The 70,929-nt window shown below is 42.6% G+C and overlaps 6 protein-coding genes across 6 annotated transcripts in view; 2 read left to right on the top strand and 4 right to left on the bottom strand.

Annotated features, from left to right (window-relative positions):
* Positions 1 to 9,995, bottom strand: part of mast2 (microtubule associated serine/threonine kinase 2) — a 132,563-nt gene extending 122,568 nt beyond the window's left edge. Inside the window, exon 1 of the mRNA XM_030792070.1 lies at positions 8,868 to 9,995. Coding sequence (XP_030647930.1) covers positions 8,868 to 8,948 — 81 coding nt within the window. The 5' untranslated portion in view covers positions 8,949 to 9,995. The remainder of the gene's footprint in view (positions 1 to 8,867) is intronic.
* A 1,515-nt stretch (positions 9,996 to 11,510) lies between these two features.
* tmem69 (transmembrane protein 69) lies at positions 11,511 to 12,619 on the bottom strand. Its single transcript, XM_030791714.1, has 2 exons — positions 12,385 to 12,619; positions 11,511 to 12,252 (listed from the first exon to the last, which is right to left on the bottom strand). The coding sequence occupies exons 1-2, from the start codon at positions 12,427 to 12,429 to the stop codon at positions 11,533 to 11,535; spliced, it is 765 nt and encodes a 254-aa protein (XP_030647574.1). The 5' UTR covers positions 12,430 to 12,619; the 3' UTR covers positions 11,511 to 11,532.
* Positions 12,620 to 16,024: 3,405 nt separating this feature from the next.
* On the top strand, positions 16,025 to 23,140 carry gpbp1l1 (GC-rich promoter binding protein 1-like 1). The gene is made up of 11 exons (XM_030791498.1): positions 16,025 to 16,567; positions 17,048 to 17,162; positions 17,604 to 17,733; positions 18,241 to 18,557; positions 18,858 to 18,933; positions 19,118 to 19,314; positions 19,508 to 19,648; positions 20,076 to 20,231; positions 22,040 to 22,158; positions 22,290 to 22,392; positions 22,654 to 23,140. The coding sequence occupies exons 2-11, from the start codon at positions 17,103 to 17,105 to the stop codon at positions 22,801 to 22,803; spliced, it is 1,449 nt and encodes a 482-aa protein (XP_030647358.1). The 5' UTR covers positions 16,025 to 16,567; positions 17,048 to 17,102; the 3' UTR covers positions 22,804 to 23,140.
* A 2,279-nt stretch (positions 23,141 to 25,419) lies between these two features.
* ccdc17 (coiled-coil domain containing 17) lies at positions 25,420 to 33,910 on the top strand. The gene is made up of 14 exons (XM_030791139.1): positions 25,420 to 25,641; positions 26,226 to 26,357; positions 26,599 to 26,661; positions 26,779 to 26,893; positions 27,897 to 28,038; positions 28,280 to 28,387; positions 28,586 to 28,719; positions 28,832 to 28,958; positions 30,930 to 31,101; positions 31,256 to 31,338; positions 32,568 to 32,783; positions 32,999 to 33,221; positions 33,521 to 33,631; positions 33,782 to 33,910. Exons 1-14 carry the CDS (start codon positions 25,420 to 25,422, stop codon positions 33,908 to 33,910), a joined length of 1,977 nt encoding a protein of 658 aa, XP_030646999.1.
* Positions 33,911 to 34,192: 282 nt separating this feature from the next.
* Positions 34,193 to 41,186, bottom strand: nasp (nuclear autoantigenic sperm protein (histone-binding)). The gene is made up of 13 exons (XM_030791665.1): positions 41,066 to 41,186; positions 39,956 to 39,994; positions 39,658 to 39,771; positions 39,308 to 39,388; positions 37,829 to 37,938; positions 36,915 to 37,050; positions 36,717 to 36,790; positions 36,377 to 36,565; positions 35,934 to 36,106; positions 35,756 to 35,824; positions 35,366 to 35,440; positions 34,719 to 34,847; positions 34,193 to 34,356 (listed from the first exon to the last, which is right to left on the bottom strand). Exons 1-13 carry the CDS (start codon positions 41,101 to 41,103, stop codon positions 34,315 to 34,317), a joined length of 1,269 nt encoding a protein of 422 aa, XP_030647525.1. The 5' UTR covers positions 41,104 to 41,186; the 3' UTR covers positions 34,193 to 34,314.
* A 552-nt stretch (positions 41,187 to 41,738) lies between these two features.
* akr1a1b (aldo-keto reductase family 1, member A1b (aldehyde reductase)) lies at positions 41,739 to 46,025 on the bottom strand. The gene is made up of 9 exons (XM_030791394.1): positions 45,956 to 46,025; positions 45,038 to 45,134; positions 44,512 to 44,631; positions 44,255 to 44,406; positions 43,709 to 43,904; positions 43,345 to 43,544; positions 42,748 to 42,820; positions 42,498 to 42,584; positions 41,739 to 41,890 (listed from the first exon to the last, which is right to left on the bottom strand). The coding sequence occupies exons 2-9, from the start codon at positions 45,116 to 45,118 to the stop codon at positions 41,825 to 41,827; spliced, it is 975 nt and encodes a 324-aa protein (XP_030647254.1). The 5' UTR covers positions 45,119 to 45,134; positions 45,956 to 46,025; the 3' UTR covers positions 41,739 to 41,824.
* Positions 46,026 to 70,929: the final 24,904 nt, after the last annotated feature.

Below are 70,929 nucleotides of genomic sequence, written 5' to 3' on the forward strand. Positions count from 1 at the left end.
GTATCCGTCAGTGTCCTCAGCATCCCCAAAGCATCATCTGAAAAGCATTTGCCAATTAAAGCAATACAATTTGGAATAACAGTGAATATGGGGGAGGGGGGGGGTGTATAACAAAATTTATATAGTAATACCTAATGCAGTTCTATGGCTATGGCATGCAACTAAATGGGTGCTCTTCCATAGAAACTGGCTTTAAACAGGGAATTAGAGTGATGTTTTTAATTAAACACAAGAACAAGAATTAGGACTCTGGAAGTGAAAACAGAAATTAAAACCACAAAAATACTGGGGGGAAAAAAAAGAGAAAAAGCTTTGTGGGTGTACTGCAGGTGGCTGAAGCCAAACTGGAGTAGCAGCTTTGTGTTCAGGTGGGTTAGGCAGGTGGGGTCCAGTCCAGTGGGGTGAGTGTAATTAGAGTGGGCATGCGAGGGGGGGCGGTGTATGACGGGGGGGGGGGGGGGGGACACATACAGCCACAGCGTGACTGAAGCTTTTAATTACAAAAGCATTAAGCCACTCCACCGGCACAGACAATGCATCTGCACTTGAAAACAGCTAAGCGGACAGTGATGATACGGCAAGCCGTTAAGTGCACGACCAGGTCTGTGATAACAGGAGGAGGGAGAGGGCAAGAAAGAAAGAGGGAGAAGGACAGAGAGGTACGGAGAGAGGAGAGAGGAGGGAGAGCAGAGGTAGCTGTGAGGAGGTAAGGCCAGTGAGGAGAGTAGACTGATAATCCAGTTAATCAGCTATGGCAGCTTTAATATCATTTTCCTTCCTAGGTTTTCGGGGTTTCCCCCACAGTCAGTCTGTCATCAAGGATGGTTGAAATACCACCCCTGTGTGTGTGTGTGTGTATGTCTGTGTGTGTCTGTCTGTGTGTGTGTGACTGTGTGTGTCTGTCTGTGTGTGTGTGTGTGTGTGAGTTCCCGTCTGACTCCGGTTTTCATCGCTCGTCTATGTTTTCACGTCCCGCCGTCATCTGGGCATGTTTCTTTCTTTTTTTCTTTTTTTTTTTCCTCTGTTGGAAACATCAACATAACAACAATGGTTGTCTATGAAGCATGTCTCCTCCAATAAAAACAACAGGCTAATGAGCAACAGCCCAATAAAAACCCCAAAACCCACAATAACAAATAACAAACTCCAAAGCAGCAGCCCTGGCGATGTGAGACGTGTGACTCTGAGTCCCAGACTGCTTCAAAGGCACCGCACCTCTGACAGAAAGAACCCATACACACACATTTAAGAGTGTCAGGTAACATGGACATGTAACACTCTCCCATCTATAAACACATGCGTACTCACACACAAAAATACACACACACGCACACACACCACACACACACACACAGCTGACCATTTGAGCTGTGGTTGCCTGAGTGGAAGGAGGACTGGGGTTAGGCAGCAGTCAGAGAAAGTTGCCTGTGTGTGTAGGGACAGAGAAGTCCAGACAGGGAAACAAAATCAGGCAGGATGTTTTTCAAACGTGACACTGTGCCATGGCAGCTTCCCAATCTGGGTTGGTCTGGGAGTGGCCAAGCGATATCAGCAAACAACAAAGGCTGCGATCCAGCCGACAAAGCTCCTCTATCAACCATAGGGCTATTGAGGAGAGTGCGAGATATCTGGCCTGTTTTAGCACAGGCGGCAATAAGCCTCTCCCACAGTGGTTTTAGCCTCTCACACTCCTCAATGCCTGTTCCTGCATGGTATTTCTGCTCTCTCACACTCCTCAATGCCTGTTCTGCATGGTATTTCTGCTCTCTCACACTCCTCAATGCCTGTTCTGCATGGTATTTCTGCTCTCTCACACTCCTCAATGCCTGTTCTGCATGGTATTTCTGCTCTCTCACACTCCTCAATGCCTGTTCTGCATGGTATTTCTGCTCTCTCACACTCCTCAGTGCCTGTTCTGCATGGTATTTCTGCTCTCTCACACTCCTCAATGCCTGTTCCTGCATGGTATTTCTGCTCTCTCACACTCCTCAATGCCTGTTCTGCATGGTATTTCTGCTCTCTCACACTCCTCAATGCCTGTTCTGCATGGTATTTCTGCTCTCTCACACTCCTCAGTGCCTGTTCCTGCATGGTATTTCTGCTCTCTCACACTCCTCAATGCCTGTTCTGCATGGTATTTCTGCTCTCTCACACTCCTCAGTGCCTGTTCTGCATGGTATTTCTGCTCTCTCACACTCCTCGATGCCTGTTCTGCATGGTATTTCTGCTCTCTCACACTCCTCAGTGCCTGTTTCTGCATGGTATTTCTGCTCTCTCACACTCCTCAATGCCTGTTCTGCATGGTATTTCTGTTCTCTCACACTCCTCAATGCCTGTTCTGCATGGTATTTCTGCTCTCTCACACTCCTCAATGCCTGTTCTGCATGGTATTTCTGCTCTCTCACACTCCTCAATGCCTGTTCCTGCATGGTATTTCTGCTCTCTCACACTCCTCAGTGCCTGTTCTGCATGGTATTTCTGCTCTCTCACACTCCTCAATGCCTGTTTCTGCATGGCATTTCTGCTCTCTCACACTCCTCAATGCCTGTTCTGCATGGTATTTCTGCTCTCTCACACTCCTCAATGCCTGTTTCTGCATGGCATTTCTGCTCTCTCACACTCCTCAATGCCTGTTCTGCATGGCATTTCTGCTCTCTCACACTCCTCAATGCCTGTTCTGCATGGCATTTCTGCTCTCTCACACTCCTCAATGCCTGTTCCTGCATGTTATTTCTGCTCTCTCACACTCCTCAATGGCTGTTTCTGAACGGTATGTATGCATGGGAGAAGACAAGACACATGAGGAAGCAACCCTGAGAATGGCTTTGGTAGAAACATCTGGCAGAATAAGTCCACTTATTGTCTTTATTCTGTCATCAGGAAGACCACCCAACGTCTGCTACAACTCACTAAACATGTAAGTCAACTCTCTCTAGGAAAGAGAGATGACAACTAAAGTGTATGAGTGGATGACTGTGTGTGTGTGTGTGTGTGTGTGTGCCTGTGCATGCGTGTGTGTGTTTCCTGTGTGACAGTATTACAGGGTCATAAATGAACAAAAACAATGGGGTTACTGCCCCCTCATACAAAACTTATAAAACGTAGTGTCAGTAATTTGGGGACAAAAATATAGGTCCATAATTCAAAGTCTGAGAAGAGACTGAACACAACAATATAAATCAAATGTGAGTAACGTCGGAGGGAAACGCTCTGGGATGAAGTTAGTTTTAAGAGTAAAAACAGCGAGACCAAATTGCAGTAAACACATCTGTGTTTTTCCTGCCAGGGTGGTGGCAATCCTTACCAAGAGCTCTTTTGTCAGTGTACGAAACACAACAGCCACAAAGACTGTTGGACACACACACACACACACACACACACACACTCAAGTACCAAGCCGACAGCAGCATCAGGGTTCAGGTTCTAGTCTCCAGCTGCATGTGTGGTGACCGGGCACGGTGTGATCACAATGGTCAGAAGACATCTGTGTCTAATTCAGAGTCAGTGAACATCTGTGTCTAATTTGGAGTCAGTGGACGTCTGTGTCTAATTCGGAGTCAGTGGACGTTTGGGTCTAATTCAGAGTCAGTGAACATCTGTGTCTAATTCGGAGTCAGTGGACGTCTGTGTCTAATTCGGAGTCAGTGGACGTCTGTGTCTAATTCGGAGTCAGTGGACGTTTGGGTCTAATTCAGAGTCAGTGAACATCTGTGTCTAATTCGGAGTCAGTGGACGTCTGTGTCTAATTCGGAGTCAGTGGACGTTTGGGTCTAATTCAGAGTCAGTGGACGTCTGTGTCTAATTCGGAGTCAGTGAACATCTGTGTCCAATTCAGAGTCAGTGGACGACTGTGTCTAACACAGTGTCAATGGAAAATACACCAGTGAACGTGTTCAGAGACCTGACCAGCCAAAGTGACTGAGTCACAGCTTTTCCTACTGCTATAGGGCATTACTGCCTATCAGCCAAACAGCCGTGGCATCTGCCGTTGAGGCATGCCAGCTGTAAGGCTCAGAGGAGTGCGTAATGGCCTGACCATAATGACTGCCTCCGCTCTTTAATATTCACAGGCTTTGGGCACTGGAGCCATGTGTTCTGGCTTCATTAAGGCGGTTTCCCTGGGCCTGTGGCTCTGTCAGGACTGGTTGGTGCAGCTGGGTATGCATCTCTCATTCTGCGGCTCAGAAGACAATGAGTGCGGTGGAATCCCACTTAGAGAGGAATCCCAGTTAAACATTAAGCCCTGCGGAGGACACTGAAGAGCAGCGCTGAGGTCAATGACTGACTTTAAGAGCTTTTTAATGAGCACAAACAGTAGCATTTTAATTATTGTCTCACAGCAGCCTCTCAGCTCCACTGACTGACAGCTAAATGAACCACTGATTAACCCACCAACTGCTCTGTGGCATTTCCAGTTATGCCAATGACACAAATGAATCTCACATATGACAGGGATAATCCTGGAACATTTTGGAGAATGAGGTTACACCATCAGCTGTTTCCACTCTTTTTCTCTATTCAATGTATGAGAGTGTTCATTTAAAATGAAGCTAAGCAATATAAGTACAATAAACCTATAGACTGACACGATGCTCTTCATTTCAGTCAAGGGAAAAAAGATGTACTCTCGTGTGTGTTGACTAACTCACTGGATAATCACTGGACGTTACATGTGGAAATGCAAATTTGAGATGTTTTGAGTCGCCCTCATGTGCGAGGGCTAAAGGATCAGCCGTTTTTTTCGCGGCCAAAGTGGATTTATGGCGGTCGTAAAAGACCAAAAAGAGGCATTAATCAAATCTGCTCATAAATCACTTCCATCCAAATTACACTTCATTCAGCACTCTCTCTCTCAGACTGGCATAGCACAGACATGGATCAGAACAGCTCATTTTCCACATCATCTGCTCTGGAGAGTCAATGGACATGTTTAGATGTACATAAATACAGTGAGAAAATATAAAGCCACAATGAAGAGCGCTACAGTTGAGGGACGGATGTGACCTGCTCACAGCCCCTAAATGCCCATAGCTCGTCTGACATTTACCCCACTCACGAAACATGAGACTGAGCGTGCTAATCATGAAGAATTGTGTTTTTCATTACACCAGAACTTCACCTTTCAGTGGAGTAGTTAACAGTGAATTATTTAAATGAGGAAAATCATGTGTAGCACTACTCAAATAAGCAGACCTAAGTCACTGGGAAAAATTAGGCTCCAAACCAAGAATACAGCACTTACTACTGGGTTCCATGGTGCACAACAGAACCTACATCTTTTTTAAACATCAAAAGAAAATAAAACAAATATAGAAAAAAATTAACAATGCATTCAATTTCATGCAAAAAAAAAAATCAAAAATAAAGAAAAAAAGCCATTCCCCAGAAGTCAGTCTGTCCAGCACTCTGCCCATTTCGATGGTAGAGGTCAGCAAGTCTTTTGTGGTATTGCACATACATCATGAATAACTAACCTTTCCTTCACTTCAGCCTCTGATTAGAGCTGCCCATGAAAAATCCAACCTGTTTTCCTTTTCAGAGTTATTACCCTAAACTCTGTTAATATTTATGGTAGACACAGCTGTTCTGAGGGAAAAAGCCAAGATGGTCTACACTGACTGTTATTGACAGCTGCAACAAGCACCTACATGTTGGAGCATAACCTGCTTTGCTCTGTATCTGCAACAAGCCTCAGCATTCTACTCATCTCCCAAATGAGCAAAGAAACCATTTACGCTATACCACAGAGGAAATCAAAGGAAAATATGAAAAGCTGATTTGGCTATGTTACATAACAGCCCAAAACCATCTGTGGCTATGAGAAGCCTGTAACTTCAGTGTGCTTGACCAGGCCTGGAGTGGGAGAGCCTCACACAATGCTGTGCTTTAAGAAGAGCAGCTTCGTCAATACGCTTAAAGGGCAAAGACACAACTCCAAGAGAGAAAGAGAGAGAGGAAGAATCAAGTCTGTGGAAAAGTGTTTGCAACCTCAACAACTAAAACCACTCAAATCCAAAATCCAGATTCATCCTCCAGTGTTAAGAGGGAGCGGTGGAGTCAGTGGCATATTTGGGGTAAGGGTCACAGTTAAAGAGAGGTGAACAGATTCTTGGGAGGGGAGAGTAGGCTCCTGTCAGTGGCTTTACAGCGCTGTAGGAGCACGGGCCAAGACTCGTCCCACGTAGGGAAAACTGTGGCAGCTTTCATGGAGCCAAAACCTGGTTTAAGAGGTCGAACCAAGCAGACTGGTTTCACGATTCTTTCTCCCATTAGCCTACACATAAAGGCTGAAAAGCTAGTCCCCTCCCAATCACTGTTTCACAGTTAGGACATGAGGGTTTCTGTTAGCGTACAGAACAGTATCTGTAAATCCCACTGAACACCGTCATCCACCCACAGTGACATTCTGTGGCGCTTCAAGGTGTGTTATTTCGAACAATGCATTCCAGAACAATGCTGTCGTCTCCGTGACAACTCATTTTTAAAGCAATCTGTGACCATGACGTCGACAGCAACCTCAGTGAAGCTGGACCCAGTGAAATGGTTCCAGGTACTTTGCAGGACCGACGTGAGCCAGAAAGGTTCACAGTTTGTTCCTAAAATCACCGAGGAAAATGGAGGGAAATGAAGCAGGAATCAGGATTTGCCTGGTCCAGTGTGGTCGTGGAAAATCAACAATACAGTACTGTATTCATGTTCAGAATCTCTGGTACAGCCTTTGGTGAATTATCCCTTTGGCAAACAGGGAGGGGGATACCTAATTTCCTCTCCTGATACACAGAGGCAGGAGAGTACACAGAGATTTGACACAGGCTTTTTTACACCCACATATTCATTACAGCCTAGCGTTATTGCACTCTATTTGTTTGGCTGGTCTCTTGCTCTTTGAACCCGTAATTCAAGTTAAACATTGAACAGGACCAGCACACACAAACAAACAGCCTAATGGACAATAAAACTGATCAAACAGTGTCATGGAAATGACTCAAAAACTGAGTGTCACTTGGTTTGGACAGCTCCTGGGTGGTTCCTGTCATTAAAACATGTCAAAGTAGGAGACAAACACCTCACCGCTATTACAGCTAATACACTGACCTCATCTATTACAGCCATCAGGGTTTGAATAGTCACAACAGGCACAGGTAAAACCACAAACCCGGTGGCTTTTACCCCCACATCCTCCAGCACATGTAAACATAAGCTCTTCTGACATTTCAAACATACAACATCCCAAAAGCCTCCACAACTCCAGCCTGGTCAGAATACGGTCTAGAAATGTCCTCTCTGCAAGTATGTAGCTATCTGAGCTTTGAAAAATCCATCTGATGAAAAACCAAGAAGCTCAACACTACCTTTGGCAACGTAACAGAATAGAAACATGATGCATTAGATGAGACTGCGTGGAAAAAACCAAAGCAGACAGTGGGAGTAAACAGGAGAGACAGCAGCAGTCCAGAGTCATGCAAATGAACATGTCTGGCCCTATACAGTTTCACCAAGAGGTGTCTGTGGTCAAGGGCTAAAGTACACAGACAGGGATGAGTTCCCCTAATTCCTAATTTTCACTCTTCTGATAATCAGAGAGTTACCACGAATCAAATATATGAAACAAAGCTATCACATGGAATTTTATTTGAAATTTCAAAATGGAATTAGAGCCATGTTTTTAATCACATACAAAAATTAGAATTAACACCTCTGGAAGCAACAAACCATTAAAATCAAACAAGAGAAAAAGCTTTGTGACTGTGGGCAAAGGCTAAAATACACTGAGAGCAATGATTTCCTCCAATACCCACACATAAATTTCACTGCCTTCGCACTAGACATGGTATTCACAAACAGCAAACATGTCTAAAGTTATCATGTGTTCGATAGAACATATAATGTTTGCTATTTTCAAACAGCTAGTTGTAGGCCACACAGTGAAAGAGATTATTTGGATGGGAAACACCCACAGGCTGAGAGCCAGGGCCAACTGACATTCAATTCTGTCAATTCAGGAGCTTAATTGAAATTCAACTTATTAACCCTGCATGTGCAGTGCTTAACGTCTGCACATGCCTCAAAGTGATAATACTACAGCTGTAATAAAACACAGCATCTCATAGCTACTGTGACAACCCGTTTATAACGGATAGGGCAGAGCAGTGAGGACACGCTCATCCTAAAGTCTGTCCTTTACCAAACTGCATCAGTCACAACACAGCTACCAGCACACTGATTAAGCCAAAACACAGCTGGCCTGCAAAAAAAAAAACACAATTCGCCCTGTGCACTGTTTGTCCTAGACATGCCTCAGCAGAAATGCTGCAGTCGAGATCTCTGCTCTACGTACCCTGCCCTGCATTGGCCACTGAGTCAGGTGTACAAGGCTGCAGTGTGTGGGGAGGGCAGAAGAGATCTGATTTCTCAGAGGGTTTGCAGAATCCACAGGCCGAAACAATTGTGTACCTCAAAAAAATCTTTCGCAATTGAATATCAGATTGTGCAAGACGAGACAAAACGTTGGTCGACACAGTCCCAAGAAATAGTAGCCTAACACATAAGGTTTAAGCACATATCCAATAAACTGAGTCATCTGAACCAGTGCTACACCTGTCTTCTCACAAATTCACCTGCCAAATATTACTCCACTTGATAAACATTTTGAAATAAGCATTTTTGAGGATAAGTAGTGTAAGGTTTTCCCATATACAAGATCAATACACAAACTGTCCAATTATACCACATCGTAACCACCGCATCACAACAACACTTGGTAAACGATTGCAGATGCCACATCCGCTGGAGAAACAAACATTCTCCCCAAGACAAAAAGCGGGGTTTACCGGAACGGTTGCACCGAGAAAAACATGACGACTTACCCCGTCTTTTCCTTCAGCACCGCTAGTCTGCTGATCAGTGTTGCACAGTTTTCTTTTATGTTTGTTCTCTGTTCTCTTCATTTTGTAAACGTTGATGAGGACAGCTGGACTGGTCGGCTAATCAGATCTTTCTCACTTTGAAGCTGACAGCTGATGCATTAGCTCTGTTTAGCAGTTGGAGCCAATAAAGCAACGATTACGTTATTTCGGTCTACATTTCGGAATCCGTAGTGGGCGATTTAACAGTCATTTGCAGGGCTCTTAATCGTGTCTTCTGATCATGTCTTCTTCAAAATGACTCTAAATTAGATCAGAGGCGTTTAATCCCTTCAGAACTGAAAAAACTGACAACAGTCACGTTCCTAGGGAGGCCCAAGCTGACTTTTTACACCGAAAATGCGCTGCCACTTTCCATAAGAAGTGAAGTCTGGAGTTGCGTTTTGCCAGCCATAACAGAAGTTCACCGTTACCCAGCAAACGAAGTTTGATAACGTCAAGTAATGTAGCGGTCTCTGGAGAAAAACAAGTTAACTGAAGAGAGCTCGAATCGTGCTGTTGTTGATCTAAACATTTAAGTATTTTGTATCAATATTTACGTTCACAAGCTTGTTACAAGTCGTTTCGTTGCCGGATAAACCATTTCACAGTGTGGTTGCTGCACAGCTAGGCAAGCTAGCGACAACAGCTAATCGCTAACAGCTTGCTTGGCTTGTTCGTTCCGCGGTTTCCAGACGTTACAACATTTTCTAACAACAACCTGTTCCCATATTACAGTACATGGAGCGGTCCGCTTCAGCTATGAACATAGGAAAAGTCTTGCGCAAAATACGTGTTTAACCAACAGCCATTTCCGTATCATTCCTCGTTACCCGCGTCTCGGTGTCTTCACTGTCAAGCCGCTTTTCAGATGTTAACGCCGTGACTGGAGCTTGTGATAAAGCCAACAGCGGTACGCTCCTGTCACTATCAGATGTCCTCTACGCCGGTGCGAGGAACATGTTCTTGTGAGACACTTCCCATTTGGCTTACGCTGAATTAAAGAGTAAAACGACGAGTCGTCCGTTGTTATTTCATCACTCCACCATCGCGTGGTATGACAAATCTGGGGAAGTCTGTTGGTCTGAGCGCATGCATCCAGAACCCTCTGTGGTTGGAGAAAACCTACTCGCTTCCTGAATATCGTGTCAGGTTTGCAGTCGTCCTCGCGGATGTGAAGGCTTTGGACAACTGATCTGTCTTCAGGTGCTGACAGATGAAGCGCCGAAAAGCTGCGGAAAGCTCGAAAAGTGAAAACTGATCTAAAATTATTCTCGTACAGTGTAGCTCTGCAGACAAGCAAGTTAAGCGGCGAAACTGAACATTTTGCCAAGTCACACACGTTCCTCTGTCTTTGCTGCCCTCTTCAGTGCTTTAATGAGTTGGTTCTTGAAATTTCTTTCATTGAATGAACGCTATCTGTAAAAAGCAGTTTCAGAAAAGCTCCATTACTTTTCAGTCAGACTCAGTTCCTAATAAAGGGATGGATATCCTTTCTCGAGTGTCTGTGACATACTGTGTATGAATTAATGTTACTATTAAAAACTGTTTTACCTGCTTTTAAACTAAACGAAATATACAGTGAAATACAAACAAAAGACATTGTTCACAAAGCCAAAATCTTTTTCCTCCCCTCTTGCAAATTTTCCATTTTAGATAGTGTCTCCCTCTATCTTGTGTTTTAATCAGATGGAGGCACTGGTATATGACAGGTAAGTACAGCATTTGAGCTTGTTTTGTGAGGATTAGTTGTGCCTTAGTAGTTAAGAATGGCTTCATTTGAATGCAAGCTACAGCATTATCCTGGCTTGCCAAAGCCTGCATACTCATCAGACAGCTTTACACAATCTCATATACCTTGGCCACATACTGAGAAACACAAGGGCTTCATAATCCCAATTAATTCTATGTGGATGCAGCCATTGTCAGTTTATCCATCTCTTAGAATTTTTATTTTTGATTCATTCCAAAACTTTAAGAAATGTATTCATTTGTGATATCACAATGCACCATCCACAGGGAAATTTCCATTTAGCTGCTTTACAGGAGCACTATCAACTATTCACTATCAAAGATGTTTTATTTCTGATTAGTCCAAGATTCAAACAGTAACCATGAGGCTCCTAATGTGTGTGTAAAATCTATGAATTTGTCCAAAAACAAGAATGCTGGGTATACAGGCTTTGTGCTAATCAAAGTCCTGAGAGGTGTCTCAGTGTCAGACTCATGTTGGATTACTCTTAGGATAACATGCCTGCACAGGAGTGGCTTTCAGCAGGGAACATCTTTCTCTAGCAGCTATGTATCTTAAACTTACATCTGTTTCATACTGTTTCTGTATGGATACATCTTGAAAAATATATATAGATGTATATATTTAAGTGTTGCAAAGGTGTGGAAAGATATTTGCATGTTTTCACATAAAATTCAAATTCTTTAAATTCAATGTTTTGCAGAAAAAGTGACCAGTAAATACAAGTTCATATATTAGACCCAGTTTATAGAGACAGTTTGATAAATGCTAACCAAAGAGTTCACCACAACTTACAGAAAACACACACTTGTTTGTTTTCCACATACCATATTTGATTTATTTACCAAAACAAATTGAGTAAAATTAATATATACATTATTTTTTCTGTGTCAGGTATCTCTTCTCTGGGTACGCCGTCTTGATAATGAGCGTGCCAACGAGAGAGAAGACAGCTACGGTTGTAAGGATAGTTCTGAGGGCTTTGAACCAGCTGGGATAGGTGGGGAGGAGGGAAAGGTCGTAATGCAGGGAGATACCAAGACCCATTATCACCAAAATGCCTGCTTGTGTGATGTCATCACTGGCCAGTAGCGCTACCCATGCAATCAAAGAAGGAACCACACTGTTGGCTAGGTTCAGCCAATCAGGTTTGGCCGGACTGCCTTCAGGTAGGGCAAAACCCCACCGAGCTCCACCGAGGAAGGACACTATGGAAGCTCCATATGCCACATGGGCAAATGCCACCTCAGGGATATATGTCTCCATGACGGCCATGAGTAATGGAGCAGACACAAAAGGAATGAGGCCAGACAGTCCCAGGTAGAGCGCTGGTTTGGGGGTGTTCTTTATGTCCCGCATATCATAGCGCAGGAGGTCAAGCTCTCGTTGACCTGGCTCCTCTGGCTTGTGTTTCTTTTCCCTCTGTGCACATTGGTGGAATGCCTGGACTCTTACCAGGTCAGATGCAGGGGGACAGATAAGCAGTCGCTCAGAGCAAGTTTTGGAGAGCCGAGAGTACCAACCTACTGTACTGGAGGTTCTATTTGAGCCTACAGACGTGCCACACGCATGTTGCAGGAGGTTCCATTGCCTGCCCTGGTACGATAGTGAAACTATGTTAGTTGATCCAGAAGTTACGTTGCCTCACATAGAAGAACTTAATGTTAATAAAACGCCATAGATAACGAATTGACAATCAGTATTAGTTAATTAGACAAGAAAAATTACCTTGTACACCGCATGGATGTTTCTTCTGATTGCACAAGAGAGCATTTTGAACTGAAAACGTGAGAAGAAAATGAACGTGTGTATTTTCTCCTTGGTGTGCTAACAGTTTATCTAAGACGATAGGCCAATCTCTAAACGAATTCCTATAACAGTTCGTCAAAGATATGTTTGCTTCAAAAGGTATGTTACATACATTCACTTGAAGCTTGAATTTAAGCTCATTTTACCGAGGGATTTACATAGTACAGTGGCTGAATTTTCGTGTAGAAGGTCAACGCCACTGTATTGACAGACAAGTTTTACTTCCGGAGCAAAATTGTCAAAGTAAAAGTAGTTATGTTATTGAAATTGTTTCACGTTTCAAGATCATAGTTGGCATGATGATGGGTCATATTTTCCCATTTTGTGGCGGCAGTTAATGTGTTTAAATCTGGATGAATCTGTCAGCCATTAAAATGAATCTTTTCCGAGATATATATTTGCCTCACCATAAAAATGTGCTCTAAGTCTAATCGGTGTGAGTGGGCTGAAATCAAAAGATGGTTAAACTAAATCCTAAGGGACTGCAAAGATGTCATGTTGCAATATGGTTCATTTAATCAAATGCTATCTATCTATCTATCTATCTATCTATCTATCTATCTATCTATCTATCTATCTATCTATCTAATTTTGTCACATATTTAAATTGAGCATTAATCTGTAATGTTTTAATATATTCAAGTATCTTTTCTTAATTTACAGTTCTGTGCTCCATCATCTGTCCAGCGCTACTTTGCTATTGAATCTATGGTTAAGGAGCCACATGTTGAAAAGAACAGAAACAGAGTGGAAATGTGAATAAGGAACTTAAGAAATTAATGGAGGAAATAGTTCTGAATGGTCTGAAGAGTTCCCTTTCCTCTTATCGATTGTCCCTCACATTCAAGAAAAGCTATATCTCTAGGGAAACTTACAGAACTTGGAACATATCACTTCGATGTTTCTGTTGTTAAGATAAGAATGAGCTATATTTATTTGTGTTTGTGTTAATATACGTATAAATTTTGATTTTGAAACGGAGACTAAATATAGATTTAACATCAAATAAAAACCAGCAACTGACAGTTACACGGAGTCAGGGACACTTTGCAAAGGGATGTTGTGACGCGTCCACGGTGCTCTGTAATCGATTAGCACGTCTGTGTAGAAGTAGACAGGAACAAGGTAGACGGATTGGCGGAGTCGGGACGAATGCGATTAGAAAACAAAAATAATATCGTCTGAAACACGACAGCATTCAAAGTGACATTTTTATTTTCTCAAGAATTGTATTGTGATTATTGTATAACTTATCGAAACAGACAACGGATCACAGAGGTATGCGTGCATCGAGATTTTTTTCTGCACAGATAGCTTCCTAGGTTTAGTATGGTTGCGGTGCTAGGGAGCCATTTTGCAACAGTTTATTTTTGCACGAATCGCTAGCTTGCCTGATAGCTGTAAGAGACAGCTTTGTCATGAAGGTATCTCCGTCTTTACACGTTTGAGCAATCAAATTGACCATCTGTGGGTACTCGCGTGTGCACATTTTGTGTTTTTGCTCAAACAAGACCTAATTAATTCCGCCAAACCTATGTTACACGGCTCGCATATACATTGAATGGCCTGCTAATACTGCTACGCTAGCTGACTAGCATATGTTGTGTTAGGTTAAGTTTGTGAACGATAGAATAGCGTTTACTTAACTTAGTCTTTACTGTTAGCTTCGATTTAAATAAAGTACGTGTGTAATTTTGACACGGAGTTTGTTTATAAGTTACACGAATCGTTGCTAATACCATCGTTGTGAGCTATCTTAAGCCATGTAACTAACTAGACGAGCTTTCAATTTCTTGCCCATTCCAGATACGTTAGCATATTAGCTTAACCATCGTCACACTATCATATGCTAAACCAATATGCTCTGTTAGCCAGCGTTAGCAGATAAGCTAGGTTATAGAGTAGCTAAGCCACTTGATCTATCTAAACATTTAGCTAATTGGCTATGCTGTTCAATTGATCTGAATTTGTAGCATTTTGGTGTTAGGCAGTTAACGTGTTATAGTAGCTACCTATTTGGCCTATAGGCAAAGTCCGTAAACTTACTGTATTTTATCTAACGTAGTGAATTGTCGTCATGTTATGTAGACGTTTTTAGCTTAAAATGAAAGAAACTGTCTTTGTCAACCAGCACGTAACTGGCTTACTGTTCCCGACAAGGTAACTATTAGCCCACTGCCAATCTAAGTGTCTGGCGTGCTAGAGCGGGATGTTATTATTTGGAGAAATTTTATACAATTGGTAGTTGTGACTCTTTCCTTAACAGATATTTGAAAATGGTATTCTGTAGTGTATTTACATTGTTCCAGACTCGTTGTTTTGTAATGGTCATTATAAAAACAGAGTTGTTGCAGCGTGGTAAGCCAAAGGAAAACCCATAGAATCACGAGGTACTGAAAGAAAAAGTTCTTTGGCAGAAAAGGTTGTTACAACATGCTTGATGTGCTATAAATAAAATTCGTGTTAGGTTGTTTATAAGATGAAGTCCAGCTGTATCCTTAAGTGCTATAATAAAAATGTCCAGCATCTCATAACTGTGTGGCGAAGCATGCGAGCTGGAGTGTGATTTATGAGACAATAGAGGCAAAAATGGCACGTTTGCACGGGCTAATATTGGGGAGGTCTTATTTTGAGCAAACACATACGATGGTTTAAGGAATTTCTTTGCATTGTAGAAAGGGGAGATGGGGGGCGGGGGGCAGTGGTTCTGTGCTTTTGAGGCACAAGTTTAAAACATTTACAGTGTCTCATGAGGTACCTTTTTGTAGAAGAAAATATCTTTCAAAGGTTTTCCAAAATTTCTGTTTTTTTTCCCCCCGCAGAGCTGATCTGAAGAACTGGTGTGAACTCAGAAAGACCACTGATGTGTTTTCAACTATGACTAGTGTTCAACTAGTCTAAAGCCAAACCAAGTTAGAAGAGACCTTAAAAACAAAGAGCTGGCCATGACACAGAGCCGCTGAAGGCATCAGTCAACCCTGGGACACAGTGGCTCTCTCATAGTGAATGTTTGAACTTCCCCCATGTTTTGATTGAAACCAGGTTCAGTATAAGGAGTTTCCTGTGTCACTGGAGCACAGTGTCATCACTGCTATCTGAGCACTGTGGATTCTAAGCCTGAAAGTCAGTCCCCTGTCAAAGTTTTGAATTAATGATATGGAAGACATGTCCAGTGATTAGGCATCAGATCGTAACACTTTGTAATTACTCTGAGAACCTAACGTAGTACTGGCTCATATGCCTTTCACAAACATGACAAACAAATAATATGAAGATGTCGACATTTCAGTCTGTGTTCCATTGCTTTGAATTGTCCAAAGTAGTACGCGTCTGTTGAAAGCCAAAGCAATGCCACTGTGGTCGTAACATTAAGCCTCTTCAGCTATTGTGATGTGACACATTGGGTTTTTTTCTCTTTCGCTCTGAGGAAGCATCCTCTCAGTTTTGATGAGGTGAACATAGCATTCTCCCTAAACTTCACAAAACAGCACAACCTGGTACACCCCCACCCCCACCCCCACGGTTTTTTTTTTTCCTGCATGTAGGCCTGTGTGCAGCCTCAGCCTGCCATGAGTGCATAGAGGAGGAGTGGAGTGTCCAAGCAGGCACACTGTGCTGCTTCTGAAAAACCCTCCAGGAAAAAGGACTGGCCTTCCTACCCCACAAGGACCGCATTCTGCTTCCATGGACATTTGAGACATTTGGAAAGTTATCTTTTGCCATCGTTCTGTATGCGTTCGGTTTCTGTCAGGGAAAACAGTTTTTGCTTTTCTGCATCTGTTCATCAGTCAGGTTGATCAGAAAACCTCCAGACCATTCACACATCAGCTCAGCACAAGCAGCCAGAGTTTATTACCGTGTGGGACATCAGGACTAACATCCGCTCCACAGGTCCGCTCATTGCCACGCTAGCCCAGACGCTGGAGTTTGTCACTGGGCAGAGGCTTCTGCTGTGTCGGGGCTGCGCTTTGGTGGCGTCCCAGAGCCTGTCTGAGTGGGTCAACTGGGCTTGGTACACGCACGCACGCACGCACACACAGACACTCGGTGAGAAGCACAGACACACACGGGGCCACTGGACTTCAGAGCTTACAACTCTGGGGTGAGCAACCAGGACATCATCATCATTTTATATTATAAATGTTACCATGGTGCTGGTTAGTGTAGTTTAGCATGAAGGCTGGTAAATTCAGGGTTTCTTGTTTATGATGAATTTTTGCATTTTGGTTATGGTTTCCCCTGACAAAAGGTGTTTTTGAATTATTGTTTTTGATTATTTTTATTTTGACATGTAGAGCTGAGCTGAAGACATGAAAGAGGAAAAGAGTGTCATTACTGTTCAGTCAGTGTATTGGGAATAACAGTGAGGATAAAGAGTGAAATGTGCCTACACTCTTTGGCGGTTTAGAGGGAGTAACAGTGAGGATAAAGAGTGAAATGTGCCTACACTCTTTGGCGGTTTAGAGGGAGTAACAGTGAGGATAAAGAGTGAAATGTGCCTACACTCTTTGGCGGTTTAGAGGGAGTAACAGTGAGGATAATGGGTGAAGTTGTATTGATGGGTCCCTGCTCTCTTTGGCAGTTCCTGGCCATGAGGTTTGATGCCTCCATCCACTGACGGGACACACTGGACCTAAATGGCGCAGCATGACTTTGTGCCTGCCTGGCTTAACTTCTCCACTCCACAGCCCGCCAAGGTGACTGCCGCACTCACACATGGTCTATACAGCGTGTGTGTGAGATTGTGTATATGTGCATAGGTGAAGATGTTAGTGTTTGAGTGCTAATTCCAGTCTGCATGCTTGTGCACGTGTGTGTGTGTGCGTGCGCGTGCGTATGTACGTGTGTGTGTTTAAATGTTAACTCTGGCATGTGTGCGTATGTACATGTGTGTGTTTAAATGTTAACTCTGGCATGTGTGTGTGTGTGTGTATGTGTGTGTTTGTGTGTGTGTATGTGTGTTCATGTGTACGAGTGTGTGTTAAAATGTAAACTCGTGTGTGTGTGTGTGTGTGTGTGTGTGTGTGTGTAAATGTGTGTGTTTAAATGTAAACTCTTTGTGTGTGTGTGTGTGTGTGTGTGTGTGTGTGTACATGTGTGTGTTTAAATGTTCACTCTGGCGTCTGCGTGTGTGTCAGTCCCCTGCAGCCCCCGTTGAGAAGCATGGAGAGCATTTTGCCCGTGGAGATGGCCGGCCTGGAGTGAGCCGTCGCAGACACAACTCATCAGATGGGTTCTTCAACAACGACCCACTCAGAACCCCTGGAGGTAACAAGCACGCACGCGCACACACACAGACACACACACGCACGCACGCACGCACGCACACACACACACAGACACACACACAGACACACACACAGACACACATACTCAGTTCACTGTTTTTCTAGATGCGCCCCAAAGCTTTGTCAGTCAAATAAAACTAGATACTCACACGTCACAGAGGCAGTAGTGCAGAAGTGACAAGACAGGTCTCCATCCAAACTGAAACCACTGTGGTATATCACCGCATTCCAATGGCTCCGCTCATGTCTTATAAACAAAACACTTGTTGTTTGATTAAAGTTGACAAAGCAAATAGTTTGCCTCTCTGTTTCCCCTGTCTGTTTTTCTCTGTCTGTTTCCCCTGTCTGTTTTTCTCTGTCTGTTTCCCCTGTCTGTTTTTCTCTGTCTGTTTCCCCTGTCTGTTTTTCCCTGTCTGTGTCCCCTGTCTGTTTTTCTCTGTCTGTTTCCCCTGTCTGTTTTTCTCTGTCTTGTTCTGTGTACCTGTAGGAGACGGCTGGCTGCAGCCCTCGCTGTTGAGACATGACTCTGTAGACTCTGGTGTGGCCAAGGGCTCGCAGGGCGGACTGGGTAGCGGCTCAGGCTGGAAGGACCCGACCAACTGGCACGGCCCCACCAGGGGTCAGGACGGCCCCCATCACCACCATGGCCGTCTCCAAAAACGCGGAGGAGGGGACAGAGACAGGCAGGGGGGCCACCGACAACGCAACGGCAACTATCACCCCCGCAAAGGAGGTTCCTTCCAGGACCGCTATTCGGACGAGGAGAGGAGCGAGGACAAGCTCAAGTTTGTGGAAGAGGATTTTGTGAGTGTTTTTCAATCCCTACTCTTTTCAGGCTCTGCTTTGGGTCGTTTTCTCACTGCTCCTCTCAGACAGTTAATATGGGCATTCCCAGTAGTGTGTTTGGGAGAGAGAGAGAGTAGAGGAGTGTTGCCTGTATGTGGTTAAGTTCCTCCCCCTGTTGGCACGTTTGTAATGTGTGTAATGTAAGGCCACACTTTGATGCCATGGGAAAGTGCTTGTGGTTTTTAAATGAGTTCACATGCTGTTGACTTAAGCATTTGATTCTGTATACTGACATTGCGTTTGCGTATGGAAATTCAGCCCTCTCTGAACCCAGAGACGACAGGAAAACCTGCAAATCAGCCTCGTGCCGTAGGGACCCCTGCTGGAGTTTGGGGTAAGGGCTTTTACCATTCATCAACTAACACATGTTTTTTTGTGTTTGTGTGGGTTTGTTTTAAATATTGAATAACCTTACTTATAATATCTTCATACAAGACCCAAGATCATCATATGTGGAATGAACTTTGATTGTGATTTTGAATTCACACATCAAACCAAATCCCTTCTGTGTTGTACAGAAAACCCACCTAGTTCCAAGCAGGCCATGTCTAAGATGCTGGTCATTAAGAAGGTATCTAAGGAGGATCCTAATGCTGCATTCTCAGCTGGGTTTGCCAGTACCGGACCTCTGTCCACTAACAGCTCCAAAGTCCCCATCACCGGACCCAGTGTCTACAAGAACCTGGTGCCCAAACCTGCTATCACACCCACTAAGGTAAGAGACCAGTTAGCTGTCCTTAGAGTACCAGTCCCCGGGCGTGTTCTAGTACTAGCGTGAACACTGGCTCATTATGGGGGCTGCTAGTACTCAACATGTGACACATTGTGTGAGTCATCAGACTCATCTGTTATCTTTGGTCATTCACTGGTGTTTGCTAAAGTCGTCCTGTCTTTCTCCCCCCCTGCAGGCCGGTCCTTGGAAGGCCAATGGAAGGGAAACTAAAGGTGGTCTGCATTTCTCTGGTCGGGATTCAGCCTTCACCAGTCCTTCTTCACTATCCAAACCTCTGACCCCCATCAACGCTACTGCCCTTAGCAGCCCTAAAGAGGTCAGTGTGCCACCCTCACAGAGACACACACACCCTCAACGCTGCTGGCCTCAGGACAGAGTCCTGCAGTTTAGAGTTCACATACATTCTCAACACGGCTGGCGTCAGGACAGAGTCCTGCAGTTTAGAGTTCACATACATTCTCAACACGGCTGGCCTCAGGTCAGAGAGACGTGCAGTTTAGAGTTCATTAAAGCCCGTGTCTCACAGGCAGCATACCAGCACGAACAGGCTGTCTTGTCTAACGGTGTCACAATGTTGGCTTCACAAAATACACAAATACACTGCTGACCAAACAGGGAGACATGCAGACACCTGCTGCCCTATCACACGTTTAGGCTTACACTCCGCTCTTTGGACTGTCAACACACACGCTCTGAACTCATTCTCTCTCTCTCTCTCTCTCTCTCTCTCTCTCTTTGTTCAGCCTCCCTCTAGCACCACCCCACCCATTGATATCAATGCTCCCCGTATGAAGCTGATGCGGCGCAGCACAGACAGGAAGAGTGAGTTTCTGCGAGGGCTGAAGGATGAGAGGAATGGGGAGGTGAGCGGCTGCCACAGCCCGGGGGCTCCAGCAGAGGTCAGCACAACAGAAACCTAATCCCACACACAACTGCATAACCCACGCCAACACAGCACAGTGTAATCCCACACACAACTGCATAACCCACGCCAACACAGCACAGTGTAATCCCACACACAACTGCATAACCCACGCCAACACAGCACAGTGTAATCCCACACACAACTGCATAACCCACACCAACACAGCACAGTGTAATCCCACACACAACTGCATAACCCACACCAACACAGCACAGTGTAATCCCACACACAACTGCATAACCCACACCAACACAGCACAGTGTAATCCCACACACCACTGCATAACCCACGCCAACACAGCACAGTGTAATCCCACACACCACTGCATAACCAACACAGCACAGTGTAATCCCACACACCACTGCATAACCAACACAGCACAGTGTAATAACACACACAACTGCATAACCCACACCAACACAGCACAGTGTAATAACACACACAACTGCATAACCCACGCCAACACAGCACAGTGTAATCCCACACACAACTGCATAACCAACACAGCACAGTGTAATCCCACACACAACTGCATAACCCACACCAACACAGCACAGTGTAATCCCACACACAACTGCATAACCCACGCCAACACAGCACAGTGTAATCCCACACACCACTGCATAACCAACACAGCACAGTGTAATCCCACACACCACTGCATAACCAACACAGCACAGTGTAATAACACACACAACTGCATAACCCACACCAACACAGCACAGTGTAATAACACACACAACTGCATAACCCACGCCAACACAGCACAGTGTAATCCCACACACAACTGCATAATCCACACCAACACAGTACAGTGTAATCCCACACACAACTGCATAACCCACACCAACACAGCACAGTGTAATCCCACACACAACTGCATAACCAACACAGCACAGTGTAATCCCACACACCACTGCATAACCAACACAGCACAGTGTAATAACACACACAACTGCATAACCCACACCAACACAGCACAGTGTAATAACACACACAACTGCATAACCCACGCCAACACAGCACAGTGTAATCCCACACACAACTGCATAATCCACACCAACACAGTACAGTGTAATCCCACACACAACTGCATAACCCACACCAACATAATACAGTGTAATCCCACACACCACTGCATAACCCACACCAACACAATACAATGTAATAACACACACAACTGCATAACCCACACCAACACAATACAGTGTAATCCCACACACCACTGCATAACCCACACCAAACCAATACAGTGTAATAACACACAACTGCATAACCCACACCAACATAGCACAGCGTAATCCAAGTCTACACAGCATGGCTTAATCCCACCCAGTACAGCATAAACCACACCAACACGACATGGCGTAGTCCAAATCAGCACAGCATGGCATAATCCAGAATATCATAGAATAATCCAAATCAACGTGGCAAAGTGTGATTCAAATCAACGTAGCATAATCCAGATTAGTATAACACATCAGAATATGACACAGTATAGCATAATCTAACACATTACAGCATATGCCAATACAGGACAATATGAATTGCCCCTTTGGCTGAAATCACAATAAGTGTGTAAATAGTGAATATTTCTTAAATGTAATTTCTCTAACCAGTCCTTTTGTTCTGTTAAATCAGTCCTTTTGTTCTGTTAAATGTGCTTGAGAGAGAACGCTGATCATACTTTGTGTGAAGATGGGAGTGTTGTGTAAAGGGCTGTTATGTGATGTTATTAGTGACATGAGGACAGTTAGGTAAATCTGTGATTTTTGTGTGTAGGGAGAAGGCAGCACACCTGAGCCTAAAGACTATGGAGAGACCCATGAGAACGGCCTGTCTCACTCCCTCAGTGACTCAGACACCGAGCATCTGTCCAGCTCCCTGGAGGCAGAGCACAGGTCACACACACACTCAGACAGTCTGTCATTCACTTCAACTTGTACACTTGTATTCTTTATCTCAGTACCACACACACACACACGCGCACACACACACACCGTGTGACATGGTGCTGTTGTGTGTATTGCAGGCTGCTGAAGGCAATGGGATGGCAGGAGTACCCAGAGAATGATGATAACTTCCAGCCCCTCACAGAGGACGAACTCAGAGAGTTTCAGGCTAAAACAGAGCAGGTAAGAAATACATACTACATACACACACACACACACACACACATTGCAGGTGTGTTTCATGCCCTGGGAGTTACCGACTGGAATTGTTACTCATGTCGCCAGTATAGTGACTAATGCTAGAACCCGCCTACATGTATTTGCATAGCATGAGAGACAGCGAGATATACACACACTGATTTCTCTGCACAAGCAGATGTCTGTGTGTGTACATTTGCTGTTGTATGTGACCTTTATGTATGTACATATGTGTGTGTGTGATAGTTGAAGAAAAACGGGCGTAATGGCATGCTGTTGAGGTCACGTGGTGTGACCCTGCCGCTGACCTGGAGGAGCCCAGCGACCTCTGGCCTGGACGAGGACTCGGGATCTGAGACCAGCAGCAGCCAGAGCTCTTCTGACGAAGACACCTAGCGTGGCTTTCCACCCCGCTTCTCCTCTTCCTCATCAGCATCATCATCATCATCATCCATCACCCGCACTCTGTCTCTCTCTCTCACTCTGTCTCTCTCTCCTCCCGTTATTTAAAGAAAATATCAGATTATTTTCATGCACAAGGGACATCAACCATATCCCAGTGAGAGACAATATGGAGCTGTTAACTCATGAGTCGTTTTTCTTTCTTTCTTTCTTTCTTTCTTTCTTTTTTCTTTCCTTCTTTGCCACCCCACCACCCTTTCCCCTGCCGCCGTCAAGTTTTTCTCAGTTAGCCAGAGCTAGACATGTTTATGAAAAACTACACTCACACACACACGCGCACACACACACACACACACACACAGTTCTTATTTTTTGTTTGTTTTTATTATTTTTCTTTTTCTTTTGTTTTGCTTGGGGTAAAAAGACTAATTCATGGTAACATCAGTTATAACCGTGGAAAAAAAGACTTCATCTGAATGTTCTAAAAATAGCTTTGACACATTTTTCTCTCTCTCTCTCTCTCTCTCTCTCTCTGTCTTTTTTTTCTGTTTTTTTTTTTTTTGCGAAAACAATTGGTAGCAGCGTAGCAGTAGTGTCAAGAGGAAACAATCATTGTGTGTCCCCCAGACAGGGGCTTCACATCTGGTCCCTCAGTGAAATGAACGCAGTCTGTCATCACCACGGCAAGACCTCACTAAAGGATGAGAAGAAATCAGTCTCCAACACAACATGCTCTGCAGGGTAGCCTGGCTCGTTCGCAGACAAAAACAAACAAATGGGAATTTGGCTCCAGGTCCTAGAGTGTCCCCGCAGTGAGCTGTTTTTTCCTAAGTCTCCTCTGTGTCAGTTTAACAAAACTGCACTGGACGCTATGTCTCCTGTGTGTGTGTGCATTTCACCTGGTGACTGATAGCTGAAATATTTTCAGAAACCAGGTCCCATAAGGGTACTTCGGCACCAGGGTTGGTGAGATCACAGGTGTAGAGGGCAAGAGGAGGACTGTCACTGTGGAAGTCCAGATTAGTTCAGTCCAGTGATGGCGTGGGTTCCCGCAGGTCTGCCTGTCAGAGTATGGATCAACTTTGTACAAACTCACAGTTAATAAAAACACACACACACACACACACACACTCTCTGTCCTGTCACCAGTACTGGGGACATATGGTAGTGTTACACTTAGGAAACTTCCAGGAACCGGTGTGCCATTCACCTTACTCTGAGATTTCCCTCGTCTTTACTCTGGAGGATTGCAGCAGGGTTTCATTTTGTTTTGGTTTGGTTTGGTTTTTTTTTTTCCAAGGGGAATTGTCTCACTATCCAAAGTACAAGCCCCTCAGCTGAAACACAACAGTTCTCAAAAAGCTTTACTATATTTGAATGTAGCTGGGAAGGACTATCCATTGAAAAAAGAGATATTCAAACTTTCTATCAGTCATGCTATTGCGAAATTCTTTGAGGAAAAAAAAATAAAGTTTACCAAGTGTATTAGAAAAATTGCAGCATTATCAGGTCCTTGTAATGTTGATAAATGTCATTTGCTGGCAAGACATTTTGTGGATATAGTCCTCTTGTGGAATGACGGGGGTTTTTTGGTCTGAGGACTTTGACTGTTTGGGGCGCTAGAAACCCTGTCTCGATGGCTTTCAGGCTTTTCTGGGTTTTCCTGATGTTCTCATAAACTGACACACATTTGTGATTTCAGAAATTAACATAAATTTTATGATCCGTGGACTCTCAGCCCAGTCCCTGCTGCTGGTATTTAAGTGGTGCCCAGTTTTCAGAAGTTGTTTCTGTTGTTTTGTTTTTTTTCATGAGGGACCGCTGTTGTAAGTGATGCATCTCGGTCAGTTTTTCTTTCTTTTCTATCTTGTTTTGGCTGATGGGCTAGAAAAAGGCTTTTTCACAGACTTAAGGTTTCTTTCTTTTCTTTTCTTTTCTTATTTTGGTACAGCTGTAAAAATTCCCACAAATAGTTTTTCCTTTTTTTTTTTTTCTTTGTTTGCGTTATGTTGTTCCTGCAGCCTTGATATTCAGGGTGGATTGTAAAAAAAATATAAGAATAAAAAATTGTGAGTTTTGGAAGATTAAGATTATTTTGATAACATTATTTACAGATTTTAAAAAAAGATAAGGAGACATGTATGGGTTATCTGTATGAAATTACAAAACAGAAACTACCGCATCTTGGAGGAAAAAGGAAAAAAAATATAATAAATATTTTGCATCAGTTTGCCAAACACGCCTACCATTTCATTTTCTGATTGGATACATAAAAATAAAACCATAAATTGGACAGAACATTTTCATCATGAAAGCACATGAAGCCCCAGATTAATGATGTACAGTAAAACCTAATATAAGTTAAAAGTTGACTGGTAAATTTGGCCACCCTTGTGCCTCACCCATTCTTTATCAGTGTGGTTTCCCACGGTAACTGACATAGTGACTGTAACCAAACAAACTAAGCTGTAAACGCAGTGGAGACACCTGAACTAGAGAGATCAACAACACAGCTCTTGCTCTGCTCATATGGTCCTGATTTTAGGCCAAACTTCTGGCTGTATGTGGGAACAAAACCGTTTAGCCGGTTGGTAATTGGGAGATTAACAGATGGAAGTGCTAGGAGACTTCCACTGTCGGGACTGTAAAATGGTTTTCCATTCCGCTGGGTTACTGCAGAAACACAAAGCACGGTTCTGCATTGGCAGTGACATTGGAGACCCTGTGCTACTCCATCGGGGGCGTGTGGAGTTCAGAGTGCCAGGGAAAACTTTCTTGAGGGGAGTGGGGGGACTCCTTCCCCGAAAAACCAGGACCCCTGACTTGATTCACGTAAGTATGGACAGGATAAGACACGAAATGCATAGATACAGATTTTCACTGAAGCACATGGGGCCTCTCAGGAGGGGACTACTGTAGATTCACTGACCTAGTATTAAAACATCATTCATCAGGTGACTAGCACTAAAGCATTTCATCATTGTTATGCTTACTCATGAAGCGTAGCAGGACATACAGTTCTCCTAAATCAGGCTCAGCGTTTCTTGTGCCTCAAATGGCTGACTGACCCCAAACATCTGGTGTCTGAAAATTAGGAAGTAAACACTCTCACATTTAAGAATGGTCTACAGTGACTGCTCAAGTCTCTCTCTCATGTTTTTGGATAATCACTTTGCTTCATCTTCAGGATGTTCCTCTCTCTTGTGTAAAGAGACAATTTTTTCTGTCTGAAGAGCTTCCCTCACACGAAACTAAAAATTCTTTTGAAAAACGTTAATAGAACACATCCTTAAACAATGCATCTTTAATGCAGATTGATCAAAACCACCTTGGAGGATACACCTAACAGAGTAAATGTGTATGTACATACACCTATGTGAGTGGTTGTCAGTGTCTATCTGTGTCTGGGTTGCCAGCTCAGAGAGCAGCAGAGCAAACTGGGCGGTGTCCCAGATGGAGACAGTGGGTGTGAACCAGGGCATGTGTGGGAGGAGTCAGCTCAGATCAGTGGGGCAGACAGCCTGGCCTTCAGGAAACTCACTGACGAGGTACACACCTGAGCACTAACTCTGTGTACAGTCACAACAACAGGGCAAATATAGAAGAGAACCCAGTGTTCTGTGAGAACCACTGTATTTTTAAAGTAGTGCCAGTTTCCTTGAAGTGCTGCCTCTGGACTGTCTTTACATCTTCAGGCTCCTGTAGACAGTTGTGTGAGAAATAATGTCATTGCTGTTTGGTAGAGGAATGTGTTCCTCTGTTTAGGCCTATGTCTGATCATCCCTTCAGGTCAAAAGGTTAAGGATGTCAGTAGAAGAGAGCATGTCTAGCCCACCCAAACCCCAGAGTGAGGTGAGTCAAAACCCGCTTTTCACTGCCAGTCACACACGTGTCTTATTCTTAGCGCTGATCTGTTTAAATGCGTACTGAATGAGGCTAAATGCATTGGGTCTTTACTGTGTTTTACAGGGTGTGGGTGGGCCAACTAAGGGCAGAGACAAAGTCCAGGAGGCTTGGGACCAGCATGAAAGACAGCTGGCAGAGATCAGGTCCTTGAACAGCCAACTGGAGCAGCAGAAACATGGTTAATACAACAGTCACTGTCTCTACACCTCAGATTTGATGTGGTTGATTATAGTAGATTTGATGTGGTTGATTATAGTATATTTGATATGGCTGATATAATATATTTGATATGGTTGATTATAGTATGTTTGATGTGGTTGATTATAGTATATTTGATGTGGTTGATTATAGTAGATTTGATGTGGTTGATTGTAGTAGATTTGATGTAGTTGATTACAGTACATTTGATTTGGTTGATTATAGTAGATTTGATTTGGTTGATTATAGTAGATTTGATGTAGTTGATTACAGTACATTTGATGTGGTTGATTATAGTAGAATTGATGTAGTTGATTACAGTACATTTGATGTGGTTGATTATCGTACATTCGATGTGGTTGATTATAGTAGATTTGATGTAGTTGATTACAGTACATTTGAGGTGGTTGATTATAGTATATTTGATTTGGTTGATTATAGTACATTTGATGTGGTTGATTATAGTATATTTGATATGGTTGATTATAGTATATTTGATGTGGTTGATTATAGTACATTTGATGTGGTTGATTATAGTAGATTTGATATGGTTGATTATAGTGCAAGTGTGCACATATGTGATTTCTTTTTTCTTTTTTTCTGCATGTTTGGTAAAGTCTTGTATTATATGGTTACTGTATATTGTCTGGTTGTGTGATGTATATTTATTTGTTTTAGAACTATTGTATTGCTCTTTGTGCGTGTGTGCATGTGCATGTTTGTGTGTGCATGTGTGCTTGTGTGTATGTGCGTGTGTGTGTGCGTTTGTGTGTGTGTATATGTCCATGCACGTGTGTGTGTGTGTGTGTGTGTGTGTGTGTGCGTGCGTGCGTGTGTGTGTTTGTGTGTGTGTATATGTCCATGCACATGTGTGTGTGTTTGTGTGTGTGTGTGTGTGTGCGCGCGTGCATGTGTGTGTGTATTTGTGTGTGTGTATATGTCCATGCACATGTGTGTGTGTGTATGCGCGCGTGTGTGTGTAGAGATCGAGAGGAGGCTTGCTGCATTAGCTGAGCAGGGCAGCGTGACTCCTGTTGGGGCTCTCCTGCAGGAGCTAAAGGAGCTGGAGAAAAGGAATGAGGAGACCCTGATCCAAATCGGCACTCAGATCACCTCCATGCAGGGGTTAGAAAGCAGTCAATCCATAAATCAAACCAGTTACTCAATCAGGGGTTAGAAAGCAGTCAATCCATAAATCAAACCAGTTACTCATTCAGGCAGTCAGTCAACAAAGACACGAACGACTGAATCAGTATTCAGTCAGACAATAAATCAATGAAACAGTCATTCAGTAGATGAATTAGTGTGTAAGCCAATGAAACAACATAGGGTGAGACTAACTGAAATCCACTGTGGTCACTCTCAGGCCCAGAGAGGCTGATGTCCCCACAGACTCTCCTGAGGACAGGAAGCCTCAACACATCACATTTGACCTCACTTCCTCTGTGGACGGCCCCCTATCTGCCCAAATTAGGTCTGTTCATTTGTCATGGGTAAAATCAGAGTGGGCTCCAATCACATGCCTGTACTCCGTCATGTGACCATTGCACACATGTGGAAATCTGCATTCTATAATCATACCATTATACATTATAGAGCCCACACTTCTGTTTTCACTCCTGAAAACTTAAACCAGTGTTGTGAATTTTGGGTGCTTCTGTCGGAGGGACAGGTCACTGCGGCTAGCCTACCTGCAGGCTGGGGGTACTGATCCACAGGTTCTAGCCCAAATGCATGATTTTCAGGCTGAGGCCCAAACTCTAGAGCAGACCCGACCCATAATGGACCACAAGACAAGGAGAAAAAGTGAGTGTTGAATGTCTCAGTGTGTTTGTTTGTCTCGGTGTGTTTGTTTGTGGAGTGTATTAGCACATTTGATTTCCAAAGAGACCATGTCCCTCGTCATCACCCTGCCCAGGGATGAAACCTCAGCCACCAGCCATGGAGTCTGAGGTTCTGGCCGTGGAGCAGGAGAACCGGAGACTGGAGGAAGAGATCTTCAGAGCCCAGCTTGCCCGAGAAAGGCACAGAGGAGAAGGCGGTAGGACCTTTTCTCTTCTCGACTAGAATTAAAATAACCACCATCATACCAGTGTTCTGTCCATGTGAAAGTGGTTTTGTATGTTAACTGTGACAGTGTGGTCATTTGGAGTTATTATGAGAATGGTGCCAGGGCTCTTGTTAGGTTTGGGCCGAGGGACGAGGACGATGCCATGTCCACCCAATTAATGACTTTTTTTTCTGATTGAATAATAATAGCCATAAAAGACAAATAAAATGTTACTATAAATTGAAATAAAAGAATGAAGTTGTTCCCAATCACACCTTTCTCTAGAAAAACAAAACAAAACAAAACAAAAAAACAGAACTATCATTTATACAGTCCCTTCACTCCACATCACTATATATACAGCCCCTTCACTCCACATCACTATTATTTATACAGCCCCTTCACTCCACATCACTATTATTTATACAGCCCCTTCACTCCACATCACTATTATTTATACAGCCCCTTCACTCCACATCACTATTATTTATACAGCCCCTTCACTCCACATCACTACCATTTATACAGCCCCTTCACTCCACATCACTACCATTTATACAGCCCCTTCACTCCACATCACTACCATTTATACAGCCCCTTCACTCCACATCACTACCATTTATACAGCCCCTTCACTCCACATCACTACCATTTATACAGCCCCTTCACTCACTATTATTTATACAGCCCCTTCACTCCACATCACTATTATTTATACAGCCCCTTCACTCCACATCACTATTATTTATACAGCCCCTTCACTCCACATCACTATTATTTATACAGCCCCTTCACTCCACATCACTACCATTTATACAGCCTCAAAATTGGGCACACAATAATACTGCATATAAACAGGAATATACCAACCCCAACAGAAAACTTATTTTAACAAGCAATAAATAATTAACCTATATAGATGCATACCTAATAGTTGTGTTAGAGCAAAGGTTCCTCTGTTTTGTCCCTCCAACGCTGTTCAGAAGTGAGAAGGTGGGGGGAGGTCTTTAATTCCTCTCATGTCACAGTCAGTCACAGGCCTGGCTGAGGTCTCTCACACACCTCTTTATTCTAATTAACTAAAACAAACAAACAAGCAAACAAACAACAAACAAAAAACACATAAGCACACAACTTATCTCTGGCATTTCCACATTTTTACATTTTTGTTTTATTTACTGAGAGCTGAAAACTCCCATTACTCACTTAATTAAAAAAAAAGTATAATCTGTTTGATGCTTAATGATACTTCTCACTTCATAACACGTGAATGTATCCAAATGATATTTACCAGTTTACAACTGGTAATTACGATCCTCCCACATGGTGATGAAGGCAAGCAGTCTATCACCCTGACACGTTAAACTGTAATTAAGAGAAGTAGTCATTTCAGGATACTGAGTCTGAATCCTCACATGTTCAGTTATAATTTCAAACTGCTTATAATTTTGAGATACTAAAACGAGGCTGCAAACCATCCCACTTCCTAGAATACTTCTCACTTTTCTCAGTGGCAGAAGCAGGTCTCCACAGGTAACACAATGTGTGTGCTCCCCTCCACTGACTGTCAGAGTGGACTTTTATGATTCTGCCAGTTGGTATCTGTAACCTGGATCAAGCCCAAGGCCCAGGTTTTGCTAAGTCAGGCTTTGGTCCCACATATTCCCGCTGTTACCAACTAATGAGAACACCAATATTAACATGTTTAAACTCACATAGTCATGAAACCCCATCTACAGAGCGATTTTAATGTAAGAACACAACGGTGAGTAAAAAACAAAAATCCTGAACCTTTCTTCTCCTTTAATATCAGTGAGATGTTTTTCACATCTGATGAAGGAGATTGTTAATGACTGAGAGTTATGTAATGTTATGTAGCTGGATGAAGTGACTGAGAGTTATGTAATGTTATGTAGATTGTTAATGACTGAGAGTTATGTAATGTTATGTAGCTGGTATTAATGCTTGGCACAGATCTCCAGAGGAACCACCTCTACACCATGGCCAGTCTACTGGCTGAGATCTCCAGCCTGCGGAGGGAGGTGGAGAGGAGCAGGGAACGCAGACGACCTCCACCACCTCCTCCACCCTTCTTCTCTGGACCCCTTCACCCTCAAACACAGTTACATCCACTCCTGGTAGGCCACCGCCCCCCAAAAACCACAAGTGTTCTCATCTCTGACTATGTACAAATGCATCCAGAGGTATAACCTGAAGACGCTGCAGGATGAAACTAAGCTTGCACGTGTATGTGCGTGTGTGTGTGTGTTTGTAATTCTCCTGATGGACCAGGAGCAGACAAAGCAGAGTTACACAATGAGAGGTAACGCTCTGGACCCTGCGGACACCTTAGGTCCTGCACCTTATGACCCCGCGTAAGTCATCAGACTCCCCTCTTCCTCTCTCATTAACACACACACACTGGCTTCCCCTCTCTCATAAACACACACACACACACACACTGGCTTCTTCTCTCTCATAAACACACACACACACACACAGACGTACACTCAACACACACACACTGGCTTCCCCTCTCTCATAAACACACACACACACACTGGCTTCTCCTCTCTCATAAACACACACACACACACACTGGCTTCTCCTCTCTCATAAACACACACACACACACACTGGCTTCTTCTCTCTCAGAAACACACACACACACACACACAGACGTACACTCAACACACACACACACACACACACACACACACACTGGCTTCCCCTCTCTCATAAACACACACACACACACTGGCTTCTCCTCTCTCATAAACACACACACACACACACACACACACACACACACACTGGCTTCTTCTCTCTCAGAAACACACACACACACACACACACACACACACTGGCTTCTTCTCTCTCAGAAACACACACACACACACACACACACACACACACTGGCTTCCCCTCTCTCATAAACACACACACACACACTGGTTTCTTCTCTCTCATAAACACACACACACACACACTGGCTTCTTCTCTCTCAGAAACACACACACACACACTGGCTTCTTCTCTCTCAGAAAGACACACACACACACACACTGGCTTCCCCTCTCTCATAAACACACACACACACACTGGCTTCCCTTCTCTCTCATAAACACACACACACTGGCTTCTTCTCTCTCAGAAAGAAACACACACACACACACACACACACACACACTGGCTTCCTCCATCTCATAAACACACACACACACACACACAGGCTTTCTCTCTCTCTGAAACAAACACACACACACAGGCTTTCTCTCTTTCTGAAACACACACACACACACTGGCTTCTTTCTCTCTCTGAAACACACACACACACACTGGCTTCCTCCCTCTCATAAACACACACACACACACTGGCTTTCTCTCTCTCTGAAACAAACACACACACACACAGGCTTTCTCCCTTCTGAAAGACACACACACACACTGGCTTCCTTCCTCTCATACACACATACTCGTTCTCTCTCTCTCAAACAGACACCTGTTTGTAAGAGTGTGTAATAAGAGTTGCTTGATAGGAGATAACAATCAAGTCTGTCTAAAGAAAGTCAAGCCTTACTGTGTGTGTGTGTGTGTTTTGCAGGGCAGGGTTTGTGTTGTTCTATGATCTGGTGGTGGGTGTGGATGCCTCTCTGGCAGCACTGTGCCTGGTGGCAGGGTTGTATTTGGGGGGTCAGGAGCTGGGCTGGCCCACCCCTCTTCCCCCTGTGGAGTGCCAACCTGCTCGGGCACTCTCCTATCCCCATGGCGTGCCCCCTGGAAACTATGCCATACTGTCTATGAAACAACCTGTGCCAAGGTATGCTAATATCACAGCCATCAGCGCAACTGAGCTGAACTCCTCTCTTGTCTGTCTCTTCATTCCTATTAAACTTCTTCATGTCACTCTATCTGAAAAGCATTCAGACATGTCTGAAAAATGCAGTTTATGAGGACATTAACAAAAAGATACACTCTGTCTCATCAGCTTATTGTGAAGTCTGAGGGCTTTGGGTCAATGTGTCTGTTTTGTAGAATGCAGCCTTCTCCCTCCCTCTCTCTGGTGGTGGAGGTCCAGGGTAGTGGGGCTTCGGATCGTTCAGCACACGTGATCCAGAACCTGGTACCAAGAGGCTGGGCCCAAATGGAGTTATTTGACCAGCACAACCGGGTTCTCAGTGGGTTCTGGAAGGTTCCTTTCCGTGTTCTTCCTTTGAGACCCTCCCTCAGCCCAGCACAGCTCAACTCTGTACCTCAGGTGAGAACTCCAGCTCAGTGAGGCACTATGAAGGCGACTGAACTGCTCAAATAAAAAAAAGAGATGATGCCCTTACTTCATATTAGAAATGAGATCACTACTGCCTTAGACAGGGACAGATCTTGACCATCTTGATATGACCTGTTTCTGAACTAGCCACATGACATAGTGAACTTCCTGTCAGAGGTCAGGATTATTCCGGTGGAGACATGATTAACAACCCTTCTTCCAGGACAGTTGTGGTGTTTAAGGATGTGGATTTAAGCAGTGAGATGATTCTACATGCCTGTCTTATCTAGCTGGGTAATATGGAGCTTTGTCTGCGGATAGTCAACGCTCGCGATGCAGACACTCAGTCTCTGGCCAAGATCGACCCAAACGACATCGGCCACTACAAGTATCACCCCATGGTATGTCACACAGTGGATTACAGTCATTTCCATCAATAAAAACACATTTTTCCAGCGGGTTGCAGTAATCTCAGTCAACAAAAACACAATTTTAAAAGGGACTGTGCAGTCATGTATATACACATGAGCTGAGTGACTGCATCATTACAGGTGCTGAACCACACTGAACCCGAAGGCCAATCGGCAGGTCTCTCAGCAGCGCAGCTCCCAGCAAACCCATCCCTCTCTCCCAGTGACCACACGGGCCCTCCCCCCACAGAGGAGACCGCTCCAAAATAAGGAACATACACTAGATAACCATTTCTAACTTAATCCCACTAACTGAAATGATCTACCACAAATATTACCTGAACGTTAGTTCACTTAAACGTTTCTCTCAACTGACTCCTCAAACTTTTACATTTCTGAAACATGCACTTTCACATTCAAATCCTCTGTTCCTTACAGCAGAGCTCTGAAAATCAGAAAAGCTTCAAATTAAATGAATTAAATCTGAGCACACACTTCACATATGCAAATATTCTTTATTGAAAGTTTACTACAATTATACAAAATTGGACAAGAAAAAAAAGAAAGAAAAGAACCCAAAGTGGCGTATTTACAAACACAAAAAGAAGTTGGAGAGAAACTGTCTGAGGCAGGCATGCTCTGTTGGAAGATCTGAGGTCAGCAAGAAATCACCTTCATGCCGAGGTTTCCACTGAGGAAGAGGAGGAATTCACCGGCTAAACAAACAACACACAAAACACACAGCATTACTCGTGTATACAGTTAACCAGACATCAGGCTGGTAACAGTGGAAAATGCTTACTAAAAAAAAGAAAGAAAGAAATATTGGGTAAATACTTGTTTAAAACCCATGCCATGCAGCCAGAGACTGAAATACGGACTAGAATCCAGTAGTCCAGTTCTACAGACAGACACCACTGGGCAAACACAGATCCACTGCAAATGGACCTAATGGGCTTTGTAAACTCCACTTCAGTTTTTCCCAACAAAATATGTTAGGGCAACAATCCACTATCTTGAGACCAGTTTTGCCCTTGGCTGACCCTACGACGGGGGGGGGGGGGACCTATCGACTCGCCTCCTGCTCCATTTTCTCTTGGACTCCATTGGCGTTGGGCGTCTTGTCACCACTGCCATTAACTGTGACCTCCTGTTTGGGCTTTTTAGCTTCACTGTCCTGTTCTGGGCTCTCCTCCTCTGGCTTCCTCTGTGCAAGGACACAAAGCGGGACAGAACACACGGTTTTGGTCGTTTTTTTTTTTTTTTCTCCCCTCTCTCTCTCTCCTCCCTCTGAACACCTCACTTCCTTTTCTACATCTCTAGCACAAGCACACACAGCCACTGCACAACACCAAGGCATGTCTACTGCACACAACCACTCCAGCCACCTCAGAGTCCCACAGCACACAAACACAAGTCCAACTCTACACACTCACTCCATCCCAACACAGACAGACCATGAAGGCATGCAGGAATTATAGCAGAGGAAACTTGCTTCCTCTAGCAGATTAAGCTGATGAACAGAAAAAGCAAGACTCTCTCACATGCACCAAAGGAGTAGTCTACATGGTCATTCTGAAGGAGAGCATGGACAGAGAGAGACATTTGGATCAAAGTCCCAGGGTGAATCATTTAGATAGGCTCAGTTCTGGCAGATTAGCCATGACATCACCAACGTCAGCACCGGGCACCCAGTCAGGACCGGTCTTTCAGACGGAATCTTACCTTCTTCCGGACCAGGTGAGATATATCCGATGCAGATTTGGAAGAAGACGCACTGTCAGCTGGATTCACAGAGATCTGGCACAAAGGGGAAAGTACTTCCTCAGGCTCATGCAGATCACTTAACACTGTCTTTGTAGTGGTGGCACTAAAAATAGTTTGGGGCAAATTTCATACTGATTTGGCCATGACAGAGAAGGTTAACACTCGTTAACTAACTCAGAGCAGAAATTTCACACAGTGGTACTAACACAGTAAACCCACGTGGCAAATGTACCTGACCCCCCACACACTCCGTGCCCCTGTCTGCAGGTCAGTCAGACGGGACTAACACAGTGGTACTAACACAGTGAACTCACGTGGCAGATGTACCTGATGTATATGTAAATGTACCTGACTCGCTGTGGACGAAGAGGGACCACCGTTTTCTCCAGTGAACGCAGATGAAGTGGAAGCTCCTGCCTTTAAACGGAACACAGCATTTTACTTAAACAAACACACACCACACACCCACCCCCACAGGCACACACACACCGCGCCCCTGTCTGCAGGTCAGTCAGACGGGACTCACTAGTGTCTGCTGGATGGCTTCAGATGCCACTGCTGCAGTCCGCTGACTCTCTTTAGCATCCTCCACCTTCTCCGCTATGTCAGGCAGCAGCTGCTTCAGCTCCTCCATCTCATTCCTCTCCTCCTTCCCTCCATCCGTCCCCTCTGCCTTGTCTATCACCTCCTGCAGCATCGCTAAGGAGGACAGACAATTTCTCATGACTGTCGGTGCAAAATGTCATTACAAACTATACATCATATTGCATTACAAATCTCTCATGCATCTGAATAGCATCTGTGAAAAAAAAAGGGGGTTTAGTCCCTCAGGCATTTGCAAGCTGAACAAAACTGAAACAAGGAGTCCCACAAACCTCTGAACCATTCATGTAATCATTGTCATAAGTCTGTTACTCCACACATGTTAAGACATTAGAGGACGGTACATGCTGGTTGGAGACAGCTTACCCAGGCGGCTCTCGATGACTTTGATGGAGCAGTTGAAATGTTCGATGGCCTGACTGTACTGGCCAGTGTAGCTGAAGGTCATGCCAAGTTGGTAGTGTGTTTCGGCCAGCAGGCGGCTATGAGGGGGCAGGTACTTCAGCTGTAGGACTAAACACTCCTGGAAATCTTCCAAGGCCTGTGAGTAGTTACCTGCAGAAACACGAAGTCAAACTGATCAGGGACTCCCCTGAAATTTGTTGCATAGCTTGTAAAATTCTTATCTGCAGAAACTGAAAGCTCTTCTAGTTTTCCAAGAAATAACGCAGGGACAAACAGGTTTTCACAGATGGCACAAACTCACCAGATTCAGCACCAACTTCTCCAAGTTTCAGGAAGATCTGTGCTGCCATTAACTGGTCCTCTTTGCTTTCTTTCCTGAAACACACACACACAAATCTTCAGCCATTTCCTGTGGCACTCATACACTCATTTGAAACCAGTGAATAAACCCAGTCACATCCTGAACCAAGCAGTTGAGCAGCATCTCTGACGTGTTTACCTTTTGTAGATCACCTTTGCCACCTCCAGCATCTCCCAAGCCAACTGCAGATTTCCAACCTCCTCTTCACTCTCCTTGTCACCTTCAGCTTCTTCATCATCGTCATCGTCGCCATCATCATCATCGTCATCATCATCTTAGAGGAAAAAAAAAACCCAAACAAACCTGTTAATCAATTCAGAAATGATCCACATTTCTGCTTCTTTTCTCCCTTAAAATGTTTCACCGTGTAACCCAAGCATCTTAGTTAGAACACATGGAAGAACAGTGACCCTCTGTGAACCTCCACCGTCAGCCACGTGACCAATCAAAATTCTCTGCCCCACAGGCCCCAAGTGTCCCCACCCTGATGAGGACCATTTCCCCATCTACCTCCTCCCTCCATCACTTCATCCTCCCTTTTCTCTTCCGAGTCATTCTGTTCTTCTGCGCTCTTAGCCTCCACTGACTTCTTACTGTCCCCGTTCACTCCATTTTCATCTGCCAATGATGCAACAGCATTCTCCTCCGCATTCTTCTCTTTCAATCCCTCCTTCTCTGGAGCAACCCCTTCCTCCATCTTCTCCACCTCCTCTGAACCTTCTGTCTGAGGACCAGCTGCTTCTCCGTTTGAGGGACAAATCACCCCCTCGCTCTTCTTCACAGGAGATTTAACGGCACTTTCTTTTTGTGCTGCTTCCGTTTCATCCTTTGCTTCTTTCCCCTGCCCAGGACTTGTCCTGTCCTCCGTCATAGCCTCATAAACCTGTTCGCGGAGCTCGTCCCTCGTTTTCTCTGCACCATTAAGGACACATCTGTATTATAAAGCTCTAAACCACCGTTCGTACCACAGGAGAAAAAACACCCTGTCCATGGGCAGCCAGGCTGTACCTGCATGAACAATAGAAACACTGTGTCTAAAATCTAATACAAACCATCCAGGTTGTCAGCACTCTCAATCTTGGAGTCATTCTGTTTCTCCCCCTCTTCAGAGGACTCCTCTGGGACTCCCTCCAAAGCATTCCCCAGGACCGTGTTCTCCATCCTGTAACAGAATGGCAGAAACACAAACACACACACAAACACTTTACAAAAAAACAACCACCCACATCAGCTGCTCATGAGGAGCCAGAACCCCAAAGGGACAAATCTAACGGGAAATAAGTTCTCTACTGCAGGACAAATCCACCAGCTTCTCAGGACGTTATGGCCACACCTCCTGTATAGAGAAAACATCACCCTGACCACATGCTGGTGGTGCTGACTTTTTTTTTTTTTTTTTTTTTTAAAACCGTAGTTTTAGGAATGAGGGACTTAAACGGGAGCCTGTGTGAAGTGCCAAAACTGCACTGCTACAGAAGCGACAGCTTTAGCAGTTGCAAAACCACGGTAAGGCAATACCAACAGGCATCGTTTTCACTATAACGGCAGGATGCAACCAGGCAACAAGGTTATGACAGAGCTGAAATTCTGTGTTCTCCTTTACAAACTAAACACACTCTCTGACCAGTCACCCTGGGACAGGACTCAATGAACCTGGACAATAAATTGGGAGATGAGGAATAAACAGCGTAACAACTAGGAATGGACAGGAAAGAGCTCCTAAATCAGCTAGTGAAAATAGCAGCGAGTTCAAACAGAACACCCACAGAAAACCAAGAGTCCTCGTTCTCTGACTGCGATTATTATTTTTGGTTGCCTTTACAGAACCATGCGACTGTATTAGATGCTGTGGGGACTCCAGTCACCAGCACGGCAGCACCAGGCAAACACGGTCTGAGACGTCTGTTAAAGTGAGATTAAACTACACATCAACTGTCGCTTTATAAGGCTTTTCTTCCAGCAACTACATACAAAACACACTGTTGGTGGCTACATGCCTTTAGTGCTTGTCATAAAGACTACATGCAATTCTATCACAAGATTAATCAAGTCGACGAATTAATTACATGCTATGACAAAATTACTTCTCCCAAAACAGTGTTTACAGAGTGAAGAATCTGTCAGAGCTAAACTATGAAGTAAGAGTCAGATCTGGCCTCATATTCAGTGTATCCAAGAACGCTGTCCCATGCAAGGACATTCTTGCCTTGCGAGACCGAACTCACACGGGTGATTAACGACACTAATGATGGACTGCATTTGGGAATTTTTGGAAATTTTAAATTGGGAACCAGCATATTAAGGTAGTGGATAAACTGACCACTTTTAATTTGAAGAGTGTTGGATGCACAACTTTACGACAAGAATTACAGTTGACATCAACAGAAGCTTTTTTTCCTGCATCAAAATGTAAAGTATATATATATATATATATATATATATATATATATATAAAAAACCTTGTCAACCAGAATGGACAAGCTTAGTGTTAGTGTGTAGATATAGTGTGTGTGTGTGTAATTGACCGTTACCTGGCGAGCTCTAGCAGGGCTTTTCCACACAGATAGAAAGCCTCCCCACACTCATCAGCTGTGTCACCATACCTCTCAGCTCTGAGCAGGACAAGACAAACACAGACTTTAATGCATGCAATACAAAAATGCCATTAGAATTAGTCTCAACCGCATTTTTAAAGTCCATCTGTTAGCATTAGAAAGTCCCTAATAATCCCAAAATCAGATGCTGTAGGCCTCTATTGGATAAATTACTTCATTTTAAAGTAGCTTCACTATTTTGCGATGACACATGAACATTGAAATTGGTAATCGATTCGTGTATATATTTAAAAGAGGAGAAAAATCAAATCGAAACGAGCACTCACAGCATTCCGCAGGCCTCCTGAAACACACCGACAGCCGACACAACATCTCCCATAACCAGATGCCTGTTCCCTGTACCAATCAGCTTCTTTGCCTCCTCCATTACATCCACAGAGCTGTATATATATATATATATAAAAAAAAAAAAATCATCACCTCTCTTTTGCAACATCACATTTACTGAGAGGGGGGAAAGAAGAATGACTGCTGTAAGACATCCAAGACTAAGAAAATAATGTGATAGAAAGATTACACAGACGTATTGCAGTGCCCCACTCTCCAAACACTAAAGCCATTCACCTGTCTGCGGCGCTGGACGAGCAGGGCTTCTCCTCCACACTGCAAAGAAGACAGAACACATCCGTTAGGTCTTTACGCGGAGAGTTAAGTGAATTACATTATGAAGGCAAAAGATCGTGGAACTGGACGTTAAAAGTTGTGTCACGTGAATTCACCAACATCATCGATCAAAAGTTATTTCATATGAATATCAGTTTGAAATAAACGTGTAACGGTACACTCACGCACACACACAAAAAAAAAGTCAGGAAAAAAAAAAAGAATCGTTCGCAGATAATCTTACCACGGTCAAAAGTTGCGGAACACCGCATCTGACTCAGTACACAAACTTGCCACAGGGGCTTCGACTCGAGTTCGCGGACAGCAAGTTCCGCTTTAGTCATCCCAATTTTGGACAGCGCTTAAAAGGTGGCGTTTAGATAGATCATACAGGCACACAAGTGCTTAGAGTGTTGTTTACTGAAGTGTACGAAACATCACCGCGCAAAAAAATTCAATACAGAAAACCCGACCGTGATGGTATGCGAGTTACTTTCCTAGCCTGCATTAGCGACACTGCTCCACATGCTGGATGCCAGCCATCTCGCTGGCAAACAAACGCTGCATTTTACTAAGCAATTAATAACAAATCCATTGACACCTACATGTGAAAATATGAAATTAGATAGCAGTTTAATACATTGCCGACCAACTGTCAATAAGTCGCCACATTGATTACAACAAGCTAACGCTAGCAAAGCCAAAGAGCTGTGCAACGTTAGGACGTTATCTGTGGGCAAGAAGCAAGCAAGCGGTTTGTCTTGATAATCGCCATTACAGGCAAAACTTCTTTCGTGTACAGAACCACTCCATTACAAACTGTCAGTCTCCCGCCAAACCGAAGTGACCACCATAATACAACAGCCATTTGCTGAGACACTTTCATTGCACCTCGGCGGAAACTGTGCGCCGTGAGAGGCGCAATGTCGAATGAAAAACAGGAATTGTAGTCGCGACGATTTGGTGTCGACGCTGCTTTGTTGTCAAAAGAAAGATAATTTGTGTTGCTAGTGACTGATCGGAGCCACTGTCCTACTGCACAGACTAAGCCAACTTCATACGGATTCTTACCCCCCAGCGCTGGAAGATGCTGCTGCTTCCTCTGGCATTTTGATAAATGTTCGAAGAAGAACACAACCTTTACTCAACTACAGGAGGAAATAAGAAAACTGAGTGACAGTCCGCGAAAAGATGGCAGGTTTATTGCCTGTTCTCCTGGCTCTTTGTTGGCGCCTTTAAATACAGACACAACCCTCACTTCCGTTGAACTTTCACCTTGTCACAAAAACGCGGGAGAATGAATTTAAAGGGCAAGCGTCACCGCGTTTCAGTACACTCACACAGAACACACGCACATGCTTTACATAATTCACAAGGAAATTAAGACACACATTTAATCACATTATCAAAACAGATCAAATTACCTTATTTGTTTTCAACGAGTCTTTACTTTTTCCTGCACGAACATCAGACTTCTTATAATTACTGAATGAAAGTTTGCGATGCCTGTCACACTACAGCCCAACTGCAATGGCATTGAAACAGCATTACCATTTATTATGGGAGAATCTCGATACATAAAAAAAAAAAATAATAATCATATTACTGATTATTCCCGTGGAATCACTTCTGAATAGGTATTGATTGCATTACTGACCGCCAGAAAAAGAACACTGAGCTGAAATATTTTCAGTTGTAAAAATTAGTGTCAGCTGAAATGTACAGAGTGAGAGAGTAGGAAGAGGTGTGTAATAAAAAGGTTTATTGTGTACAGTACAGTGAGGGGTGTAGTGAGAAGGTCCAAAGGCACATAGACTGCAGCAGGATCTGTTAATAAGGATCATTAAATGGGTAGTGAGGATGTCCCGCATCCCTTGGCACCGGTTTCCCTTCAACCTGCAAAGCAAACACAAAAAACCACATGCTCTCTGAGATTACAAACATTACAGTCACTCCAGAATTTACAAAAGGACATCAATCAAACTTTCTTTAAGGATTTTGCACCATCTTATATTTTATAAATGAGACAATGCATGTGTGATTGAGTGTATCGCAAGTGTACACCGGTCAGCTTCAGCCCTGACTAAAGATATTTCCATTTAATAATAAGATGTCATGTTCTTATCGGAGAATACAAGAAACAACGTCTCAGAAACAGAGTTATATACGTGTATGCATGCACACACACACACACGTATACTCATGCTACTCTGTTTCAGTGTGGCAAAGGGGGGATGGAGGACCCCCAGTCTTTGCTAATAAAAAAAGAGACCTACAAAGGAACCATAAAATAAACTGGGCTCAATCCAGCTCCCAAAACTCTATCAAGTGAGTTCACAAAGTCGACTGAAAGAGACCAAGTGTGAAGACATCCTTTGTGACAGGTTAGAACAGAGCTGCACTGCTAGGTGAAGGTGAGACGGAACTGTGGTGAAACATATTTGACAGGTTTGTGGCTGTTCTACCAGAATGAGTCAGAAGAGGGCGCTGTGGAGACACTTACAGTGATGGTGGGGACAATGTACCGCCAACCTCTGTTCAGGGCAGTCACAGCACTGATCTCCTCCGGCTCTAGAGTAAAGTCAAACACCTACATGCACACACGCACACATGCACACACACACACAAGCGCACACGCACGCAGATCTGTGAACTCACACTCTCTTGCAACATACCGCAGTAATACCTCTATTGTTCAATAGCAGCACATGTTAAATAACTATTAAAAATGTTTAAAAACTGTTGACGCTCACCTGGATATTCTCTTTGATGCGAGATTCTGTAACACTCTTTGGTATAGTCACCACACCTCGTTGAGTTTGCCACCTGTCAAAGAGACCCATAACTTACTCTGAAAAAATATATAAAATCTTGTTTTTGTTTTACATCTATGTATCAGTCCATCTCCTTATGAAATACAGACAGAAAATGAAAAGACATGCAAAAGAATTAATGACAAGGAAATTATCTGCCATACAGTGAACACTTCCAATTATGAGTGACTGCTTTGTTTCAGACGTTTCCTTCCCAACTGCTTTTGATCAGTTTCAATAATACAAATATATGTACTTCAATATACATTAAATAATCAAAATACTTATACTTGTCAGTAATTTATTTTTCCCAAATAACTAATCACTGATAATCACTGTACACTATCATAGTAAACTTACAAACCAAAACATAATCAATGTCATTTCATAACTGTATGAACAATGTTTTTCAAAAAGAATAAACAAACCGACACAATGTGTTTGTTTTCGTTCTCTGCTATGTTGGAGAGTACATATGTACTGTTCAAACTGACAAAGGTCTAAAGCAAGTTCTGTTGTTTTTATGAAATGTGTTACCGGATGATAATTTGTGCAGGGGACTTGTTGTATTTCTTGGCCAGAGCAGTAATGGCTGGTTCCTCCAGAAGAACCGGCTCGTCCGGGTGTTTCCAGGCCCGGTCTGGTGAGCCCAGTGGGCTGTATGCAGTCATAACCAAGCCCCGGTCACGGCAATGAGCCAACAGCTCCACCTGCGCCAGGTACGGATGGCACTCCACCTGTAGAGTACAACACGTTCAGAACTTAATCCACTGAGGCTGTCAGAAAACCAACACAGAGACAATGCAGTAACTGTACCACATGAGGCGCCCCTGTGCACAATATTGTACCATCAAACATTTATAACGAAGTGTTCATAGTATGAATTCAGCGCGTCTCTGACCTGTAGCACAGTGGGTTTGATGCTGGCAATGGACAGGATGTCATCGATCTGTCTGCTGTTAAAGTTCGACAGACCAATGGCCCTCACCAGCCCCTTCCCCACCAGCTTCTCCATGGCAACCCACGTCTCCTTATAGTCTGTGTAATCATACAGGATCGTCCCGTCCTCTTTCTTTGGGAACGGAGAGTCCCCTCGCCTGATGGGGAGGAGAGGAGAACTCTCAGACTGGATCTGAACATCGTCAAACAGTACATGGCTTTACCTGCTGAACTGTCAAAAGCTGTTACTGTCATCATCTGTTACTTTCATTACCTGTAATGTCATACAGTTCACAGTTCTCTCTGAGGCTTAGATTTAGAGTGAACACTAAGTAGGAGATGTTAATCTGGACCTCGACATAGGCACAAACTACAGTGAATCTATTCTAGTTCTAACTCTTTATCTGGTCTTTATTCATAGGAAGCAAAATTCTAACAGTTCCTGAGGGAAAGGGGGTGTCAGTGTGGGGAGGCATGTTTCAGGGGAGTTCTGATTCTGAGCTCTCACTGGAAGGCATGGGGCCAGTGGATGAGATACAGGTCCAGGTACTCCAGAGACAGGTCCTTCAGGGTCTTCAGCAGGGACGGCTCCACATCATCAGGGTGGTGTCGTGTGTTCCACAGTTTTGAAGTGACAAACACATCCTCACGCCTTAAGGACTGAGAGTGAGCACAGAGAGCCAAATGAACACACACTTATACAGAAAGAGAAAAACAATGCACACTTGGGTGTGTGAGTGTGTGTGTTCTCCATTGCCAGCTCACTTTGTCAGGCCCTAACATCTCTTTCAGAGCCTCTCCAACCTCTGTCTCATTGCCGTAAATGGGGGCACAGTCGATATGACGGTAACCAGCCTGCAGGGCCCAGATCACCGCCTGTTTCACCTGAAACGGACCGAAGCATTGTTTATAATCACGGAGTCCAGTGATGCTGCTGTGTTCGTGCTATTAGCAATTTGGCATGATTTCAAGTTAAGTCCAATTTGAAATGTACTATACATCTCATCAAATATTACTGGAATCAACCTATGAATAGCTGTCATCAGGCCCAACACTTAGAATCCAGACAGGGTCAGCCTGACCCCAATCTGTCCAACCATGTGCTGTCTTGTCTGTCTGTAGTTCACTGTACTTTAAAAGAGTACACAGACAATATTATATCCTAAAATATATCCCAACAAATAATGAAAAGGGATAGACTGAATTATCTGGTGCACCACTGGGCTTGATTTTGGCTCCAGTGCAGCCGGTTAACTTTCCTTAGGTGATCAGTCACCTAAGGAAAACTCACCTTTCCAGGTTCACTTTTCCAGGTACCCAGTCCCACCAGGGGCATCTTTCGCCCTGTGCTGAGAACAGCAAAGTCATTCATCTTTCTCAAGTGCACCCTGAAAACAGAATGAGTACACACTAAAAACCTTGCAAAATTATGTTGTTTCCCCATGTGTTCCTGTCTGACCCCCCTGGTCACGTAACTAAGTACTGTTATTCTGGTCTCCACATTTGTCCAGCGATGAAATATAGTTAGGATATATGCAGCCAGTTCTGACCACAGATGTGATAAACTGTTGCAGATGGGTTCCTGTTGGAATATTTATGTCAAATGACAGAAATGTAATTGGGGAAGTGACTGATTTGTAGGAAGTAGACACTGAATGTTAGACTGGCAGTGGAATACGGAGCACGAAGTGCTGACGGTCAGCTGACTTCCTGCTCACCGCAAAATCACACATACCCTCACCCACACATTTATAAAATACACACAACATCTCAGATACCGAGAATCATTCCCGCATGCAATAGCTTTGATCAGTGGTCACATTCAATGGAGGTCTAAGAGCAATAACCTTAACAAAGCAGCAACAGCTAGTGAGCAGTCCTGCAGGACAGAGTGCGAAGACAGAGAGACTGAGGCAGGAACGACTTGTCAGAAGTACAGGCATTTGTTAAAAACTAAATAAATAAACAAATACAGAACAGTTCAGCTGCACTGTAAAACAATTCATTTACAACGATGACGCTGTCGTTTTATCAGTTTCCAGACAGTAGTTGCCTCAAGAGTGCTATGAAAGGTACCGATACAATGTCAGGTGCCGACAATGCAAGAAGTGCAGAGAAGTGAGAGAGAGGCGAAGAGATCTTTGGATGAGCTGCATCTTTCTGCAAAACTGGAGCAAATGATCTGCTTTAAGGGACACGTCCTTCTTACCGCTTCTATAAATGAACAGTGAAAACATATGATCCACGATTCTGCCGCCTGGTCTGATATCCTAAAGATATTTTCTGATATCTTTGTCGTATTCAAAACAACGTCCGGTTCATGGATCCAGGAATAAGCATCGAAATAAAAGTGTGCCTCTGACATAGGACCATTTTAAACAATTTAAATAATGATATCACATAAAAAACAGTACACTTTTGATAAAAATATTTTTTTATAATTAGTCTGTGAAATATTCTACAATGTATATTCGACTGTTTTGTTTTTACAGTCTAATATAACAACCTAGTGTCTTTTATTTTGACGACAGTCCAACAAATCAAGAAAGTGGTCACATGAAAACTCGGAGGGGCGTTAACAACTTTTCATATGGGGGTGTGTGCCCAGGAGAGTTGGGGTATGTCTAAGGAAGTCAACATGTCGGTTCACCCTCCCCCCCTTAACTGAACATTTTCCCCACGGAATCATAATTTCACATTTGTTTTGAACCAGTTGTTTTGTTGGCGGTGTATTGGTATATTTGGAAACCTTTTTTTGTAATTGCGCCGAGAATTCACAATAGCAACTGCCCAGTAGTAATTGCAAACTGCACGTTTATAATGCAGTATTGCTTTTTGCTTTTACATTCCACCCTATTCTTAAATAGTTCAATCTCTTTAATCATTAGTTTTATTTCTTATATAGTTTGAATGTTAATTAAGGTTGCTGAAGAATGACTGATGTCCAGTGATGGGTCTAATGACGTCCTTACAATACAAGCATGCCTGGCCTTTAGTATAGCCCACAGGTGTCAAAATCCAGTCCTGGAGGGCCATGGTCCTGCTGTTTTTCTTGTAGACCAACTAAATAGAATCTCTGATTGGCTGAAGAGTGTCCACACCTGTTTTCAAGGTGAAAATCAACAGGTAACTAAGAGGTGAAAACAACAATCATCAGGACCCCGGTCCTCCAGGACTGGAGTTTGACACCCCTGGTATAGCCGGACCTCTGTGGGCTTCCTTCACTCTGCTGGAAATTTCAAATTGTTTCTATAATCTGCATTCTGCAGTGCAGACTGTAGTTAAAAGTGAAACAGTTCTATCTGTTTTCACCTATATATCTGACACAAATTGGATATTTGTAAAATGATTGAGGATGACAGATACGGAATTCTGTGTAATATTTCAATGTTTCGATATTTTTAGTCCTTATAAATGGCATTTTTCATATTAGCTTAGAAAGGCAGTGCACGGCAAACGTGCTTTCTTCTTCTTCTTCTTCTGGTTGGTGCATCTGAAGGATAATCTGGACTTCAGAATCACTTGAATGTACTCAGGTCCCTTTTGTGATTTCACCATCTGGGAGGTTCTGTAGCTTCTGACTCCTGTGAGTTAGCAGGGAGGGATATTCACTCTAATACATGAAGTCAAAGGCAGTCTGCACAAAACAGTTAATGGTCGTTACTCTTCTACTTATTATTATTATCATCATCTATAGATGACAACATATGCAAACTCTTCAAAATACACCTCTTTTTCAGGAGGAACCTCTCTGTTACATGGTCATCAGAACAAACCAGTGCATTTTCAGCTCAGAGATGAGGATCATATGATAGCATATTCCTTTTTATGGTCATATAATACCAGTTTAGTTTATCTGACTTTGCCCTTAACTGTAATAGTGCACTGTTTAGCTCTTATTTTATCAGTAGACTCTGATATGAAACAAATCACAATGTCTTTCACTTAAAAGCTCTCACTTGTTGCCATAATTGCGTATGGCTTGTACATTAAAGATTAAATCTCTGTGATTGCACACACACACTGTGAACAGTGAGCAGTGAATTCAGCCTCTGCATTTAACCCATCCATACATAGCAGTAGTGAGCACACACAACCACTAGGCACAGGAGCAGTGGGCAGCACACCTGCATACTGTGTATTGTTCCTGTCTGTACAAAAGGATTTACCCATAGTGGTGAATTGGATATGAAATGAATATAAAATATTCTCAGATTTGTTCTGCTTTTTGACTCTTAAACAGAAGGAACAGGCATTCTGCAAAAATTGCAAATGTCCTACATTGATTGATTAATAGATTAACTGATCTCTCTCTCTCTCTCTCTCTCACTCTCTCTTATATATATATATATATATATATATATATATATATGTTAACTGCACGGAAGTTAACTGCATTTTGATGCAAGCACATCCAAGAAGGGTAAGTCAAAGGCAGCTGGACCTGGTTGTGGATTCTTGAAGACGTTCCACCTCTCAGCCAAAAGGCTTGTTCAGTTCTGACTGACTGGTGGGGAGTCCCGGGTATTTAACCTCTGTGGGGTCGCTGTGACTTGGTAGTTAGTTCTCCTGGTAGTTTCAACGACAGTGGTTAGGGTCGTTGGAGTCACACGTGGTCGGGTGTGAATGGTTGTTAAATCTCCTGGGCAGGACTGAAAGGCTCCCCACCAGCTGGGGTCACATTCAAACACACGCGCACTGTAACGGACGTTAACTGCATTTTGATACAAGCACAGTTTAGTCAGACTAACCTTACAGTCCTCTCCTCTGCTTCCATGGGAAAAACAGCAACGTCACAAAAAGGACATATCCTTCTGTTTATCTAAGTTATTTTAGTTTAATTGTAGTTGTTGTTCTTACAACAGTGTATTAGGACCACATGGGGGAGGGGGGGGGGGGTTCAGAGATTTCGAGAATAAGGTCGTAATTTTACCAAAAAAGTCATAATATTACGTTATAAAGACGTAATTCTAAGAGGAAAAGTCATAATATTGCGAGAATAAAGTCGTAATGTTAGGCTACGTGTTATTTTAGAGGATAAATATCAGAAGAGCAGCCTGCCACCTGCGTTAAAATGAGGAACTAAACTGTAAACCTGTGTTTGCTCAACAAACAAAAGCACATTTATCAGTGGTTTAATGATAAGATGATTAGGTAAACCTCTTACCTGCTGACTGGTGTGTGTGGCACGGCACGATGCCTGAGATAAACAGCAGTTACCAGAAGCTCAGGCTGCCACTGACTGTCCTCTTGCCCGCTTTATTGGTTGCTGGTAATATATTTTCCTAAAAATTATGTTTTTTTCCCTCAAAATTTTACGATTTTATTCTCGTAATATTGCGATTTTATTTTCTTGAAATATTATGAAATATTATGACTCATTAAATGACAACTTTACTCTCATAATATTATGACTAGTTTCTCAATTACGACTTTATTCTCGTAATATTATGACCGTATTCTCGAAATCTCAGAATTTTTTTCCCTCAATGTAGCCCTAATACCCCGTCATATGTTCTGCACTTTTTCACGTTGAAAAAGCAATTAAAGTGGTTAACTTGTTTACAGTAAATGCATTGTCTGCAGGTTTATTTTGTTACTTTTCAGTACACCAGTATGCCAGTTAGTACTGTATCACTTTGAATATTAAAGAGTAAATTAACACCAGACCACTCTTGTGAGTTTGATACCTTTTAAGTTTAAAAACCATAGAACGGTAAAAACATGCCAGGCTTGCACTGGTATGATGTAAGCACCAAAACTGCAACTAATAAAATTGACAATGGATGTGTTAGACTTACAGTAGGTGTGTAAATGATCAAGCATTGACAATAGTCAATAGTATTGGCGGCGCTAAGGGGTGGGGGGCACCCCCAGTAGAATTCTACTTAGGGCCCAATAAAGGCTTGGGCCGCCCCCGCCTGCAGGGTACCTGCTTTGCCTGAAGAGGTTAGTGAAGTGCCTAACACCATGAAACATGAGTGTGAACGTGCGAACTGAAGTGCCCGGGGCCAGTGAAGCATCATGGCTGTGGATAAACAGAGTGCTGTGCATCACTCACCCCTACGCACCAATGAACAGCCGTGAGCAAACAAGTCTCGAATGGATAAAAACAAACGAACAAACAAACAAACAAACCAACAAACAAACAAAGACAACCAGGTCTCCACTGGATCCAACACACTGTCTCAGAACTGCACTCCACCAACCTTTACTAACCAAGCGGTTATTTCAGTACTTGTCTGTTACCCACTCACATTGCAGGGTTCCTGAGCCTTTTATTACTCTTTTATTCTATCCATCTTTACCCTCGCCTGGTCCCTCTGTCCTGTTCTCTTATTCTCTTTGTTACCAAGGTCCCTCCTGATTTATATTTAATGTCATGCTCTGGAGGCTTTTACCATAAATTATACAGGTACACTAAGCTCTCCATTTGCAATACAGATATTAGTTTTTACTGAGGGGGAGAATGGGGACTGCTCCATAATTTAGAGGTACTGCTGTCCAGCCACAAGAATAAATATAAATAATTTAAACAAATAATTAAATAAATGAATAACAAACAAACAAACATTCCAACAACAAAAGTGTCAGAAAATGCATGGACATTCTCAGTCCTGTAAAACATACTTTTTTTCTGATTCACAGATAATCAAGACAAAACAAATATTTTAAAAACATTTGTAAAAAATATTCAGCCTGTCCAAATTCAGACCTTTAAGAGCTAGTCAAAGTAAATGACAAAGATTCATTTATACAATTTGCATATTTACTCAAGGTATATTTATATCATTATATAATAACATCCTCATCACACCCCTCACAACACCATTAGTGTGTAGAGAATCAGAGTATCATGTCTCTATTAAGTCCACTGTCTCTGAACACAGACTTGGATTTATAGCCATAGATCTTGGCTATGATCTTGAGCCCTGGAGTCCCATTGAAATAATGAGGGAGGGGGGAGGGGGCTGAGAGTATGTCCACTAAGGGTGGAGGGGGCACTGAGTGCCCTTGTCTGTGTGAGGACAGAGTCGGTTTTAACAGGGAGATCCCATAAAATTTGTATGTGTTTGTCTGCCCTGGAATTAAGACACGAGTCTTGTCACCAGTCCTGGATTCTAAGGTTTCTCTTGCTGTGTGAGAGTGTGTGTGTGAAAGAGAGACAGAAAAGTATGATGTTTGACTCTATAATTTGATTTATTTATAATGCAGGTATTTAGGGTCTCTCTCATAACAATATGTGACACAAATACACACACACATCTGAAAGTGGACTCACCTGTTAGGGGTTATACAGTAAACTACCACTTTGTACTGTATCACTGTCCAGCTGATGTGGGTGTTGAAACCTGCACAATTAGTAGCAACACGACAGAACGAATGTACTTCAATAGTCCTGTCATAATCACTATGAAATGATCAGTAATAATAATTATAATTCCCTTAAGATGTTTCAGGTTTACGGAGTAATTTCAGTTATATTAACATATTAACAAACATGTAATTAGACCAAATAATAATAATAATAATAATAATAATAATAATAATAATAATAATAAAAATAAACAGTAAACAAAACACCAGCAGCAGCAGCAGCAACAAAAGCAACAACAACAACAACAACGGTAATAATTGCATGCTATTATCAGGATCTAAGCAGAACGATTGAGCAGGGATTATTTTTCTCTACTGCATTACTTCTTGAGAGAACTGTAAATAATTAATGAGTTATTAATATTTTCATGTATTACTTCATTATATTACTACCTAATGACCTAACCTTTGGGCTGCTATGTTGGAATGACACAGAGAATACATGTAAAAACATAAACAAATGACACAGAGACTACATGTAAAAACATAAACAAATGACACAGAGAATACATGTAAAAACATAAACAAATGACACAGAGAATACAGGTAAAAACATAATCATATGATGGCATGTAAAAACTTAACCACATGATATAGAACCATATAATGGGCACAGCAGTACCACGCTGTGAGTATACCTGGTGTCATGGTGATAAGCCATTGGGAATCATAGAACATGACTGCTGACAGCTAATGTTTTTGGAATTGCTACTTTTTTTTGTATGCAGCTGGGACCTCTCACAAAGATACAGCCCGTAGTCTCAACAGGATTAACACATGGATTTAGCAGCCATTTCACAGTATGTATTGATACTGGGCCATTATAGTACCATCTATGGGCAAATACAGTGCAAAGTTTGATTGGCTTGTGAGAGCAACAAGCATGCAATACACCATGGCAACAATACAACATGGTTTGGTGACTATTTGCTTTTCTGGCCTTTGGGGAGTTGTTATGGTTACTCTGTCACATTATCAGTTAGGGGTTTGGACATTTAAAGAACAGAGCAACCACCCCAGTGCTATAAATACCCATCTGTGCTCCGTATACTTCAACCAAATACGCTTTTTTTAAGGCCTGCCTCTTGTATCATATTCTGTCTGTATGATAAAATACAACATTTATTTGAGATATGATGGTATATGATTTGATAACACAGAATGGTTTACACATATCTACACATTTAACAATATATATTAAATCTTCCTCTATCGTGTCCATTTATCGTTTATCATTTATCTTCTATTATGAACCATTTATTCATATGAATAAATGGATATGCCCGCTGAAAAAACTAAGTCTTATTTCACAGTAACCTTTACGTTTGCACAAAAGAAAACATCGGTGTCTTTCCATGTGTATTTCCTTATTCAAGACCTGTTAAATGTGATTAAACAGTTCAAAACAGCCTAAGGGCAGGATTTCCTGAAGTTTAGCTGGCATTTTAATGTATATAAAGATATGAGTACAACTCAGCACTGTTAGAACTGAAAATCCTTACGTGGTACTGCTGTTTGATGAGCAAGTAATGTCAGGTGTGAATTTTTTTCTACTAGAACACAGTCACTAATATGTAACTGTTGCTGTTCTTGTAGGACTAAAGGCTGAAGTAATAGATGTTACTGTTTGTACCTTTAAGCACATAGGACTTCCACACACTTCCCAAAAGGCTGCAGTGAGCTGTTGGCCACCGTCATGAGGCATGGCTCTGAGAAAGTACTGCTTACCTGGGATTGTCTCTCTGAAATAGGAGTGACTAACATAAATTAATGCTGTGCGATACTGAGCCTTTATTTACTTTGTCTGATGAGCTTGCAGAGAATAAAGTCTTAATTTTGTCTGACAGGTGTATACTCTTTTCCTTATGCTTGGTGAAATACACCCCTGTCATTCCAGCAATGAAAATCAGTTCCATCAATCAATGTGTCATCAGTTCCCGCAACAATTTGTACAATCAAGAAAATTCAGACATCTCAATAGAGGAGCAGGCGAGCACATTATCATTATTATTATTATTATTATTATTATTATTATTATTATTATTGACAAGTCTAATTTCCTGAACTATTGTAAGTCCATTGTGTGACCCCTACATGGTTAAGACATGTGGCCCCTGTTACAGGCAAATCAGCAACCACCTCTTCTTAAAGTGTCTCCTAGTTTCAACATTTTAGACATTAGCATAGCAAAGTAACTTTCATTTGTTTTTGCCAAAAAGTTGAGGCCACACACATCTTCTTGTCTCGCTGGAGACAGGTACATAGTTTATGAGATCCAGAGGTTCATGAGGTGCTTGTTTTTTCCTGTCTGCTTTTTCATTTCGGGAAAAACTGAGATGGCTGTATTGCCAAAATCCATAATATCACCTGGATTAACACATTTATTATTATTATTATTATTATTATTATTATTATTATTATTATTATTATTAGGTCTCAAGAGCCCTGTGGCACAGACTTTTAACGGGACAAACTTTCTATGACCAGTTCATTTTGATTGTGATTGGAAAAAATCTAGGTAAAAAAAAAAACAACAACCCAAGAGCATTCGTTTGGCTCTTTGCAGCAAAAGACATGACACCGATGTAGGCCATGTGCTCAAAGAGGTTTTGTTAAATTCTGGCTTTTGTTAAATTCTGGCTTTTGTTAAATTCTGGCTTTGATGCTTGAAGCCCTGATTTGACCAAATGCTTGGGTCCCTACACTGAACGAATTCAAAGTGCTAACAAAACAAAAGCAATACAGTTTCAGAAGTTTTGTGTCTTGCACATCTAAATTTATCTGCAAGTCTGCACCAAATATGAGTGTTCCCCTGCTCTCTGGCCGTGTGTCAGATGACTGGTGCAAACGTTTGCACGCCTGCATTCGCAACTTTTATCGCAGACGAAGCATGTGAAGGACTGACCTCATCAGAAAATGGCTTAAAATCGTGAACATTTTCACAAGTTCTAATAACTGTTTAATTTGGGGTTCCAGTGATCAGTTTAAGTTCTAATAACTGTTTAGTTTGGAACTCCAGGGATCAGTTTAAGCTCTGATAAGTGTTTACTTTGGGGTTCCAGTGATCAGTTTAAGTTCTAATAACTGTTTACTTTGGGGTTCCAGTGATCAGTTTAAGTTTGGTGATGATCAGGCAAAAGATTCAGGACTTACTGCTTTGGCAGCCATATTTTACTAGAGATTCACCATTTTTTAATATTTACTGAACTTAGGGCTCTCTTGACTCAAAGCTGATTGGCCAAATGACAGGACTAGTTCACACAAATAGGTTTCACGAAACAATTTCAAATGGTGGAATATCGAATGGTTGCAGAGATGGCTTCTTGAGGCATTACTGTTTCTTGTAAGGAGGCCAGTCTATAGACACAAATTACTATATTAAACATAGCCTGAAATACAGCACAGTACAGTACAGTACAGTACAGTAGTTCAGAACTTGATACGCCTCACCCCCCAAACTTGTTCCTTTTTTTTCTTTTTTAATTTTTGATATAGGGCCTGGTTCATAAAAGTGAATTTTGCAAAAAAACCCAACCCAAAACCCCCCAGAAAATAAACAAATAAATAAAATAAAATAAACTTGGAAATGGAAGTTTCAATGTGGTGCACATATATGAACCTGTGGGGGAAAAATGACTCTGTAACACATGTGCCTTTAGCTGTGATTTGATTGGCTGGAGTTAGACAGGACAGGATATGAAAACAAACTGTATAACTCTCAGTGTTTCCTCCCCAGATGCTTTTAGTGATGAACATGAATAATAGTGAAAAAATCAGAACAGAACCAGCATGCCTCCATCAGCCTATACCTGTACCCAGGACTGTTCAGAAAGAATAACTTGGTCAAAATGGATGTATCGTGCCTCATAACAGCTGAGTAATGAGAAAACAGACTATGAATTCTCTTTTTAGCTAAGCTGAGTAACAAGAAAGCAGACTACGAAATCTCTTTTTAGCTAAACTGAGTAACGAGAAAACAGACTATGAATTTTCTTTTTAGCTAAACTGAGTCCTGAGAAAGCAGACTATGAATTTTCTTTTTAGCTAAACTGAGTAACGAGAAAACAGACTATGAATTTTCTTTTTAGCTAAACTGAGTCCTGAGAAAGCAGACTATGAATTTTCTTTTTAGCTAAACTGTGTAACGAGAAAGCAGACTATGAATTTTCTTTTTAGCTAAACTGAGTAATGAGAAAACAGACTATGAATTCTCTTTTTAGCTAAACTGAGTAACGAGAAAGCAGACTATGAATTTTCTTTTTAGCTAAACTGAGTAATGAGAAAACAGACTATGAATTTTCTTTTTAGCTAAACTGAGTAACGAGAAAGCAGACTATGAATTCTCTTTTTAGCTAAACTGAGTAATGAGAAAACAGACTATGAATTTTCTTTTTAGCTAAACTGAGTAATGAGAAAGCAGACTATGAATTTTCTTTTTAGCTAAACTGAGTAACGAGAAAGCAGACTATGAATTTTCTTTTTAGCTAAACTGAGTAACGAGAAAGCAGACTATGAATTGTCTTTTTAGCTAAACTGAGTAACGAGAAAACAGACTATGAATTCTCTTTTTAGCTAAACTGAGTAACGAGAAAACAGACTATGAATTTTCTTTTTAGCTAAACTGAGTAACGAGAAAACAGACTATGAATTTTCTTTTTAGCTAAACTGAGTAACGAGAAAGCAGACTATGAATTGTCTTTTTAGCTAAACTGAGTAACGAGAAAGCAGACTATGAATTGTCTTTTTAGCTAAACTGAGTAACGAGAAAGCAGACTATGAATTGTCTTTTTAGCTAAACTGAGTAACGAGAAAACAGACTATGAATTCTCTTTTTAGCTAAACTGAGTAACGAGAAAACAGACTATGAATTTTCTTTTTAGCTAAACTGAGTAACGAGAAAGCAGACTATGAATTGTCTTTTTAGCTAAACTGAGTAACGAGAAAACAGACTATGAATTCTCTTTTTAGCTAAACTGAGTAACGAGAAAACAGACTATGAATTTTCTTTTTAGCTAAACTGAGTAACGAGAAAACAGACTATGAATTGTCTTTTTAGCTAAACTGAGTAACGAGAAAACAGACTATGAATTCTCTTTTTAGCTAAACTGAGTTGTCTCAAGCAACTTTTCAGCCATCCACGGGATTGCCTAATATAAGCCCTTGGCTGTCATGGGGGATTTTGGCCTGAAGGTGGCACTGTTCTCAAAGAAAACTGTCCATTAGCAATAACATGGTTAGTGTCTCTGTGCCGTGTCAGATTGTATGCACTTTATATAAATCATTTTATTTGTTAGGTCATGAGCCGGTATAATCCACACAAGAATAATCAGTCATCTCTTTCATTTTTTCCCCTACAAACCTCTTATTTTTCCTTTGAAATGTTCTGTGGTTTCTTGCATTATTCTTGACTAAACTGGATGAATCTACTTGCATTTTACTGACATTCAGTTACATTTTGAGTTATGCAATGACAGAGAGAGAACCAAAAATCTGTCTGTAGTTTTTACCAAAAAAAACATAGTAATTATGAGTAATTATGAGTACATGGGTCCAGTTCCCTGGCTTTCCATGTTCACTGTCACACGGACACTTGTTGTATAAAGGTATCAGTGGTGGAAATGATTCCGTGCTGGTGGAGGTTTCCTGCCTTTTTTTCCTCTGCCAAATGCCACTGTGTCTTTCATGTACCCTGGCTTCAGTCCAAGGACGCATGCAAAGTGCAGGTATCCGGTGGATATGCACTCCTGCTGACAGCTGTCACTGTGGCTTGCACTAATGTGGACAGACTAACCTGAGATGAGCAGAGACAAGCTCCTGGCGCGAGTGTTCTGCTCTTTTCCTGAAAAGACGATAGGAAGGGCCACCTCTGTTTCTCCCCCGCAGGTCTCTCCATCAGAGAATGAGGGGAAGCTTTCCCACATGTACTGGGAGTGACAGTTTAGCGAGGCAGTATTTTTACATCAGAATGTCCCGTATCACGGTTAAGTTTTTAACTGTGCAGTGTGGCAGGTGAGAAACTGATTTATATTGATTTATGTTCTTCTGTGAAATCATCTCATACAAATAAATGTACTTCACAAAAATGAATGTCCGTGTATTTGGTCATGCAGACTTTTTAACAGTGAGAGAGAAAACAAACATAGACAGAAAAGTGTTTATGTTTACACACACACACACACACACAGTATATATATATATATATATATATATATATATATATATATATATATATATATATATATATACATACACACATATACACACACACACACACACACATATATATACAGTGTGTGTATATATATATATATATATGTGTGTGTGTGTGTGTGTGTGTTTGTGTGTGTGAGAGAGAGAGAGAGACAGTAAGGGAGAGAGGGAGGAGGAGAGAGAGAGAGAGAGAGAGAGAGAGATGTGAGGGGGTGGTTGGGCAGAGGCGTGTTGGCGGGGGGGAAGGATGCTTAGTGACAGATAAGGTTCAGGATATAGGGGAGGTCAGATGTCAAAACGCTATCCTTATGGGCCTACAGAAACTGATATGAGCAAGTGAAAGGGATCAAGAGAAGAACAGACCGTCAGGAGAAAGAAAGGGAGAAGTGAAGGAGGCATGAGTAGACTGATAGGGATAACAGAATGTTTTCAGTCACAGAAAAAAACAGAGAAATGACGGACAGGCAGAGAGACAGGAGAGGAGGTGTAAAAGACAGACAGGTAGAGAGACAGGAGAGGAGGTGTAAAAGACAGACAGGTAGAGAGACAGGAGAGGAGGTGTAAAAGACAGACAGGTAGAGAGACAGGAGAGGAGGTGTAAAAGAGATCTGAGGTAGAGAGACAGGAGAGGAGGTGTAACAGACGGACAGGCAGAGAGACAGGAGAGGAGGTGTAAAAGACAGACAGGAGGAGAGACAGGAGAGGAGGTGTAAAAGACGGACAGGCAGAGAGACAGGAGAGGAGGTGTAAAAGACAGACAGGAGGAGAGACAGGAGAGGAGGTATAAAAGACGGACAGGTAGAGAGACAGGAGAGTAGGTGTAAAAGACGGACAGGCAGAGAGACAGGAGAGGAGGTGTAAAAGACAGACAGGCAGAGGAGGTGTAAAAGAGGACTGAGGTAGAGAGACAAGAGAGGAGGTATAAAAGACAGACAGGTAGAGAGACAGGAGAGTAGGTGTAAAAGACGGACAGGCAGAGAGACAGGAGAGGAGGTGTAAAAGACAGACAGGAGAGGAGGTGTAAAAGAGGACTGAGGTAGAGAGACATGAGAGGAGGTGTAAAAGACGGACAGGCAGAGAGACAGGAGAGGAGGTGTAAAAGACAGACAGGCAGAGTGACAGGAGAGGAGGTGTAAAAGAGGACTGAGGCAAAGAGACAGGAGAGGAAGTGTAAAAGACAGACAGGTAGAGAGACAGGACAGGAGGTGTAAAAGGCGGACAGGCAGAGAGACAGGAGAGGAGGAATAAAAGAGGACTGAGCTGCTTCGGAGAGGAGAGAGAGGGGAAAAAAACTGAGCTGCTCATTATGAAGTTTAAAAAAGGAGTAAAATCTCATTCGGACAGGACAGGATGAAAATAGAGAGAAGATCTATGAATGAAAAACAAAAGTAATATCATGGTAATCTCTTATATGACGGAAACACAATTCTCCTCGTGATCCAGGTACAAACTACTGCAGATCTCTCTCTCTTGCTCTCTCTCTCTCCCTGTCTCCCTCTCTCTCCCTGTCTCTCTCTCTCTCTCTCTCTCTCTCTCGTTCTCTGCGGCATGTGTGCTTCGTCAGCTCATTATCTGATGGCGCTGTAGACAGAATGGGTTTAAATCTCAGTATTGCCTGCAGCTCTCTCACGCCCGTCACACTCTCTTATCCAGTTTATTTTCCTGCATCTCTTTATCTGTCTAGCTATCCTCGCCTTTTCACCACACGTTCCTCTTTTACTTACACACACATACATACACACACCACACACACACACACACACACCACACACACACACACCACACACACACACACCACACACACACACCACACACACACACCACACACACACACACACACACACACACATGTACACATGCACACACACACACACACCACACACACACCACACACCACACACACACACACGCACGCACACACACACACAGACACACACACACACGCACACACACGCACACACACCACACACACGCACACACACCACACACACACACACACACACACACACACACACACACATGCACACACACACACCACACACACACACACCACACACACACACACGCACATGCACACACACACCACACGTACACACACACACACACGCATGCACACACACACCACACACACACACACACACCACACGCACACACACACACACACACACACCACACACACACGCGCACACACGCACACACACACGCACGTCGGACGAGCTCGGAGGGCCCTGGAGCTTTGCCTTAATGAATGTCTTTGTAGCCTTTTCTTTAAGAGTTCTGTGTGATGATGATTCATGTGTGGTTAAGTGCCTGATACTGAAGACTATAAATCTGAGGGTTCAATTGTTTTCCAGCCTTTTTCAGCTTTCATTATTCCTCTTAAAGATCAAGCAGGAGGTACAAAAGTCTTTTTGTACTGAAGCAAAACTTGTCACACGCAGCGGGTTACAAAGAATGCCTCGGTATGTAATGGCAATAAATACAACATAAAAAAATTGTTTGTTAAAAAGAGGTAAGTTTTACTTGTAATGCTGTTCAAAGTAGCATGGCAGACCAAATGCAGACCATGTTGTTATTCCAGGCCCTAGCTGTCAATTCAATTCAATTCAATTCAATTAATTTCAGTTCATTTCAGTTCGTTTCAGTTCAGTTCAATTCAATTCAATTCAGTTCAATTCAATTCAATTCAATTCAATTCAATTCAATTTGAATTGTAAAGCACTTCACCATTCACAGTGGACATTATCCCAAATGATAGCTAGCACTTTGGCAAATTGTGTTGACCCCAAAACCACTGTATTCACTGAATCACTGAGCTCTGGGCACCAGTACATCTGTATGTATCATTAGTCTTCACACACACCAGCCCTCTTATATAACAACATATCTGTAACTGAATGTGTAAACTGTAAAAACACGGGCCCTGGGTTGAATACAGACCATTCTTCATGAGGGAAATCCGTAGGATAATCTGGTTCTGAGGGTTAATATGCAGATTTTGAAGACTTCTGAAATTGTAATTCTGAAATTATCATGGATTAGATATATAATTATGACATTTACTCACCTAATCAGCAGTGCCTAAACTCTTTAAGAAGCTAAAGATACTTAAGAAATTACCATAAATTACAAAATTCATTTTTTTTTAAATAGGAATAATAAAAAGCCATAATTCCATTATGGTAGAGCTAGAACAGATTCCATGAATTCTATCCTCAAGGGCAGGATTTCCATTTAAACATTCTCATTTTTTAATGGTTTGGAAAAAATGGAAATGTTTTGAGTTGAAATCAATGGGATTGTTCTCATGAGAGAGTTTGGGTTGTGAATGGACAGCCTGAGGCCAGAGAATGAACACAAACAAACACCCCTCTGGCGATGCAGTCGGATATTCCCCCTGAACATGCTCTTTCCCAGAACGAGGGGTATTCCACACACTGGACATAACATTACATACTTTTAGCTCACACCAGAGTGGATTCAGGAGGGGGGTAAATGTGTGTGTGTGTGTGTGTGTGTGTGTGTGTGGTGTGTGTGTGAGGTAGCCATGAGAAAGCAGTTAAACACACCCATCGACACGCTCTCTCTCTCTCTCTCTCTCTCTCTCTGCTCCAGTGCAGTGCAGCAGTCTGATGCTCCACACACGCATATGTTTAAATATTTCAGGGAGAGGGGGAGGGCAGGCTGACGACAACTTCATAAATACTCCATGACAAATGGCCGTCCTCAGCAGCACCTGTCAAAGCCCACAATGATTTATTGATTTCTTTATTTGTCACATAAAAAGAAGGGAACTCTCCCTCTCTAACCCTCTCTAACTCTCTCTCTCTCTCTCTCTCTCTCTCTCTCTCTCTTCCTCTCTCTCTCTCTCTCTCTCTCTCTCTCTCTCTTTATGCCCACACCCTCCCCAAACACAAAGGAACCAAGCTGCTGCTTGACACGTGAAAAAATAGAAGTTTCTCTTTCTAATTAAGGAGAGATTATGGCAACACTGCATCTCTTTCTTTCTTTCTTTCTTTCTTTCTTTCTTTCTTTCTTTCTTTCTTTCTTTCTTTCATTTGCTCTCTTCTTTCTTCTCACTTATGTTTATCTTCCCTCTGTTGTCTAGAATTATGTTAAATTCCCTTTCCTTGTAGCTTGAGAAATGTTTCTGTTTTATGAATGATATAAGACAGACGAGGATAGCTTTTTTATGAATGATATAAGACAGACGAGGATAGCTGTTCCTGAAACAGGCTTCAGGCCGTGAGAAATGAATCTGGTATAGCCTAACTTAACAAGAAACCCTGAATGTTTCATATTCATTTAAAGTTTTTCTACAGAGTGCAACAACTGAACTGTTGCTTTCACTCAAACAATGTTGTAATCTTTGGGGCTGCCTTGAAAGGAAAACCTAAAAAAGTGTCTGGTTTAACCATTGTCTCAGATCTACAGTTCAGTCTGTCACCTGTCTGTCTGGCAGATCTGCCCCAGTCCTGTCTGCCAGCCAGGGACTGTCTCTCACTCCTTTTTTTCTTCTCTTCTTTTACCCTTTTTTTAATCTCTTTGAATCAGAAATATCTGCATACCCCCCCCGCACTCCCACCCCCCTATCTCCTTGTGCTTGTCTTTCTAATAGCTCATCCATAGCCATGTCGTATTCTCGTGTTGCCCTCTCTCTCTCTCTCTCTCTCTCTCTCTCGCTCTCTCTATCTGATGTCTCACTGTTTCACATACTGTCCAGGCAGTGACTCCAGGCTCCACCCAGACTATCAGTTGTGGTGAGTCGTCGGCAGCGGGCCCGGTCAATGGCTCTGACAGAGAGCAGTTATCGCCCTAATTAAGATGCCACACTTGAGTTAAACCGCTGCATTAAGATTTGATGGGGAATTGATCAGTGTGTCAGAGAGAGAGAAGGATGGAGGGAGTGACAGGAGGAGAGACGGAGAATGAGGCACACCCACCCGCTCGTCAATGGTGTCTGAGGCTCAGGGGTCAAAGGTTAAGACAATCTTTGATTCCAGTTGATCACCGCTTTGTGTCTCTGTTCAATGGATTAATTACAACTATACAGAAGCGTGTGTGTGTGTGTGTGTGTGTGTGTGGTGTGTGTGTGTATGTGTGTGTGTGTGTGTGCGTGTGTGTGTGTGCGTGTTTGAGTCAGTATTAATTACTGTGTTATTCAAGCTGTGTGATTAAAAGTGGGCTGTCACACATTTGGCACACAGGCATGCGAGTGTGTGTGTGTGTGTGTGTGTGTGTGTGTGTATCGGGATTAGTTATTGTGTTACTGGAGCAGTGTGATCTCTGTTGGGCTGTCAAACATTACACACTCAGGGGACATGGGGACAGGCTGTTAAGCAGAAGATGGAGCCAACATCCCTCCCTTTACAGCAACAGAGTGTGTATTAACAGGCTATGACACATGAGCGTGTATGTTTTCCATTTTGCCCTGGGTACCTGTTCTACGGTGTACAGAGTGTGAGAATGTATGCATTATAATAAGGGCAATGATGCGTATTCACATACTTGACTGAACAGATTCAAATAGCGATTGCATGTGTAGACTCACTCTCTTGTATATCAAGGCGTGTGCGAGGATTTATTCTCGTATCTTTGATTTGTGCAACAAAGAAGTCATTTCATCACATGGTATGCGTCTTATCCAAATAACTTTGTCCAGTATAAAAAGTAAACATGAAACATAAAGAGTGCATTACAAGTCAAGAATCATTCTGTCTGTCTTTTTGAGGTGATTTGCCAAGGAAGTTATAAATCAGTGAAGTTGAGACCTTTCTAAACTGACATGCTAAATAGTCCCGAATCCTTTGTAACTCTCTGTCAGAGATGACGGGGTGGCCTGCAATAAAGTTATATGGAATTTTTGGAGCAGTTTGAGGACCCACATAACTTACAGAGATAAATAAAGTGGAAGGTGGTTAACTGGTTCCACTAAACCCATCACCAGTGGGTTGTAAGTCCATCTCTGCCACGTTTCCATTGTACACAGTATATAACACAACCCTACAGACAGTCATACGTGTATAGGTTTGGGTTAACTTTCTGTTGAAAGAGGATTCAAAAATACACTATATGTCCTGAATGCACCTGCCAGTTGGTATTGTCAGAGGCTGGAAAATGCAGTGGACTCTAATCTTACTTGGTTTTAAAAGTGTTTGTCTGAATTCTATGGCACGCAGAGATTAATCATGTCCTTATGGCCTGGGTTATTAAAAAATAAAACAACAACAAATAATTGAACAAACACATAAACATTGCAAATTAGTCCAATAATAATTGAGAAGAATTAAAAGCAATATACGCATCCTTAAACTTTGCCTTAATCTGTCCACAGTTCTGGTGTGGCTGGGTTGGAGATATCTGATGTGCCAGCTTGCTGTCTGAAAGTCCAATACCTTTGTTTTCTTCCACCATGATGAACAATCTTCTGCTGTCTGAAATAGATTCGGAGTTATGCCATGTCCTCTCCTACCCTGCATCTCAAACCAAAAGAGATTCAAAATACACAAGGCATATGTTTCCATTCATATAAACACTGTCTACTCTCTCCTGTCTGCTGTCTGTGTTTCAGATATGTTTGTTTCAAAACAGTGTTTAAAGTTCAATCTCAGTGATTATACAACAGTCTGATACATTATAAAACCACGGGTATCACAGCGTGGTCTGCAGCCTCAGAGGCAGAAACGCTCAGCCGTGCTCTGAAATGTATTTTCAAATGAACACATATCAAGGATCAATTCATTTAATTTGCACTCAGCCATAGTTGATATCTTTACCATTGTTTCAGGACATGCAGTACAGTAAATTATGAATGCACTGAACAGGCACTGACCGAGTTCATTGATCAGGCCCTCCCTCCAGTTGACTGACATTGTGTTTTGCTATTGTAGGTTCTGGGAGAGCGGAAATGGCTGAGAGACGTGAGTTGAGCCAGAGCCATTTGCAGCACTTACTTTTTACATCGTGTGTATACACTGCACACATACATTATTATGTGACCTCTGGAGAGTATGAAGTCCCGGCCTTAAGGGTAATAGTCCTGTATGCTTACCAACGGAGCCACGCAGAAATACCATCGCTAAGCATTTATTTTAGCTATTGTAACTTAAACCTCTGGAAACCGCCGATCAGCAATAAAGTGTCCCCTACACACAAAGACTTTTTTTGTACTGCTTTCACATGTTAAATGAATCTAACAAGATGACGCTGAGTGATGTATGTTACCAGGAAAGCAAACAAACTGGGGCTTGAGCCTGATGTCATACCACTAAACCACCTGCCAGTATGGATAGCACGACACACTGAGATATCCATTTGGCATGGCAGAGCTTTAAAAACGTCTACATCGAGTCTGTACAAAACATAGACAACATCTCTGAAACATCCAGGTCTCCACATGTCCTGCCTCTCCGAGCAGGTGTGACATATCAGCAGCGACTACTGCTTCATCTGGTGTATTGAGTGGACCTTGGAATGCTGCCACTGACCCAGACCTTTTTTTCTCTCCCTCTCTGCAGTGTCCCCGTCGCTGGAGTTGACACAGGTAACAGAGGAGGATAGCCCGGAGTGCCTGCCTTGTGTCCCCTCAGTCATTCTGCTGATTCCACTGTGCTTGTGCTCACTGGTGACCCGTTCCCCCATGTGGAATGATTCAGCTGGATCTACAGAGTCTCTCCTGTCTGATTGGCTGATCTGAAGAGAGTCTCATAATTCATTTGTAATGAAACGTCTTCTGATGTTGTGCTAGGACGCACCATCGGTGATGTAACTTGGGGTCTTTCTGCTATTTCAGATATTTCAATATCAGAGACTCTTATTCAAGTGACCCAACTGAGGTTCATTCCCTCTCTCGATGTAGAGCCATCTGGAGGCTTTCTCTGCAGCCTCTGTGTTGTTGTAGATGGCCCTCTTCTTCCTCTGGCTGACGATGCCAAATGCAGTACGGTCCTCGCAGAGCGACTGGCCTGTGAAGCCTTTATGCCTTACATGTGCCGACAAACAGCTGGCCCCTCACCAACGGCAGTCGCTGACCAGGCCTCCATACTTCTCCTTCTCCTGCTCGAAGGCCTCCTCCATTCATGCTCTCCATTGCACAGTCAGCTCCAGCGTGACGATGACCCTTCATGATTCTGACAGCAGAACGATGTTTGATCTGGGTGTGGTTTCAGTGATTTTGTACTGCCTGTCCAACTTTGCCATAAGCTACCAGTCCTTTGTGGTGTCAAGATGCCCCACTGCTGCACTAGGTGTTCCCGCCTCTGATGAAGCTGATTAACTGCTCCATCTACTGCAGCCTTCTGGCTTCTGTAGATAGCACTACAAATGATCTCAACAACTGTCCTGAGCACTTGGTCATGCTGCCAGTGGTGAAAACCTCAGCCCAGAGCCTCGGGGCAGCAGCTCAGGATGTCCTGGAGGTTATCCCCTTCTCTGGGATAGCAGACATACTGGTGTATCTGCCAAGTCCCAGCACTGCATCATCACTCATCAGATTTTTAAATAAAAAAGTGTGTGATATGCAGCTGTGTTAAATACAATATATATGGAATTCTAAGTGGTTCTAAGCAAAAGTTTGTAAATATAACATGATTATCTCTAGAAACCACTGCATGGCTCTAGGTGGATCCCTTGAAATGTAGTACCCACTGTGCTCCACCTGAAATCCATAAAAGATAAAACGGTTCTTGGTGGAACACCTTATATAGGATTCTAGCTGTAACTTCTTGGAAGAACCCTCTGAAAGGACTCTAGGTCTAAGCTTTACAAAGTTTTCCACCAAATATCTTTGAGGGCTCTATGTGGCCGAGCCAAAGAACTATATAAGGCTCCAAGCAGAACCCTTTTTCTGAGCGAGTGATCAGGATGGGAAAAGGATACTTATATGCCAAGTTGCCAGCTGTTCATGAAAGGACACAATGCATGGGCCATGCTCTCTTTGGCCTCACAAATACAAAACGCAGGTGCTCATACAAACAAGTAACTATTTCCCTCTGTGCAGTTCTCTGGGTCAGACTACCTGGTTCACCACACTTTATGGTTAAAGAGGCTGTGCATGGGACAGGCTGTCTTTGGTCCTCTTGGGGCTTTGGACTCCTTAGGGGTTGGGGTAGGCCTCACTGTAACTTCAAACCTAAACCTCAACACTACAACACTAACCCAAATGGTTGAAGTTAAGGTTAGGCATAGAGTGAGGGTCGGGTTAGAGTTAGGTTTTGGTTTAGGGTTAGGGTTAGCTGGTGGTTGAGGCTGGGCTTAGATGAGTTTAGGGTTAGGGTTAGGGTTAGGGTTAAGCATGCTTGTGGTTGGGTATTGCTACTTTTTACACACACACACACACACACACACACACACACACACACACACACGCACACACACACACACACACACACACACACACACACACACACACACACACACAAAATCCTCTTGGAGGACTGACTCCCTGGCCCAGCTGAGCATCTGTTTGAAATATTATTCAAAACAGAGATGGACAGATCTCTAATAAAGAGTGTTCAAAGTACAGATGGACAGTTCTCTAATAAAGAGTGTTCAAAGTACAGATGGACAGTTCTCTAATAAAGAGTGTTCAAAGTACAGATGGACAGTTCTCTAATAAAGAGTGTTCAAAGTACAGATGGACAGTTCTCTAATAAAGAGTGTTCAAAGCTCTTGTGGACAAGAACACAAGGTGATTGTCTAAGTATCTGTTCTTGATCATGTCCAGATAAAATGTACACTACTAGTTCAGTAGAGTTACCTGATTGCATACAGCCGGTGTTCTCTTTCAAAGTACATATATTTACAATTGTTTTCTCAGAGGAGACCCTGGCCTGTCTGAGTCTACCTCTGCCACTGTTCACAAAGCTCACTTTCAGATTTCAATATTTCGATAAGCACTGATAGAACTAAAATGAGCAGTGAGTGAAACTATTTAATTAACTGTAAAAAAGGGAAAAAACTGTCTTGTCCATGAAGAACACAGTTTTAATACAGTACAGTTTTGATAGTGTACAGTTTTGCATTTTGAGGTGTTTTAACTTTATGTCATGTCCACATGTTTTACCTTTAATCACAAATTGTAAGACTTAATGAACATTACGACGGTATTATGTCATTACTGTTATGGTCACATGAGTGATGATTCCTGGGTGTAAGGTAGTAAGACATAAACGAAAACCTCTAGGCAAGTCAGTGATAATGTGCTCAGTAGTTTCCATGTCCAAGTCCAATGGCATTCTCACCATGTGGGACAGCTCTGTAAATCTTTTCCATGAACAGCTGCTCAGAGGACAGACCTGGAGACCTGGCCTGACACCCAGACTTCTGTAGGTGGTGTGAGGAAGGTAAGAAAAGAGGGCAGAGTAGCTGGTTCTGGTTCTGAATGAAGTCTATTGACCCCAGGAATATCAAATGGTCTACAGACCTGTGACCCTCTCCAAAACTATTCATACTCATCTTTCACATAAGCCATATGAGGTTTGAGACTTCTGTGGGAATGATTATATTTTGACCAATGTTTGTGTCAAATGCTTCTTTGAAAGCATTGCAGGTGAGAGCTTAGAAAGAATTTGAGACAAAAAGTTTACCTCTCTTAAACCAGACTCTATTACCAGCCGTATGGAGTCAAGCAGAAAATCATATGACCGTGGCTTTTATAATCTGTTTTTCCACACTGGATAGATTCTCCTTTATTTCACACATCTAAGGACCTGAATCATGCCCACCTGATCCAACGGATTTATCCGATCTATCCGACCCACCTGATCTTCCAGAAGTATTAAATGGTTTTTGCACAGTAGATGCAGTGATGATGAAGCTGGTCTTGTTTTTAAACACGTTACTTTCCATCCATGACATGACGCCTTGGTTTTGACTACCCGCTCTCTTGACCAGTAGTGTTGGGCAATATATAATAGTACAATAACATATACTGGAGTATTAGCAAATACCGTCAGTGTATCCTTATATTTTCATTGCTTACAAAAGAAGCATAATAATTGCTCTGCACCCCAGTGCCGTCATGCGGATCATCACAACAACAGGCTGAACCCCTCAGATCTGCATAGGTTAAACCACCATAAAAGCACTCTGGGTATTAGATGGTTTACAGGTAAAACAGTATTTATAACTCAGTTCTTCATCAGACAAACAAGTTCTATCTGAATGGTGGTGTGACCCTAAAGTTTGGTCAGTATGTTCAGAGTATATGGCTCAGTGCATGCACTGTGTCTTCAATGCTTATATTTAATAACCACATCTTATTGATGCGCAGATTCTACATTCGTTTTGCAAATTTGTTACAACTTGAGCCAACGATCAGAACAGCCGTGGTGTTGTATATGGAAAATGGCCAATTCAGGAAAAGATTTTTAGGGAATTCTTGGCATTTTGGAGGAAATAGAATGTAAAGACAGAGTAAAGTGATATTTTTGCCAATCCTGTAAAATTCTTGCAAAGTACAAATGTTTCAGCAAGGTTTCCTACACATGCTCGGCAAAGCTGAGGCCTGCAGCTTAAGGGCTTTTAGTTATGATCATTTGAAATTTTCCTTGAAAATCCTTTAAAACATAGGGTTCTGGCAGGAACATACCAATTCTACAGACAATTACAGCATTGGAACCCCCCACCCTTTTGGGCTTCAACCGAAACTAATTGCCATTAGTCCACATTTATGTTGACTACATAAGGCTGACTTAAAGGCAGACAAAGTCAATCAGACTCTAATAGGGCTGAAATAGGATTTTTAAGGGTTCTACATCAGTTCATTTCTGAATGAATAAAAATAGTGTTATGTGCAGTTTCTGAAAATAATGCATTTCCTACATAATATCACGGTCCATCCAAATGCACTTACACACCCGTCCGACCCATATCCCTCACTCAATATTCTCCCCTCTCCCTCTTCTCTGCACTCCTCTACCACATTCATCAGATCACATATTCTTTTACTGTGTGCTTCTGTTTTTCCACCGCTAGCCAGGGCTTACCTCCCTGTCCAGCTATCTGTCTCCCTCACTTTTACTTAGTCCACTCTCTCACTCGTTCTCTCCCTCAGCCCCCCCCCCCCACCCCCCACCCCCATCCCCACACGCTCTCTCAGCTCCCTTGCTCTGTGGGCCATTTGCCTTTTCCAGATGTGATTATGAGCTGTGATGGTGAATGAGCGGTAGAGTGCTGAGACAGGGAGAAACAGACCACTGTGAAGATGGGAGATTTGATGGCTAGTCGATACGGAGGCAGAGAGAGAGAGAGAGAGAGAGAGAGAGAGAGAACAGAGATGAAGGAGAGAAGAGAGGGGAAGAAGAATGAGAGTTTCTGCATCTGCTCTGAGAAATGGAGGCAAGAGATGCAAAGATATGAGAGACCTGGCATTTGGCCTGTTGTCTAAACAGCGCTTCTCTCTCATTTATCTGCCTTCTCATGGAGGTAGAAATCACAGAATCAATCCAAACAGTTAAAGACTGAGATAGTAATTATATTGTTTTAAAAAGGTTTTTGATAAATCATTATTTCACATGGATTAATGAATGAGTCAGCAAAATCATCAGCGTCAGTGAGTATAGTGTTAGACTTCACTCCTGCCTTTTGTAATACCAAACTGTTCTCTTTGTTGAGACTTAAAAAAAATGAAACATGTACACATGACCACCTTGAAATTGGTGCTTGGAAACCTATATAATATATGGCTTTGACAGTGAAGTTTTAGTAATAACTTTTAATCTTTGAAACTCGACATTGGTAAGGCAAATTTTTTTTTTAAAACACGGCTGTAAAACACAGAAAAAGAAATGACAATTTATGTATCCCATTTTACAAAACAGACCTGGTGCCAAGACTTGCTTAACCCGACTACTGCTGAGGGTCCTCTGGCACCTGCTGCACCTGCTGCACCCCTGGCACCTGCTGCCAGGCCAGAGACTAAAGTGAATTTGTTGGCCCTACTCACAAGGTGCACTGAACATGGTTTCCACTAGGGATGTACCCAAATCCAAATATGTTATTTGGGAAAGCACAAATAATGCGATGGAAACAGATATTTCTTCTCCCCGAAGTTGCTCATCATGATTCGGAAAACAAACAAACAAACAAACAAAAACATGATTGCGTGTCTGTTTGTCATTGTGGATGGCCACAAGATGAAAATGCCCATTCTTTCTGCAACAGAAGACTTTGATTTCGCTAATTAGTTGTTTCATTTACTAAACATTATTGAAAACTGATTTATAAAACATTTAGCCAGTGTCTGATTGTTCGATGTCCCAGTTAAAGGGCTGGTGGTGGTGGGGTTCAGACAGTTCATAAAACTTAGTTTAGTTAAAGATTAAAAATGAAAATAGAAATAAAATAAGAGAGAGAGATGAAAAGTACAGTATGAGGGTGTGGAAATATATTTCATAATTAACTATATGCCAATATTAAACCAGCTTGATGCTTTGAAGGAACTGGCATTGCATTGCCAATGAATTTTAGGTTAGAAAATACAACATTTGCCTGGTTTACTGCCACTTTCAGTATAAACCACGCTTACTTCTGGTCTACTATCCGAATAAAGATACAGAGACAGATCATTTTGTTGGCTGAACAGATACAGATACA

Source organism: Chanos chanos, chromosome 14 (assembly GCF_902362185.1).
Source record: "Chanos chanos chromosome 14, fChaCha1.1, whole genome shotgun sequence".
Taxonomy (NCBI): Eukaryota; Metazoa; Chordata; class Actinopteri; order Gonorynchiformes; family Chanidae; genus Chanos; species Chanos chanos.

What these genes read in the sequence shown, in the direction of transcription:
- ccdc17 (XM_030791139.1), top strand. Translation starts at nt 25,420, where the DNA reads ATGGAAGTGCTAGGAGACTTCCACTGTCGGGACTGTAAAATGGTTTTC. An exon ending in ACTGGAGCAGCAGAAACATG is followed by an intron (nt 26,894 to 27,896) that starts GTTAATACAACA and finishes GTGTGTGTGTAG; the next exon opens with AGATCGAGAGGAGGCTTGCT. An exon ending in ACTACAAGTATCACCCCATG is followed by an intron (nt 33,632 to 33,781) that starts GTATGTCACACA and finishes GCATCATTACAG; the next exon opens with GTGCTGAACCACACTGAACC.
- nasp (XM_030791665.1), bottom strand. Translation starts at nt 41,103, where the DNA reads ATGCCAGAGGAAGCAGCAGCATCTTCCAGCGCTGGGGG. An exon ending in GCAAAGGTGATCTACAAAAG is followed by an intron (nt 36,791 to 36,914) that starts GTAAACACGTCA and finishes TGTGTGTTTCAG; the next exon opens with GAAAGAAAGCAAAGAGGACC. An exon ending in CTCACCTGGTCCGGAAGAAG is followed by an intron (nt 34,848 to 35,365) that starts GTAAGATTCCGT and finishes GTCCTTGCACAG; the next exon opens with AGGAAGCCAGAGGAGGAGAG.
- tmem69 (XM_030791714.1), bottom strand. Translation starts at nt 12,429, where the DNA reads ATGCTCTCTTGTGCAATCAGAAGAAACATCCATGCGGTGTACAAG. An exon ending in ACATCCATGCGGTGTACAAG is followed by an intron (nt 12,253 to 12,384) that starts GTAATTTTTCTT and finishes CTATCGTACCAG; the next exon opens with GGCAGGCAATGGAACCTCCT.
- gpbp1l1 (XM_030791498.1), top strand. Translation starts at nt 17,103, where the DNA reads ATGGCGCAGCATGACTTTGTGCCTGCCTGGCTTAACTTCTCCACTCCA. An exon ending in CCCTTAGCAGCCCTAAAGAG is followed by an intron (nt 19,649 to 20,075) that starts GTCAGTGTGCCA and finishes CTCTTTGTTCAG; the next exon opens with CCTCCCTCTAGCACCACCCC. An exon ending in GCCCGGGGGCTCCAGCAGAG is followed by an intron (nt 20,232 to 22,039) that starts GTCAGCACAACA and finishes TTTTGTGTGTAG; the next exon opens with GGAGAAGGCAGCACACCTGA.
- akr1a1b (XM_030791394.1), bottom strand. Translation starts at nt 45,118, where the DNA reads ATGAATGACTTTGCTGTTCTCAGCACAGGGCGAAAGATGCCCCTGGTG. An exon ending in CACTGGCCCCATGCCTTCCA is followed by an intron (nt 43,905 to 44,254) that starts GTGAGAGCTCAG and finishes CCTCCCCATCAG; the next exon opens with GCGAGGGGACTCTCCGTTCC. An exon ending in GCATCAAAGAGAATATCCAG is followed by an intron (nt 42,585 to 42,747) that starts GTGAGCGTCAAC and finishes GTGTGCATGTAG; the next exon opens with GTGTTTGACTTTACTCTAGA.